This window comes from Clarias gariepinus, chromosome 22 (genome assembly GCF_024256425.1).
Source record: "Clarias gariepinus isolate MV-2021 ecotype Netherlands chromosome 22, CGAR_prim_01v2, whole genome shotgun sequence".
Lineage (NCBI taxonomy): Eukaryota > Metazoa > Chordata > Actinopteri > Siluriformes > Clariidae > Clarias > Clarias gariepinus.
Genome location: NC_071121.1, coordinates 23,441,445 through 23,492,500, shown reverse-complemented (window position 1 = coordinate 23,492,500; position 51,056 = coordinate 23,441,445). Strand labels below are relative to the sequence as shown.

The 51,056-nt window shown below is 39.8% G+C and overlaps 5 protein-coding genes across 10 annotated transcripts in view; 2 read left to right on the top strand and 3 right to left on the bottom strand.

Moving 5' to 3' along the window:
* The window catches only part of tspan31 (tetraspanin 31), a 15,167-nt gene extending 11,531 nt beyond the window's left edge, over positions 1 to 3,636 (bottom strand). The window contains exons 1-3 of the mRNA XM_053483146.1: positions 3,439 to 3,636; positions 1,810 to 1,977; positions 1,121 to 1,201 (exon numbers count right to left, since the gene is read on the bottom strand). Of these exons, the coding sequence (XP_053339121.1) occupies positions 1,121 to 1,201; positions 1,810 to 1,977; positions 3,439 to 3,501 (312 nt within the window). The 5' untranslated portion in view covers positions 3,502 to 3,636. The remainder of the gene's footprint in view (positions 1 to 1,120; positions 1,202 to 1,809; positions 1,978 to 3,438) is intronic.
* Positions 3,637 to 8,511: 4,875 nt separating this feature from the next.
* On the top strand, positions 8,512 to 30,283 carry agap2 (ArfGAP with GTPase domain, ankyrin repeat and PH domain 2). Of its 5 annotated transcripts, none has more exons than XM_053482422.1 (18): positions 8,512 to 9,038; positions 19,723 to 19,781; positions 20,773 to 20,860; positions 21,520 to 21,605; positions 21,892 to 22,033; positions 22,117 to 22,251; positions 22,352 to 22,473; positions 23,464 to 23,607; positions 23,869 to 23,952; positions 24,203 to 24,307; positions 24,976 to 25,141; positions 25,227 to 25,334; positions 25,505 to 25,645; positions 26,293 to 26,441; positions 26,522 to 26,612; positions 26,717 to 26,939; positions 28,095 to 28,353; positions 29,600 to 30,283. In XM_053482422.1, exons 1-18 carry the CDS (start codon positions 8,870 to 8,872, stop codon positions 29,804 to 29,806), a joined length of 2,478 nt encoding a protein of 825 aa, XP_053338397.1. In that variant the 5' UTR covers positions 8,512 to 8,869; the 3' UTR covers positions 29,807 to 30,283. The 5 variants fall into 5 exon arrangements, with proteins under 5 accessions (XP_053338397.1, XP_053338398.1, XP_053338396.1 ...); XM_053482423.1 differs by having other exon boundaries at positions 8,514 to 9,038; positions 25,508 to 25,645; XM_053482419.1 differs by lacking the exon at positions 8,512 to 9,038 and adding an exon at positions 15,174 to 16,964.
* Positions 30,284 to 32,531: 2,248 nt separating this feature from the next.
* Positions 32,532 to 41,374, top strand: LOC128510171 (zinc finger and BTB domain-containing protein 39). Of its 2 annotated transcripts, none has more exons than XM_053482243.1 (3): positions 32,532 to 33,440; positions 36,644 to 38,168; positions 39,064 to 41,374. In XM_053482243.1, exons 2-3 carry the CDS (start codon positions 36,675 to 36,677, stop codon positions 39,961 to 39,963), a joined length of 2,394 nt encoding a protein of 797 aa, XP_053338218.1. In that variant the 5' UTR covers positions 32,532 to 33,440; positions 36,644 to 36,674; the 3' UTR covers positions 39,964 to 41,374. The 2 variants fall into 2 exon arrangements, with proteins under 2 accessions (XP_053338218.1, XP_053338219.1); XM_053482244.1 differs by having other exon boundaries at positions 32,533 to 33,436.
* Positions 41,375 to 41,665: 291 nt separating this feature from the next.
* On the bottom strand, positions 41,666 to 43,517 carry LOC128510173 (G-protein coupled receptor 182-like). The gene is made up of 2 exons (XM_053482245.1): positions 43,367 to 43,517; positions 41,666 to 42,836 (listed from the first exon to the last, which is right to left on the bottom strand). The coding sequence occupies exon 2, from the start codon at positions 42,831 to 42,833 to the stop codon at positions 41,769 to 41,771; it is 1,065 nt and encodes a 354-aa protein (XP_053338220.1). The 5' UTR covers positions 42,834 to 42,836; positions 43,367 to 43,517; the 3' UTR covers positions 41,666 to 41,768.
* Positions 43,518 to 44,975: 1,458 nt separating this feature from the next.
* LOC128510174 (G-protein coupled receptor 182-like) lies at positions 44,976 to 50,077 on the bottom strand. The gene is made up of 2 exons (XM_053482246.1): positions 50,001 to 50,077; positions 44,976 to 49,576 (listed from the first exon to the last, which is right to left on the bottom strand). The coding sequence occupies exon 2, from the start codon at positions 49,571 to 49,573 to the stop codon at positions 48,518 to 48,520; it is 1,056 nt and encodes a 351-aa protein (XP_053338221.1). The 5' UTR covers positions 49,574 to 49,576; positions 50,001 to 50,077; the 3' UTR covers positions 44,976 to 48,517.
* Positions 50,078 to 51,056: the final 979 nt, after the last annotated feature.

The following is a 51,056-nucleotide window of genomic DNA, read 5'->3' as shown; positions in this document are numbered from 1 at the left end:
CAGCTTTGGAGCTTCACAGATAAAGACGCAATTATTTGTCACATGTACAGTACGTTACAGCACAGTGAAATGATTTATAATATCCCAGTTAGGAGGCTGGGGTTAGAGTGCAGAAACGCCACCCTAGAAGCAGGGTTAACGGCCTTGCTTCAGGGCTCAACAGCAATCCATCCTTCTTTGGAAGATCAGTAACACAGAGCTTTAACCGTTCAAACACTAGAAATGTTAGACAATTCAATTATGAATAGTGATTCTTTTGTGTAGTGATTCATGCACCACATTCACACTGACTGCAAACTTTATTTTTTTTACTTTTATAAAAGATAAACCGATTGATCCCGCACACTTGCTGTGGAGCTGCGTTTAGGTTTAAAGAGATAAAACATCGCCATTTCTTTATAATCCTACAGGTAGCACACACTGAACCATTTACACATTTTCATCCCATGTGGCAGGAGTGAATTATTTGCTAAAGATTATTTTGTCTAGAAGTCATAATTATGGCAGATGACAGAGACACATGCTCAGTAAACATGCAGCTTTTTGCTTAATTAAATTTTGGGTAAAATGCTAAACTCCTGTATTTGAAGATAGTCTTGTTTAAATGCTATTCTAAAAGATGTAAAATAATTATTTTTTTTAAAGCGTAAGATGGATTAGGGATATTTATATAATTGTGACACTTAAAGACAAACTTGTGACAATACCGTATCAGGAGATGATTTCCATCCCTAATACAGATACTTGTAAATATATTTTTATTTTTAAGATCTAGTGGGCCTGAAGCACATATTGCTTACAATATTAAACTGCTGAATGTAGAAACTTGAAACATTTTATACAGACAAAAACACATTGTTTCAATGATTATGTATGATACCATAAAAAAATCTTATTTTTTACTTGATTTAAATTTTGTTAAATAATTTCAAAATCAAACAGGTCAGAATCCTGAAGTCGTTATCATGAACTGATTCCAATCGTGACTCGGTATTCCCCTGGTAAAGATTTACACAAGCACCTGTATTGCCATAAACTGTCTCAAAAGGGTGTGTTTTTATTGACGTTTTGTTTTCTTCCTCCTCAGTACAGCTTCAGCAAGTACAGGATGCAAACCCACCTGCTGATCCTGGTTCATGGCCAGACAAGAGCAGGACACACCAAACTGGAAAAGGAACACGATGAACAGAATGACCATGTACTGGAGAAGTGAGTGGTCAAGGGAAATTACTTAATCATACCCAGAGACAGCGATTCACGCAAACACACAGTTTAACAAGCACGTCATTTATCAAAACATGTGTCATAACTTTAGTGACTACTTCCTGGTGAGTATTTACAGCGCTTCTCAGTACAAGTGCCTACTCCAGCACTTCTCTTTAATTCTGGCGCTCTCTTCCTCCTACATGTCTCTCACATCTGTTCATTTGTAATAAACTTCCCACATCCTCGGTGCTTTTGAATTACGTGCGATATCGTTTGATAGGACGTGTCCTATAAGGGAACAACACGCTGGTAGACTTAGTGAAACTGTCTAGTTTAATGCACAGAGTGGAACATCTGAGGGATGAGTTTAGTTCCTGTTTTCATCTACATCGTAGATTCTATAAGTCATCATTTCCTCAACAGTGTCTCTCCATGTCTCTCTTTCACACAAGCCAGGTGCACCTGAAAGTGCTTATATCCAAAGACCTCCACTGTAACTGACATAGAATCTATAACAGATTTGGCACATTACAAAAAAAAACATAAAAAAAAAAAAAAAAAAACACTGAAATGCTGCTGTAAACAACCATTGATAAAGGATACAAAGAAGAGCATGACTTGGTGGTGATGGACGGCTCCGATGAGGCCAACGATGGCGATGAGCAAGAGGAAAAAGCCCACAGCGATCACGCCTCCGATGATGTGGATACTGGAGACAATCCCAAAGCCCTTTCCCCAGACTGCTACGCCAATCAGGAGCAGACCCACCAACTGACGGACCAATGAAAAATTAGGAAGCACTGTTACTGCACTGAAACATTGCCTACACTTGTTACAGCTAAAAAAAATAAATTAAAAAGAAACAATCACAAAGACTAAATACAAAATCTGTATTAATATAAACTTATTTAATTCTCCAACAACATTTATATCCTGATTGTAATGCGCTGTGACAAACACATGCTAGTTTACTAACGTTTAGCCAGACAGAAAGAAACAAACAGAAAGAATGAACGAGAGACAGACAGAGACAGGCAGACACAGAGACAGACAGAGACAGGCAGACACAGAGACAGACAGAGACAGGCAGACAAAGAGACAGACAGAGACAGGCAGACAAAGAGACAGACAAAGACAGGCAGACAAAGAGAAAGAAAGACAGGCAGACAAAGAGAAAGAAAGACACAGAGAGAAAAAAAGAAAAACAAAGAGAAAGAAAAATTGAAGCAGACAGACAAAGAAACAATGAGTGTCAAACAGACAGAAAAATAGAAACAGACAAAGAGACATACATACAGAGACATACAGAAAAAAAACAGACACACACCAAGATGCACAGCAAAACTGACAAATTGACAAACTCAAACACATGGACAAAACCAGCCCAACAAACACAAAAAAGAACAGACACACACACAGACAGACAATCAGACAGACAGACACAAAGTAGTATCTGAGGGTCTGCAGGTTGGACTGATGCAGTGACCAGACGCCTGAAAACACCACATAGGGTAAATAAATAAATAAATAAATAAATCAGAGCATCTTCTCTGCGTTTACACACTGAGCTGCTGCCTGAGATCACACACAGGGGGTGATGCGGGGGGGACTGGGGGCGTTGTAGATAGAAGTAAAAACCACCCCGGCGAGATGACATCATCGCTTCATCACGCACGTGCTAAAGTTGTTGAATCACTTCCGGTGCAGCAGAGATGAGGCTACCGTTTCTAAATGTATTAAGTGGGTTTACAGTTTAAGATGGAGTGTTAATTATATTAGCACGGCTAACGCCAATGTCTGAGTAAACTAGGCTAATCTTAATTAGCTCAGTTAGCCTCGACGTGGCTATCGATACACGGATATAAAGTGAGCTAGTTATCTTAACAAAGATAAATCACAACATTAACATGTGTGTCAAAGCATAACAAAGTGTGTGTACAGTATGTGTTTCGCCCCACACACTGTGTGTTTATATAAATACCCAAATAAACAAACGGAAGAAGTTGGCTAAGCTAGCTGTCAGGACGCTAACCGTCTCTCTGTGCTCGCTACTCGATAATAACACTCGTAAAAACAACAAACAGCTAACACTGGCTGAGCTACATAGACATTTCTCTCTGTCTGTTTCTCATGCAGAACATTTCTTCATCCCTGCACCAGAACACCGGTCGCTAGGCCGGAGTGTAGGAGCTAGCACACAGCTAACATGCTAACTAGCCGTCCATGACTCACCATGTACACGACGTTGAGAGCGCACAGAGCATTTTTCGAGCAGGTGAATCCTCCGCACACCATGATGAACCCTGAGGCATTTAATCTACACACCAGCCCCTGTGCTAACCGTTACACACCCCGAGCTAACAGGACGCTCAACCCGACCCGCCTCGGCTCATCTACAGCCTGAACACAGAGGAGGCGTCACTCGGTAACACCGCCAGCAGCGCGGTGCATTCTGGGTAGGACAGAGATTGATCAGTCTGGAAGATTCCACCTTTCAGAAATGAGCGTTGATTTAATGGTGATGATAATAATAAATATAATTATTATTATGACCGGGTATTCAGAAATAACGTCAAAAGGTTGAACGCGGTTCTATTTTTTAAGGACCGTTTCAATCACAAAGAATGAAGACTTAATATGTATTAATACAATCTTATTTAATTCTCTAAAGACATTAATATCCTGCTTGTGTCCCCCAATCTGTGACAATCATATTCTAGTTAACTAACGTTTAACCAGACGGCCAGACAAAGAGAGAGAGAGACAAAGCGACATACAGAGCAAAAGAAACAGACAGAGATACCAGCAGAAAGAGAGACAGACAAAAAGGATGACAGGCACAAATACAGAGACAAACAGGAAGAGACAAAAGGAAACAGAGATATGGACAAAGCAACAGACAGAGACAAAGAGACAGACAAAAAAAAAGGGGCAAAATTGAAGACAGACAAAAATAAAAAAAGAAAGAGACAGACAAAGAGACAAACCATCAAAGAGACAAAAGAAAAAACAGAGAACAAGCAGGCAGAGAGATGGACAAAGCAACAGACAGAGACAAAGCAACAGTCAGAAAGAAATAGAGACAAGCAGACAAAGAGAGATGGACAAAGCAATAGACAGAGACAAAGAGACAGACTGAAAAAAGAGGCAAAAATAAAGACAGAAATAAAAAAAGAAACAAACAAATGAAGACTCAAAGAACTGAGGGGTATGGATGTTACATTTTGGACAGTGCTATTGTAATACTTGCTTGTGGGTGCTTTCGGGGCTTTAAGAATGAAGAAGTTAAAAGATTAATAAAATAAAACCCTCGGACACGGACGAGCTCTTCTTAACGCTTTTTATTCTCCTTCTTGACTCCCCTATTCCGTTCTTCCCCCTTACTTAATTAAAGTCCCCACTCCAATATCCAACAACACAAAATGGATAGGGCTGAACTAACCTTGAATATTCAAATATGACATCAGTACTTATTTTTCCAACAATCTCTGTAGTTATACAATGCTATTTAAAATCTTACACTACATTCTAAGGCTGTTTCTGACTTTGTGCTTCCTTTTAAATCTGCAAGTTGTAAATAATAGTAATAATAATAATACCAACAACAAACACGAATGCCTCCATATTAAATGTTTGCTGTGTCCAGGCATATAAAGCACTTTAACTACACTTTAGTCATCTTTACCCAACTGCACTTTTACAGACCTGAGTGCCTGCTGGTTGTTTTACTTTACTAACCTTCCATAATTCAAGCTATATTATGAAGCAGACACTCTGTCTTAAAAGAAAGCCATAAGTCCCATTTGCAGTTTGCTACAAGCCATGTGGAACTGCAAATAGGACTCCTTATGGTGTTTTTTTAACAATGGCTTACTAGTAATTGTCCTGTGGACAGATTCTCCCTCCTGAGCTGTGAATCTCTGCAGCTCCTTCAGAGTTACCAAGGGCCTCTTGGCTACTTGTCTAATTAATGCTCTCCTTGCCCAGTCTGTCAGTTTAGGTGGACAGCCATATCCTGGTAGGTGTGCAGTTTACCTAAACCTGTTTTAAACGTCTCCTCAACTGGCCATTCCTGACCTGTCTGGTGTGTACTTTGGGCTTCATGATGCTGTTTGCTCACTAATGTTTTCTAACAAACATCTGAGGGCTTCCCAGAACAGCTATATTTACTGTATATTGAGATGAAAATACACACAGATAGACTCTATTAGGTGACTTCTGAAGGCAACTGGTTCCACTGTATTTTAGTTAAGGGTATCAGAGTAAAGGACTGGATACAAATCACAAAAAATCCCAATAAAATATATTAATGTTTGCGTGTATAATGATGTCCAAACATCAAAATGTGGAAAAGTGCGAAGGGTATTAATACTTTTCCAAGACACTATACTTACTGTATATCCTGTAGAACTCTGGACATTAGGCGGGGTACACTCTGCAATTTGGTAATTTGGAAACACCAATTAGCCTAACCTGCCTAAACCCACCAAGCATAGGGACTCCATGCAAACTGTAAACACAGACCCAAATGCAGGACTCGAACCCTCGATAACATTGTTGTCATACTTGTTTTAAATTGCATATTATCTATGTATCTATTTTGGTCTGATACTCATAAAGATTCGACTGTATACCTTAGCTTTGCACATGAATTTTATATCTACTTTTCCAGTCAAAAGTTTGGACAAACCTTCTAACTTTATAGTCTTCCCTGACTTTCAGTTCATTTTACATTATTAAACAGTGCTGAAGACATCCAGAATATGCAATAATTTCCTTTGAACTTTTGATATTGAGATGTATCTGCTACTCATGCCCTGTAAAGACTTCATAGCGGCTCTAATCTGAGGTGCTGTTTGTTAACTGGTGATCTCTGAGGCTGGTAACTCTAAGGTAGGCTTTGATCTTGCTTTCCTGGGAAGATCTTTATGAGAGCCAGTTACATCATGGTGCTTGATGGGTTTTGCAAATGCACTTGACAATACTATTCTTGCAAGAACTGTTTTAGAACAGCTGACCTTCATGTCTTAAAATAGCAATTTATTGTTGTGGTTACCTCATTACCTTATTCCATACGTGCTACTCCACAGATAAAATAAAAAATCCAATATTGTTCTATAATGTAGAACAATAAATCCAAATTTATGTGAAAGTTATTAAGTAAAGAAAAAACAATCATCCCTGTAAACAAAGCCACATAAGTTACCTTTAATGAAGTGATCACTGCACACACATATATTGTATTAACTGACTCCACTTCTGAACACAGAGACAAACATTTGCAAGACATTTTTTTCCCCCTAGTGCTTTTCTGCTGATTTCTTACTGGAACTAAACTTCCCCATGAATGACAAACCACAAGGATTTGAGATCTTATGATAGTGCTTCCTCTTCAGAAACAATTATAAATAATAAGTTTTTTAGCTTGAACTTTGGAACAAAGCAAAAACAAAAACAAAACAGAACAAAATCAAGCTTGTCTTTGACCTTGTTGTCAATCGAAATGTCAACAAAACCTGCACCCAGCCATTGGGAAAATGTCAGCGGACTTCAAGGGCTTCTAGTATCTGACCTGTGTACAGTTACAGTATATGCACTTATACTGTAACCAAGATAATTCGTATTATCCAAGTACGAGGTTGGAGTTAGCAATGCTGCATCAGCACTCCAACTTTTTGCTGTCAGGGTGTATGGCTCGGTTTTGTTAACAGCCCCTGGCATCCTTGCTAAGTTTGTTTCAGTACACTGTAGTATTTCTTCTTCTTCTGCTTTTTACAGTTTGGCAAAGTAATGTCCTTGAAATCTCTTTGCTGGATCTCTTTGTTTACTTCCTATTAAGGCTGGTGTGAAATGATTGTGTAAGACATGCTAACTTACACTAAAGGTTTTAATTGGGCTTCCTGGATGGCTTGATCCTGTGAACTCTCTGCCAACACCAACAAACACTGTATATTTAAACACAACCCCTGAACCGGTTTGTTCAGTGAAAAGTCCAATAAAGTTTTATTTAAAGAAGATAAAATATTCTGTACTACAGGGTGCTGGTGGAAATTGGGCTACTGTTGGTCAAAAAAGGGGAAAGGTGTTCAAGACAGTGGTGAGAATTTGGCAACAGCTCCCACAGACAGATGCGTCTCTTCCGCAAGTTGGTTACAAGTTATCAATTGATTTGTAAAGAATCAGAATTTCACTGAATGTTCACGGGAGCAATCGCAGTGGGATCAGAGCCACCTCGGCCAGGATCGTAATTCACAGACATACAACATTCTTTAAAACGTTTGCACCTTTCAGACGTTTTACTGCTTGAAATCTTTTGTAAATGGCAATCATTTGTGCGCCTTCTTTCAGTGGAAATTTCATCACAAGTCCCCGTTTGATGCGAAACCCCCCGTAGAATGTTTTTCTACTAAGACTTTTTTTTAAATGTTTTGTACAGTACATTCTGGTAATATTTTGAATAACGTTCTGAGAATGTTTCAAAATGGTCTGTAAGACATTTAACTTTATTTGCAGGTTCTTAAACATTCTTTCTGTATTTGTGTGTTTTTTAGAACATTCATCATGCCATGTTTTCCCTCTTTTAAGTCTATTTTTTGTGTAAATTTTTGCTGTTCTATATTGCTGACTACATTTAAAATGTATCTTATGAATGTGTAAGTAAAATATTTAAATGGTTGAAAGATAAAGGAATAGTGTAATAAGTATAATGGCTGTTTAATTTTTTTTTTCAAGTGGTAGAAACATGCAATTCCCACAGAATTGAAGACAATGGCACAGGTGGGATTACATTTTGGGTCACCAGGGCACACACACACACACACTTACACACTTATAGCCTATACACTTTTTTTGGTATGTATTGGAAGTTGTGAGAAAGCCATGGAACCTGAAGGAAATGCATGCAAATGTAGAGAACTTGAAACACATGGAACAGACAGTAACCTGTGGTCAGGACTGAAGTCCGGACTATGAAGATTCGAGGACGGACTACTACGCGTTGTACCACTGCAATGCCTGATACTCCGAGCAAATATACCCTTTAAAAGTTTCCTCAAGGGAATAAATGAAAAATAAATAAATAAAGAGAGTGTATTTATAGGCAAACGGATGACATTTTCCTGTGTGTTTTAATGAATGCCTTTACAATGTTACTCTGTACCAGACATTTCAAAGGTTCAAATCTGTGGCAAATCCGATGACTGAAATGTGAATACAGTGTACGTGTAAATCAGAGCAAATTTCAAGACATCTTTATTCATCCTAAGATAATATTTACTTATTTTGGTAAAGTATGTGTGTATTCACTTGGCTACTTAAAAACTTACAAGTACTTTTTTCCTTCTCAAGGCCAAATGCTACGAAAAAAATAAAAGTACCCTTTGATGCTGTGCGACTTCCTTTCAGTTGAAGTCAATTCACCGCAAAGTCCTGTTTGTGAGAGAACAGGCGACGACAGTAGTGCAAAGCTTTTTCGAAATCAGGAAGTCAACTCAGATGCACAGAAAGGAAATTCATGCAAGCGCAGTAATTCTTCTGCTGTACGTCATGTCGCACGTTGAATTTACCTGCTGCTTCTGGTCACGATAGAGAGCATGAAAAGAGAAGCTAAGTGTATCAATGGGTTGTGGGGGTAAATTTGGAGGTTTTAGACAGACACGATTGAATGAACATGCATAACTCGACTAAGGTGGCACATTCGAGTGCAATCCGGGCTGAAGTAAAGCGCCATGAAAGCTTGCAGAACACTCTCAACAGAGTGCTGAAGCAGCTGGAGAGGGTCGAGGACCAGCAGCTCAGGACTGGCCTGAAGGTTTACATCCATGGTGTGCAAGGTGAGTCCACGTTCTGTTTAGAGAGAGAAGAGGGTCCTTTCATTCCCAAAACTGATTAACGGTTCTTGTAAGATTTGCCAAAGATTTGCTTGAGTGTCGGTTATCTTAAAAGGAAAAGACCACACACACAAAACATGTTACTCTAGGCAAAAATATATCTTAGTAGGAATGAGCAGAGCATCCCTGAGTTTTTCGTAATGTAGGAGAGTGTTTAAGTATCTGGGTCACATCGTCTTGCCTGTGCCTTTTTTTTTTTAGGTGCTTCAGGTGTTTCTGTACCGCCATCTTTATTTGATTTATTACTTCTTTTCTGCATGCGTGATGATTCAATAAATTTGCACAAATTGACATTGACTGAAATTAGAGTTGAAACATCTAGTGTCTGATTACATCCTCTCTGTTTAGCTTGCTGTCTGGAAGCCTGTGGATGAGTGTAATGTTGCGTAAAAAGGAAGAAATGCTCTCAATTAGTATCTACACACTCCAAACTCATACACGAAATCGCACGTGAACTCTGTTTCAAAAGCAATTTTGGAAAAAAAAAAAATCCTGCACAGTCTATTTCTAAATGGTTGAACCTAAAACAGTGTGTGTGTTCTCTGAGTAAAATGTGACTGCGACTCATATTGGGTTTAAATAGTACTCGTTTCGCATGGCTGTTTTTTTTCTTTCTTTCTTTTTCTTCGCAATGACCCAGCTGTGAGTGTTTATGTCAACTTGATTATTTTTAAGCCTAACACACCGGACGTGAAATCGGCTGTTAGCGTCGAGAAGAAAACGAGCTCTTGAATCTGCTCATCAGTGACAGAGTGAGGTGATCAGCCCGAAACCATGTACCGGTAATGCAGCATTATCAGCCACATCACTTCCTGCTGGCTCACTACGGCTCATCAGGCAGAAATGCGTATCCATTACATTATTAGCTGATGGGTCCCTTCAGTCTACATATGTATTCAGGCTTGTGGATATAAATGTCTAAAAGGCTTGCCTTGCAACATTCTCTCTCACACGAAGCCTTGGTAGCAGGCATTTGTATGGGCCCACTTCCTGTCTCGCTGCCCCGAAAGCCACTTCCTCTGCATCTCAGACTCCATCTGTCACGTCAGACTTGCACTCTAAATATAAAATTAAATAATAAACAAACAATAAAAAATATCATCTTATACTTTTTTTTTTTTTTTTTACAAGTTGTTTATCTACCTTTGGTCAAATGCTCTGTAGTGTTCACCAGACGAGAGACGGTCGCTTTAATAAATTTACATTTGAATGACACGTTTCATACACATACACACACATTTGAAAGGGTCGATCGGTCAAAGGATCTTGTGACAATGGTTAATTTTACTTTCATTTGGTCATTCAGACCCACACAACATAATTCACTTCCTGCTCCGACTACTTCCTCTGCTGCACGTAATTACTGCTCTTCTATAGCTGACAACAGCATCCGACAGATCACGAATTAAACATGCAACGCACTCCTTTCCTGATTTTATGCACATGGCCAATCTTGATGTACTTTATAACCCAATTGGTTTTATATAACAGCGTGACATTAATGATCCAGACTTAATAGACTTCTATAAGGTCGTCTAAAACCATTCACAGATCCTAAAGAAAAAGAAAAACCTACTTGCTCGTAATAAGAAAAAAAATAACGGAGTGAAGTGGTGCATTTAAATATGACTTACTGCTGTGTGATAAAGGATGATTGAAGGAAAGTGATATTTTTAGTAGTGATTCTGATCCATTGTACAGACCCAGTGGAGAACACATGTGGACATAAACATCTAGGATACCGTACAATAATAATTTAAGCCCAGTACAAGCATGAAGACTGTACACTGATTCTTGTCATGAGTCTGTGGTTATTTGTTGGAGGAAACAACTGGCATATATGAAACACACTTCCTTACAGCAAGTAGAAACAGATTGACTGATTCAATAACCAAGAGCCCGTTACTTTAAGTAAAACACATGGTTTCTACGAGCCATACAAGACGGTTGGCAAACTGCAGCTTCTTTTTTTACTTTAGGGCAAAATGGTTGCCAAGGCTGCTTGCCAGTGCAGACTAGTGTGTGTGTGTGTGTGTGAATGCCTGCACATCTTTTTCTGTATCTATTGTACAGTTAGATTATGGTTACCGAGAAAAATTACAGTGACATCAGGAAGTGAGGTCCACGTCATCATCCTGTTTAAATAATGGATGAACTGTAGTACCGGTTGTTGTCACCTTACATTCTGCTGGCGATTTGGAGGAGTGGAGTGACTTTTTTTTTTTTTTTTACAATTAATTGTTTATTGAAATGAATGTAAGTGTGTTTTTTATCTTTAAGCATGAACCATCTTTGACATTTTGTCTGATCTGTGCTAAGACTGCACTCTGAGGGAGCATTTAATGCTCTGTTATTATATTGACTTGTTAGTGGTATCATTCTCTGATGATTACATCACAAGTGGACAAATTCAATTCCAATTCACTCACTCACTTACCCTCACTCATTGTCTATACTGCCTTATCCTGTATACAGGGTCGTGAGGGGCCTGGAGCCTCTCCCAGGAGATTTAGGGCACGAGGCTAAGTACACCCTGGACGGGGGGCCAATTCATTGTAGGACAATTGCAATTTAATTCATTTTTATTTATATAGCGCTTTTAAGAATGGTCATTGTCGCAAAGCTGCTTTACAGTTTAAAAAAAATAGCAAGGTTGCCAAAGGTAATCTGATGTCATCTGATACAAAAAGGTAACTTGTAATAACCAATGAAATGGAAGAAAGGAAACTGCCAGATACCTAAAAGTTGCTAAAAGTAAGACTCTAAGAGTAAGTTTTTTTTTTTTTTGCTTTGTGGCATTTTGTGCAGCTACAGTACTTCGCAGCGATTAATTTGTTTCATTTTGTGTGGTTTCACAAAGCACACACAAACACTCAAGTGAAGTAAATTAAAAAGTAAAAATGGAACTAAAAAGAGGAGCTGCACAGTGCCGTCTGAATGCCAAATGCTCTGCCATTGTAATAGAGATATTCCAATATCTTTTGGAATGTTTTTGTCCACAAAGATTTACAAAGGCTGTTCTGGAGTTCTCTAGATACTTTCATTTTGAAAACAACCACACATTTTAAAATAAGATCTAGTCTCCATATTTACAGTCATTTGTGTCAAAACACTTGAATAAATGAGATAGCATCACGTATTTGCCAGGGGCTTCCACTTGTTATCTGCGTCTGACATGACAGTCGACCTGCCTATATCGATCAATGTAGCTGGTTCTTGGTCATGTTTATTTAAAAAAGGAAATCATTTCACAAAATATTTATTCATAACAATCTGCTTTGCATATACCAGTAACAAAAAAGCTAACTGTTACGTATGTCAACAGGCATGGATTAACAGGTAAAGTACCTCAATTCACAAGTAAAACCAGGAGCCTAGAAACCTTAGTGACGACTCTGTCTTTTGCAGTTGTCTGGGAATGCTTTTGACAACCATCACAAATGTAATATGGCCACATGCACAAACCAGATTCCCAAAAGTTGTACAAATTGTGAATAAAAACAGAATGCAATGATGTGGAAGTTTTAAATTTCAATATTTTATTTATAATACATCATAGACGACATATCAAATGTTTAAACTGAGAAAATATCATTTTAAGGTGAAAATAGTTGAGACAAGTTGGGACAAGGCCATGTTTACTACTGTGTGGAATCCCCTCTTCTTTTTATAACAGTCTGCAGACGTCTGGGGACTGAGGAGACAAGTTGCTCAAGTTTAGGAATAGGAATGTTGTCCCATTCTTGTCTAATACAGGCTTCTAGTTGGTTAACTGTCTTAGGTCTTCTTTGTCGCATCTTCCTCTTTATGATGCGCCAAATGTTTTCTATGGATGAAAGATCTGGACTACAGCGTGGCCATTTCAGTACCCAGATCCTTCTCCTACGCAGCCATGATGTTGTAATTGATGCAGTATGTGGTCTCGCATTGTCATGTTGAAAAATGCATATGTTGTTCCAGAACTTGGATATATCTTTCAGCATTGATGGTGCCTTTCCAGATGTGTAAGCTGCCCATGCCACATGCACTCATGCAACCCCATACCATCAGAGATGCAGGTTTCTGAACTGAGCGCTGATAACTTTGGTTTTCCTTGTCCTCTTTAGTCTGGATGACGTGGCGTCCCAGTTTCCCACAGAACAGTTTTCTACTTTGCCACAGTCCATTTCAAATGAGCGCTTCTGGATCATGTTCATATACGTATGGCTTCTTTTTTGACCTATAGAGTTTTAGCCGGCAACAGCGAATGGCACGGTGGATTGTGTTCACCGACAATGTTTTCTGGAAGTATTCCAGGACCTATGTTGTGATTTCCATTACAGTAGCATTCCTGTATGTGATGCGGTGCCGTCTAAGGGCGTCTTATTGCTACCTGTCCCAACTTTTTTGGAATGTGTAGCTCTCATGAAATCCAAAATGAGCCAATATTTGGCATGACATTTCAAAATGTTTCAATTTTAACATTTGATATGTCATCTATTATGTATTCTGAATAAAATTTTGAAATTTGAAACTTTTACATCATTGCATTCTGTTTTTATTCACAATTTGTACAGTGTCCCAACTTTTTAGGAATCGGGTTTATATTTAGTGGTCTGAGTAATCCTACAACAAATGCATCCGGGCCTCTTTCAAGTCTATGTTTCTACTGTAGCTGTCTGTCATTCAAGAAGAGTGTAAATACAGTACCAGGCATGAATGGGGCTGTTCAGAGTGCAAGTGTTCTACCAATGTTGAGGTCCACAGGGTACAAGAAGACATTTCTGTTTACAAAATCCTGCTATTGATAACCTGCTAATAATATGACACTTTTCCCCTCGTATTGTAAATCGATAGTACTTTGTTGACTTTCTAAATATAGTGGAGCCATAAAATTAACATTGCTATACAGCAGGGATCTTCAACTTCAATCCTGGAGGGCCATTGTCCAGCACAGTTTGTAGTTCACCAACACCTAAATACACATACTAAGCCTAGTATTACTTTAAGCAGCTGTGTTTGAGCTTACCAATCTCCAGGACCGGAGCTAAAGATCGCTATATGTTTTGTTCCTTAGAGTATACAACGTATACTGTTGCTTTCCATAGTGGTTCTTAGTTCAGGTCTTGAAACAGCCCCCTGTCCAACATCACACCTACTCCAATTCAGAGAAGATGGTTAACTGGCTGATTAGTTCAATCAGGAATGCTAGGAGCTAAGAAAACACAAAAATGTGCAGGGCAAAGGCTGAGAACCATCGACCTATAGTACAAGACTGGCTAATAATTTTTTTACTTCTGACTATCATGCACACACAATATATTTCCACAATTAAAAAAAAAAAAAAAATCAGATTCCATTACTGAAAAAGAGAGTCAGATGGAAAGATGCCATAAATAACCCCCTGTAGGAAATTCCTTTTTTTTTGAGTGTCGATTCGATATTTTAGCATCTTAAAATGCTGATGAATTGAATTATTAATAACTAACTCTAAATAAAACACCAAGTGGTCATTCAGTGGGTACCGCAAGTGTTTCAGAGTACACAATACATGCAGTAGGCATCAACAAAAGAGAAGAAAAAAAAAGTAAAGAGACAAAAAAAGGTCTGATGGCAGAGACTAGACTAAGCCAGTGTAAGGAGGAGGAGTTTATGCTCCAGAATACCTTGGTAACAAGCTACCTCAGCGTCTGGGAAGGGGCTAGTGGGTGGATACCACAGGTTGCAAACCACATTCACACTGATAAATCAAGTTCAAAGCTGCTGTATGGATATAAAAAGGAAGTAGACTGTCTACCGATTTTGCTGTCTTGATAAGCTGCTCTTAGTTTTTTTTTTTTTCTCATTTGCTGATTAGTTTTTCCATGACTCCTCCCCTTTGCTTTACCAGTATTTTATTGGCTTTCGTCCCTTGAAATGGTGTGCCCGCCTCTTCCAACAGCACATCATCGCCTATCTCTCTTTCCAGAGAGGGAGAGAGAGGGAGAGAGAGAAAAAGAAGAAGGAGAGGGAGGGAGAGAAAAAAAGACAGGGAGGGGGGAATTTCTGTGGAAAGCAGAGGCTGCGTGCTGTCTGGCTGTTGACAAGGGCAGGCAGGCAGAGGGAGAGGAAAGAGATGGAGAGAGGAATGAGGTTTTCCAGCTCTCATCGGTGGAGAGTAGGAACTATGAAAGGCATCTAGCACAGGGGTTTGAGGAATTCCTGTGCTCAAGGCAGATGACTGTTCTAAGACTTTTTCTGGCAGAAGGACGCCAAAGGATGTACGTTTACTTTGGGCACCAGGCACTTGACACTGAAGTCTGTTGTATTGATATTCATGCTGTCTGAAGTGCATGTCAGAAATCTCAGATCACAGTAACCATAATGGATAGGATGTACGTGGAGCCTGGAATTGTTCTCTCTGGATTTACCCTAAGCTTCTCGCTCTGATCCATGTGTCAGGTAGTCTTCTTGATTGCTTCACCTCTCTTTATCTCTCCTGTCTGTTTGGCAACATTCATCCTGTGGTGTTTGGCTGCAAACAACATGCTTTAATCTACAGGCAAAAACAAGATGTAATTTTCTTATCCCATTAGCTGTCCATGTGTCATTTGTGGGAAGGTTATGGAGGTTGTGCTTGCAGTGTTCCAGCATGCTCAAATGTCTTAAAACTGCAGAGCAGCCTCAATCACAAGGAAATAAATGTTATTAATCACTTTGAAGATCTAGAACCTAACAAGCACAAAGGACACAAGTAGCAATTTGGCCTGTCAACAGAAAGAAACTACAATTTAATGCTCATTAAAATGTGTTTTAATCTTTTTGTCAGTGTGGATCAAAACAGAGTTTCTGATCACTATAGATCAGTTTGATCTATGTCTGTGTCTATGTGTTTACCCGACTTGAACCTCATGGAGCAAACCGGTGTATCACAGCATAAAACCACGTACCTCATCTCCCTAACCTTGGTGAAGGTGGAGACGACTGAGGATCATGGGATGGAAAAGGCCAAGCAAAGTGTGGAGGGGGCCACAAGTCAGGCCGGAGAAGAACAAATATCTTTGAATGCAGACTCTGAGCCAGAAGCAAGGAATGGTACCCAGCGCAAAACAGAACAGGAAATACTTCCAAGCCCCAGGGACCATAAAGCACTTTTTACAGATGGTGCACAACCCAGTGACAGGCAAAAATCAATAACCTCATCCACTGCAGAAAACAGTGGGGCAAGCATAGCCACAGGAGCATCTCCTACATCTATACCCAAGGATGCAGCTGAACCAACCCAACCCCCAGCCACAAGCGATGGTCTAGGACGTGTTAACAAGCGACCTGTTTCCCTTTTAAAGACACACAGTGGTGCTGTCAGTAGTCGTGAACTAAGGGAAGCCAGAGACAGCATCCATGCTTCCTCTAAAAGCCTGGATCGTAAGGACAGTAGGACCAGGATCCAGTCCCCTGCCAGCCCGGCTCCCAACACATTTAGAGCCTCCTGGGCTGTAAGTGAGGCCAAACCCAATCAGGAAGATCAGAAAAGTGGCGCTAGGGTTAAAATGTCTACAGAAGCTGTGATAGCCATGCGGACCCAAAGCCCAAGAGCAGAGAGGCTGAAGTCAGGGTCTACCTCTCTCCCAGCTCCTATCAGTGTGGTCTCCAAGCCCCAGCGCAAAGGAAAGAGTCGCACCCTGGACAACAGCGACCTGAACTGCCTGTCCGAGGACCTTCTGAAAGGAAAAGGTGGTCAAATGACATCAGACATCAGGGCAGGTCAGTTGCAGGGGACCTCGACCCGTGACCGCAAAATGCTCAGATTTATTAGTGGCATTTTTGCCAAGAGCACCCAAGTCCCATCCAGCGCTGTTATGGTACCCCAAGTTCCTAGCTCCTTACAGAGAGAATCCAGTGAGGATGAAGGTAGGAAAGCACCACCTCCATGTCCATTAATGTTTTCGACTCAAATCTTTTAAACATGTGCACGCAAAAACTCAGGCTTAGTGCATGCTCGTGCACATGTCCTAGTAAAGGACACTTCAGATTCTTATCCTTCCATGTTTAACAATTTATGTTTTCCATACAGGGTTGCCAACTCCTCAGTAAGGAAAGTAGCCATTGGTTGTCCTAAAAGTTGCTAGAAGTCGCTAAAAGGCGTAATTGCATAATAAACATAATGTCATGACAAAAAGTTAGTAGGTAAAAAAAAAACTAAATACATTTAGATTCATGTAGCAAGGTTTTTATTATTATTGTTATTATTATTTGAATAAAAAAAGAATAGATCAAGCTAGTGTTAGAGGCCTGTTTTGCTTTTGTTAATTGTATGATAAAGGAATATAGAAGCTAGTGTTAATTAGTTAATGTTATTTTTTTTTTATAATTATTTTTTTTTATTTTTAATGTCACAATTCCAACCCTCCTCCTGCTGCGGCAAGTTGAGAAGTCTAAGAACGGTATGTCACGGACACATCAAAGTCTCCAAAAATCTCCAGTAACCCCAGAAAAAGTCACTAGATTCGTCGCTAGTCGCTTTTTTTAAAAATGTGTCACTAGAGAGGTATGAATACTCGCTAAATATAGCTAAGTTGGCAACACTACTTCCATATCATTGGTACAGGTACAAATGCTTGGTATGGGCAGGACCCAACAAATTCAAAGATTAACTTGCTATATTTATTATTTGTATGTATGATACAGTTCTTTGAATTTAAACTCATCAAATATTAAACTTCTTATATTTAATAAATTTTAATACACAGGAGCTATGGCAGTAGTCAAAGATACTATTTTTTTTCCATGTTATTGCTTAACCCATTGGTCTTGTGCTTTATTTTGAACAAATTGACTAGCAAATCCATTTGAATTTAGTAATACATATTTCAAGGACTAACGTTTCCTAATCCTATCTTTGATGTTCCACCCATTGCCTGTTCTAATTCCAAATAGTACTGTGGCGGCTTCTACTACAGACTGCAAGCTCCAGTTTCATACTGTATGCAGCCTTATCATTTGTTACTCCCTGATGTATCCTTGCTTGTTTATTAACCTTTTTTTATTAGAATAATTTTTTTTTAATTATTGTATCAAAATGTATTGGATCAGAATTTTTTGATCATCAGTAAAAAATATGCTTTATATTTAGTTGATGCCTTTGACTATACTGTTAAAATCAGGGCTATAAAAAATGCCTTTTTAAAATCATTATTTACTTACAAGCTTTTTGAGAGTGTTAATGATCACATAGTTGAATATGTGAATTACAAATAGGCATCTTTAGCCCATGGCCCCAACTTTTCTGATGCAATATATTTTTTTTACATACACTGTAAAATCATTCAGATAAGAACAAAGAATTTGACTATTATTGTGAAATTCATAAATATGACTCAGTATATATGGATCTGTGTTACGTGCGTGGTCCGTGAAATGTGTGCACTGATATGTGTGTGTAAGTGTGTGTCTGTGTGTAAACTCAACGCATGCGTGCACAAAAATATTTACGTATGTGTCCTTCGGGCAAGCTGACAGAGCAGCTGGAGGTGGGGTTGTCATGGCAACAGGCAGACGGAGCTGCCTGTTGTATGGCTGCATGATGCTACTGAGAGAGTCCCCAGCCCAATGAATGAGAAAGAACAGGGCTGTATGGGTGTGTGTGTGTGTGTGTGTGTGTTGCAAGGGACTCTTTTGAAAAGCGTCCAAAAAAGAGGGGAAATAAAAAATGCAGGCTTTAGAATGTGACACATAGAGCATCCTTTTTCATCCAGGCACTCCGGATACACGGCCGTATATAGAGGGCTTGGTATCTGCATAAGGGTCTTACTGTCTGGCCCTGTCTCATAATGCCCTCACAGAACCATGCTTAATTTGAGAGGGTGGGTGTTTAAGGAGGCGACATTTCCTTTATGTAGAGGACTGGTGTTTCACAGAGGAAGTGTGAGATAGTGGGTTTAGTAATCTCTCTTTATCGCAACCGTTTGCCCAGCAGAGACCAGACAGTGCATAGCTTGAAGGACTATCACCTCACTTGCTGTGTATGTCATAAACTATAATACCATGGCACAAAGCATTTCAGGTGCCTTTTTACACATCCAAAAAATGGCAGTGTTGGGCATTAATCGATGAGATGAGCACAAGGAAGATTTGAATTCTTTATCAGTCAGTGGAGACAGTGAAACAGCTGAGGTAGACTACACAGAGAATGAGAGGGACTGTACAGTAGACTAAAAGCTGTTACTCATTTGCCCAAACACTCTCTCAAAAAAAAACATCATCTTTTTTATATTTGCATTTAAAACAGTTATAGACATCTTATCTTAGATTACATCCCTAGCTATTTTTAAACTGTATGACATTTAAAATCAAAGAACATTACGTTTCGTGTATTCGAAGGGCATTCAATAATTCAAATTTAATTCTTCCTTCATGTACACAACCATACACTGTATGGTTCATTAGCTTTCTTGTTTTAAAATTTTTTAAGAGAATATTTCCTTTCTCATGTTTGTATTGAAATTTAACTTTGGTTAAGACACTGAACATGTTGCTTAAAATATGTTGCACTGTGGTTTCAGTACACTCAGACATCCTGCTATTTCTAACACTTCGTATTACGTTATCAAGTATGCCACTTACTGTTGTCAGTATATTTCAATGTCTATGTCTTTCATTTTGTCTGCAGCTTCCTGTGCTAACAGTCAGGAATGGACCTTAAATCGTTCTATACCAGAGCTGAGATTGGTAAGATTTTATAATCATCCCTGTAACACTGCTGTGGTTTTTATAACACTGTTGCTGTATGTGTGTGTAAGAAGTATTTAAAAGCTTTTTAGAAGGATTTTAAAAAGACACTCAAAGATAGTTCAGTTTTATTAAGCAAGAAAAATACACTGTCTGGCCCCACAAAAAAAGTCACTTAAATGCTTGAAGTTGTATGGTAACAAAAAAAATCAACACTAAAAAAATAAGAGCTATGTTTAATAAGTGTGTGAGGGTAAAAAGGGAGGTTCATAAAGCGACCCAACCACCAAGCATAGTGCCCACTGTACAAGTCTCTGGAGGAAGTATTATGATCTGTTCTTGCTTTAGTTGCTCAGATCTAGGCTCAGCAACATTATGTGCCAATAAACTTAAGTCAGCTGATAAGCTGAAAGTACTGAATGGCCAGGATATCACATCTATAAAGTTTTTCCCCCGATGGCACAGGAGTATTCCAGCAAATTTTGAAAGAGTGGTTATGGGTTCATGATGAATCGTTTTTAACACATGAACTGCCCTATACATTGTGTGCTTTATTTAAAGCTGAAGGTGACTGAATAAAATCTTAGTGTGCAACTTTTTTGGCCAGCCGGTATATTATTATATAGAGACCAGACAGTGCATAGCTTGAAGGACTATCACCTCACTTGCTGTGTATGTCATAAACTATAATACCATGACACAAAGCATTTCAGTTGCCTTTTTACACATCCAAAAAATGGCAGTGTTGGGTATTAATCGATGAGATGAGCACAAGGAAGATTTGAATTCTTTATCAGTCAGTGGAGACAGTGAAACAGCTGAGGTAGACTACACAGAGAATGAGAGGGACTGTACAGTGCAACTTTTTTGGCCAGCCGGTATATTATTTTTGTGTGCTGTCTCTGGTACTGATAACTCAAAAGAAAAAAACAATAATAATTGTGTGTTTTGTTACTTATGAACACAGTTAATCTGGATTATCTTCATATAGGGGGTGCTGGGTAGCATGCGAAGTGGAAAGTCTGCCCTGGTAAACAGGTTTATCACAGGAAGCTATCTTCCTCTTGAGTCACATGAAGGTAAGGACATACTGATTGGTCTACCAACCTACCGACTAATAAAATAAAAAAAACAGTTATGGTTAGCTAGGGTTTAGGTTGTTTTTTTGTGTGCGTGTGATTGCCTGATTTTCTGCATTATTAGATCATTATTAAGTAATGATCTAAAAAAAAGTTTAGAAGTGTAGAAACATGCTCTTAATGAATTAAGTTGCTGCCTAATTAAATAATGAATGTTTTATCATACAATGTCAAATAAATAGCAAATGCAAGTGATAGATAAGGAGTGAAAGACCAGTTTTGTGTGTAGGGTTGCTGCTGTTCAACACCAGAGCGCCTGGTTTTAAAAACTGATGGTAGTTGGATACTTTAAATTGCCCCTAGGTAGGAAGATGTGACATTTTCTCCACTATCCAGGATGTATTTACATCTTAGGCTCAGTATTTTTCGAGATTTCTCTTGGTAACAAAATTATGAGATTCCCAAACCAGTTATTGGATCAAAAAACAAATCTTCTATTGGCACAGAAGAGTGCAGAACAGCCTGAAGTTCAGGATGTTGAAGACTTCTGAATCAGCACTGGCACATTGTTGGTAGAGAAGTGGATCTAATACAATAGTAATAAAAAAAAACATTACATTTTTCCCCGGTTTTTTATTTTCTCCCTTCACCCCTTTTAGGTGGGAGGTATAAGAAAGAGGTGTCGGTTGATGGTCAGAGTCACTTGTTACTGATTCGAGAGGAATCTGGCCTTCCCACTGCACAGGTTTGCAAGTTTTTCAAACAAATTGCCCATAAATAATAATTTTTATGTGCCCTCTTGAACACGTGTTTTCAACCCTGGTCTTAGTGGACCCGATGTCCTCCACATTTGTGTGTTTTTTTCTGCTCTATCACACCCATTTCAATTTAGAAGTAGCTGTTAATTATCATAGCTGATTAATGAAATCAGGTGCATTGGGGGCTGGGAAAACATCAAAATGTGTAGGGAAGCACTGTTATAGATCATGTACTCACAACTTTTTGTATAATTTTCTAATATTTTATAATAGTTCAGCAACTGGGTAGATTCAGTTATCATGGTGTTTAGCCTGGAAAATGAAGCCAGTTTCCAAGATGTCTATAAGAACTTCAGTGAACTGGGAGCCCACCGCAACACTGCAGAGATCCCACTCATAGTAGTGGGTACACAAGGTACATCCTTTCTAAACCATACCTTCTAAATGTTGTAATGTGGACAATAACTCAGATGTACTGAATGCACTTTTTCTATCCAGATAAAATTAGCAGCACTAATGTTCGTGTTATTGAGGATAAGCGGGTACAACAGCTTTGTGCAGATGTGCGGCGCTGTGCCTATTATGAGACCTGTGCCACCTATGGACTGAATGTGGACAGAGTCTTCACTGAAGGTGATTATCTCCTCCGAATGATAAAATTACATAGTGGTGCACATTACTTCCATATCATAGTGTAATTTTTAATTCACTAATCAAACCCTTCATTACTCAGTGTGCCAGAAGATAGTTGCAGGTAAGAAGCAAGCAAGCCATCTAGCATCCTGCAAGTCCCTACCCAACTCCCCTAGCCACTCTGGAGCCTCCACGCCTGTATCTGCTGTATTCCTTGGACAGGTACTATATACACAGATACGGTATAACCACAAACTTTGCCCAAGTGGGTAGAGCTTTTCCAAAAAAGGAGTGTCTCCTTTAAGTAAAATTCTGACTGTGGACTTATGTATTAAGCATTTTTTAGCCCCTGGATGATGGAGCAGTACTTAGTTTAACTTCCCTTGCCTCACAGTTAGTTGGAAACACAATGGTTTAATAGTTAGAAAATGATTTTTGAATCTCATGGATTCATCAGGTTGATACAATGAACATTTGTGAATTACATTATATGGCCAAAAGTATCCCTCATCCATCCAAATCATTGAATTCAGGTGTTCCAACAACTTCCGTGGTAGATGGGTCAGTGGTACCATGATAGGATGCCACCTGTGCACCAAGTATAGTCGTGAAATTTCCTTATTACTGATTATTCCACTGTCAACTGTTAGTGGTATTACAACAAAGTGGAAGTGTTCGAGAACTACAGCAACTCAGCCATGAAGTAGTAGGTCACATAAAAGAGCGTAGTGGGGTCAGAGGATGCTGAGATGATGTACAAAAAATGTTTACCACCCTGAAATTTAAGGAACTTTCCCTTTATAGATACTGACTACTGAATGATTGAATTTAAATTGCCAACTTTAAATTTTGCCTTTAGTCATGGCAGAATATTTTACATTTGTTGAAATTGCAGCAAACTGGACACAAAAAAATACAAACCCATCTTAATCTCCACAGCCAGATTATCCAGGAAATCCATTTATTTACATCTTTCATTCATTTCCGCTGTAAAAAAAAACATTTATTGTCACAAATTTATTTTAAGTTAGTAGACATTTTTCCAAAGATAAAACAAATCTGTCAAAACAGGATATTCTCTTACAATGACAGTTATCTGAATGGCTCTGTTCTTTCTGTGTATGTCTACTCAATCCCCTCATCCTGTACCTGTTCCATTTAACATCCCTCTATCCTTTCTGTCTTTCTCTCTCTGTCCTTCCTCTCTCTCAGGCCAGTAATGGGGGTCAGAGTAGTGATTATTCTTCCTCTTTGCCCTCCACCCCTGTGATAAGTCACAGAGAAATGCGGGGAGTGGCAGGAGGAGAGGGAGGCTCTCAGAGAAATGTACCTCGACGCCGGACCTCCTTGTTCACGGTTAGTCCTTGAGTCTCAGTAGCCTAAAAACCCAACACATTCAATTCAACATAAAAGAGGGACTAATGGAGAGAGAAAGTAATACCTAATATGCACAAGAAGAGATTAGGAGAGAGCGATCAGAAGTTTAAAAGCTTAATCATGACAGTGAGGAACCACTCTATCACTCACCTCATCTCTCACCTCATCCCATATTTTGTCTCTGTCTATGTGTATTTTTGTACCTCGTCAATGCTTTATCTTACATGCCTGCCGTTGTAGAACCGTCGTGGGAGCGACAGTGAGAGAAAAACTCCAGACAACAGAGCTGATGCAGGAGGCAACAAATCAGTTATTATTAAACAGGTATGAAACATAATTTAAAAACTGAGAATTTCTACATTCATATTTGCTGCTTACACCAACCTGAGCTCATAAATATTGTGAAAATATTGAGTGATTATACCAACTTTTATTTATAAAATTTGTAATTATGCCGTCATGTAAGTTTTGCATTACGGTCAAATCATGGCTAAGAGTTTTGTCTTTATATGAACCTTCCTGAAATTGCCTGAATAAGAATCATTATAATGGTGAAATCTGTTTTCTCTGGCAGGGCACATTATGGAAACGCAGTGAACGATCTCTGAACAAGGAGTGGAAGAAGAAGCTTGTCACACTCACCAACAATGGCATTCTCACCTATCATTCTAACATCAATGTAAGAACCACTGTCTTCTACTCATGTATATTTTTTTGACTAACTCTGTATATAGTCAAAAATGTGGACACCTTACAATCACACCCAGTTGTGGACATTCTCCAAAACATTCCCACAAGCTGAAAGCACCCAATTGACTAGAATGTGTTTGAATGATTTAACTTTAAGTATGCTTAAACCAAGATTCATAGAGATATTGTTTGCCAGATTGGTGTAAAAGAACATAAGTGGGGTGATCTCCTCTGGGGTAAAATGCTGAACTCACTCACTCACTCACTCATCATTTATACTGCTTAAACTGCTTGAAGGGTATACCATAGACAGGGTGCCCATCCATCGCAAGGGGGGGACACATACACACTCTCATTCATACACTATGAGCACTTTGGAAATGCCAATCAGCCTAATCTGCATGTATTTGGACTGTGGGAGGAAACTGGAGTACCTGAAAAAAACCCACCAATGATGGGGAGAACATGCAAACTGCAAGCACACAGAGGCGTGAATCGAAAAAAGAGGCGGCTAAAAGCCACTAAGCCACTGTCGCCCCAGTCGAACTAATCAAACTTTTAAACTTTTAGCTACAAATACCCTTTACAAATATTTAACTTTAACATTTATTAATATTTGAATGAGTGTAAGCAACTGGACTTTATGGCCGTTTGTAGGAATATAAACAGAACACCCATGGTAAGGAGATGGACCTGCTGCGTGTAACTGTGAAAGTACCAGGAAAGCGTCTACATAGGGCAGCGCCTACAACTGGCCCTGCCTCTGCCCCTGGGGTCAATGGCCTTTCAAAAGACAAGCCAGCATCTGAAGGGGGAACCTCATGTGAGTAATATGAGATATTGTTTCTTTAGATACCAATCCAACCCAAAACCTTTACTTAGTGTGTGACTTGTGTCTTATTTTCTAGCAAATCTTCTGACTGTTGATGAGGCAGCAGGCGTCGTAATGGCATCTCACGATGAACAGAAAATCAAACGCTGTCCTTCATCTGTGTCCAATAAAGCTTTAAGCTTGGGTACGTTAACAGGCTGTTAGGGACTGCAAAAGCAGCATTTGAATAAGCTCCAACTAATACAGCAATTACTGGGTGAACCTTTCAGTATAGAAAAACCATATATCTAACATGTATTGATTTAGTAAAGGCCTTAAGATGTGACAGATGTTTAACCTCCTGCCTCCACTCAGCAGAATCAAGCATTGAGGGGGCCACAAGCCCTTTTCTGGGAAAGGACATTGCTCCATCATCCCCCATGAGCGATAGGAAGAAAACCAAGAGGAAGAAAAGTATGAACATAAAAGGAGATGCTGCAGCCAGCCAGGCTGATGGTGAGCACCACCGGAATTACACAAAACAATTAATAACCTTTCCGAATATGTTTGGTAGATGATAAAAACAAGTTAATGATAATTCATTTTGAAAGGATTCCATTACAAGAAACCTGATAAATTTCCCAGCTTGTCCTCTGCTTTCTTCCTCCTCTTTGTTGTCTATGTGAAGATTTAACACAGTTAATCTGTTTTCTATGACTTATGACTTCTCTTGCTTCTCTCTCCTTTTCTCTTCCCCTTCCCTCTTTCTTTGTCCTCTGCTGTCCTGGGCTAATTTCTTGCACTGCAAGCCAAGCGCAAAATGTGGAAATTGAAAAGCTTTGGTAGCTTGAGAAACATTAACAGAACAGGTAATAAGAGGCCATGTGGATAAGGTGTGCAGTTGAACTCATTGTGTCTGGCTGTTGCTCTGCTCTTTGTGTTAATGTTTTTCATCCGTCAGTCATGACGACACATCATTAGATTACTGCAAATTGACTGTACCACAATAGTCATCTTTCACTCTGTCTCTGTCCTTCTTTCTCTTCCTCTCTCTGGTTCATGTCCCTGTAATGAGGAAACAATATATTAGTCTGAGGGGTTCAGTGAGTGTCGTCCATTGATTACTTCCCCTCTGGTAAATAAATATTGCCTGCTCCTTGCAGAGGAGGAGAACGCAGACTTTATCATCATATCAAGCACAGGACAGAGTTGGCACTTTGACACCCAGAATCAGGAGGACAGGGATGCCTGGGTGCAAGCCATTGAGAGCCAAATCCTTGCTTCTCTGCAACTGTGTGAAAGTAGAAACAAGGTTGGTTTGACTATGATTTGTAAACCACATCATCTGTTTCCTCAAATGACTGAAAATACTGATCTGACCACTGTGTACAGACTCGAAGAAGCAGCCAGAGCGAAGCTGTGGCACTACAAGCCATTCGCAATGCTAAAGGAAATGATCTATGTGTGGATTGTGATGGACAATGTGAGGGTTTTTTAATTACTGTATCACCAGTTTACATTAATAATCTAACCACTATGTACTGAAAGTTTACACCAGAGATAATTTATTTCTCCCTATTCCACCAGATCCCACCTGGGCAAGTCTAAATTTGGGAGCACTGATTTGTATCGAGTGCTCAGGAATTCACAGGAACCTTGGGACACACTTGTCCCGAGTCCGTTCCTTGGACCTGGATGACTGGCCTAGTGAGCTCACTAAGGTGCTAATGGCAATAGGCAACCATATGGCAAACAGCATTTGGGAAAAATGTACGCAAGGTCGCAAAAAGCCAACACCTGAGGCGACAAGGTGAGCAGGACCTCTTGGAGTCTTTATGGTCAAAGGTTTTGTAATTTACTACAAATGTTTCCACTGCTGCTGCTGTTCAAACATTTTAAAGCCACTGGGAACCAAAAGCTGTAATTAAATGATAATTAGATTAATTCTGATCTTGTGGGAATTTCAGTTTGTGGGAGAAAATGTGAATAATTTGTCAACAATAATTTCACCAGTAAATTGAACCCAAGCATGTCACATATGCTTATTGACATCTTAAGCCAACCAGAAAGATAAATGTTAATGCATTTGATATATAGTATCAGTCGAGAGTTTGGATACACCTCCTAATTCAGTGTTTTTTGAATTAAGTGATTTATTTTCTACATTTAAGAACAAAACTAGATTTTCTTTTCAAAACTATGAAATACCACATATGGCGTTGGGTAATTAATTAAAATCAACAACAATAGTTATTAATTAACAACAATAACATAACATATTATTAAGTGCATTTGCAAAACCCACCAATCACCATGATGGAACTGTCTCTCATGAAGACCATCCCAGGAAAGCAAGACCAAAACTTACCTCTGATGCAGGAGAAGTAAATTTAGAAATACCAGCCTAAGAAATCACTAATTAACAGCACATTAGATTGGAGCCTTTATATGTAGCAGAACTTGACTGGCCTGCACAGAGTGCTGACCTCAAGCCGATAGGAAACTTTCGGGATGAATTAGAGCTGAGACTGTGAGCCAGGCCTTCTTGTCCTTCTTTAATGTCTGTCTTTACAAATGGGCTTCTGAGAGAATGGTCAAAAATTCCCATAAACACACTCCTAGACCTTAAGACAAGCCTTCCGAGAAGAGTTGAAGCTGTTATAGCTGCAAAGGGTGGGTGAACATAATTTTAAACCCTAGGGATTATGCATTGGATGTTACTTGAGTTTATATGCATGTGAAGGCAGGTGAGCAAATACTTTAGAAAATTTAGCGTGCGTTTTTGTGTGTCTCCATGTCTATATATATATATATATATATATATATATATATTATAGGCACACACATGCACATTTATAAAAACTACTGTTGTAGAATGGGAAATCGAAGCCTGTTCAACAACACACAAAAGGTCTTTCCAAAATAACATCTCTTCTCTGTGCCTTTTTTCTGGCATCAAACCCAGAGAACAGAGGGAGTCTTGGATCCGGGCTAAATATGAGCAGAAGGTGTTTGTGGCACCCTTGCCAACTCAGGACGAGAGCCCAGGTGAGGTGACATCATCACAGCTCCTCGGTGCCGTCACCAACAACGATCTTCCCAGTCTCCTGCTGCTCTTGGCCCACAGCACCAAGGAGCAGCTCAATGATCCACTGCAGTCTCAAAGCCCCTTACATGCAGCATGTCAGCTGGGGAACGTGGTCATGACTCAGCTCCTAGTCTGGGTAAGGGGACTTCTGCAACAATATAATGTGCATTCATGTAAACTTTTGATTTGCCATCAAGCGGCTCGCACTACTGTCAGAGTTGCTGTTATGAAAAATTTAACACCATTTGACCAGTGATAATCGATAATTCTACTGTGCTATGAGATGGTATCAAAAGGTTTTAAGACAAGTTTGGTAACACACCAACAGACCACAGGGAGCACTGGCCTTTGGAAGTCAGTGTGCCAAAAGACATTGTCCTGTGTACTTCTGGACCTGTGCAACTAATGCTATTCTGGGATTTCATCAGTAGAACAACGAGTGAACTGAAAGCTCTGTGTGAAACTGAGCAAATCTGACACAGAGACATTTGACATGATTTGGCATGTTCACTGCGATGCTGCAATAAGTCGTACAAGGAGTTTTGAGTGGCACACGCGCTTCAAGAGAGAAAGAATATCACTAAAACATGGCAAGAGATCAGGAAGACCTTCAACGAGCTTATCCCCCAAAAATGTTGAAACCATTTGATGCATGATGATCATTGAAGAACAATCCACAACATTGCTGCCATTGTCTGTGTGTCATAGAAACAGTCCAGGCAATCCTCATGCGTGGTTTAAACATGCACCAGGTGGCTGCCAAGTTCGTGGGCAGATTTAACATCGCGTAAAAGTCAACAACTGAGTCAGCGTGCTATGGATGATCTGTCCATCACGTTAAGGATAATTATTAATGATGAAACTTGAGTAAATAAGTACGATTGTTGCTGAGATGTGAAGCAACAATCTTCACAGTCGAGCCCATCATCTCCACGACCGAAGAGGCGAGGCAGGTCCACAGCTCGACCAAGTAAATGCTCATTGTTTTTTTCAACGTTCACAGGCATCGAGAATTCGTTCCAGGGGCCAGACCATCAATAGCAAATTTTAGTGCCAGGGTTTAAGGCGTCTGAGGGTGGACACACAGCGAAAGCGAACAGATCTATGGTGCAGTAATCTAAAAACTTTTTGATACCACCTCGTATAATAATTATCCAATTAAAATATAAAAGCAATACAAAGCCTATACCAATACTTTTGTTATAGGATGCTACCTACTTTATAGGTAAAAATGTTTTTGTTTTTTTTGACATTTAAACATCTAAATATTATTGGTCCTGGAGATTGTGAAAAGTCTTCTAGCATGATTTATGCCTGATAAATCGCAGGTACGTTTCTGGCTGATGGGGTTTTAAGTGATTTTTGTCTGTTTCTCTCTGTAGTATGGTAGTGATGTGAAAGCAAAGAATCCTCAAGGCCAAACAGCTTTAACGCTGGCACAACAAGCTGGAAGTCAAGAGTGTATGGAGATCCTTCGCCAACATGGCTGCCCCAATGAAACCTCACCCACTGCGCCCACTCCCATTCTCTCCCGCAAAAGTAGCATCACAAGCCTTGGACGTAACAATTCCAGAAGAAGGGTCTCGTAACTTTTAAAGACTTTATGGACAGTCAAAGAATCTTCCTTTCTGGAAAAAACTTTTTTTATTTCATTTTGTTAAAAAGCTATGTACGTCTCACTCTCGCTGTGGATGTTTTGCTCTGTCCTCATTCACATACTGTACATCCATTTAGGTTCCTCAGAGAAGGCAAAAAAAAAAAAAACTTGTTAATGTATGAAAGAAAAATTAACAAGCCAGCTTGAAATCTAATACAGATACTGTTTCAACAACTCAAAAGCAATATACATGCTAATTATATATCTATTACAAAGACAAATGTAGCCTAGAGAGCTTCTCCGAGCAATCTGTGGAGATGTGTTCAACATTACTGTACAACTCATAAAACTGTTCCTCATAATAAGAAACATAAATGAGGCCACTGTGTTTGTATGGGAAGAGAATAGTATTTGTCATTGTGCAACGTTTCTAAGTACTAGAATTAATAAACATAAATCTTTAAACTTTTTTGAAACTTTCTGAAATTTTTGTTAGGCCTGACATACAAGAACAAAGGCAATGTGTTTTAACTGTATGCTTTTATTTGTACACTATTAACATGTCATCAAAAACATTTTTGGATAAGTTATTATGTAGGTGCACTACAACCAAACCAAACATCCTTACTACATCTTGTGTTAAGAAGAAGAAGTATTTTTTAAGTTTCACCTAAACCTCAATTTTTTTTTATTAGAAAATATGTATGTGAATCTTTGCTCTCTATCAAGGACATAATAGATTTTGTTAACTATTGGAAGTTTGTATTTTTTGCAAGATTATGACTGGTGCAGCATGGTGGCGCTGATGTCTCACAACTCGAAGTTTTGATCCAGCGCTCAGATTACTGTCTGTGTGGAGTGAAGGTGAGACTTATCTTTTTAACATGACTTTGCACTTATCACACCCTGTTAGGGTACCACGTTCTCTCATGATCCTCCAGCACTGCTCGACTGGTCCCACCATCTCTCAGAGATTGAGGAACACAATAAAAGACTGTGCCGTTCTGGCACCCAGGTGGTGGAATGAACTTTCTCTATATGTCCGTACTGCCGAGGCAATATTTAAGTGATGACTAGAGACCTATCTGCATCTTGGATATTTAGGTTAACTATCCCCAACCTCACAGAAAAAATCCCGTCCTCCCCAACAGTGTTTGACTGATGGTATTTCTAGTTAATAAACCTAGTGAGCCAGTGTAATGTTATATTTAAATGCTAAAATCTTCAGAGCACTTAAATGTAAATGAAAATCTTATTTTTCATATATTCTTCTTTCTTCTGCATTCTCAAGTTTTCTTCTAAATCCCAAAACAAAGTGTGAATAAGGTTTGAATCGATGTGTGCTCTGGTTCGGCTGCGACCCCGATCAGGAGAAAGTGGCCACTGTGGGTGAATGAACATAACTGTATATCAGCTATTGGCTGTTCCCAGCAAGGGTTCGCTGCAAAATTGGCCTCATTTTATTTGTGACAGAGACTGATCATTCATTTATTTATCTTCTATAGCGCTTATCTTGTTTACAGGGTCATGGGGGGCCTGGAGCTATCCCAGGAGACTTGGGGCACGAGGCGGGGTACACCCTAGACAGGGTGCCAATTCATTGCACACATACACACAACCACTACAATTTGGAAACGCCAATGAACTAACCTGCTGTAAGCATATTTTGATCAATGTAAGTACACATACAGGTGCATTGGGGGCTAGGTGCTAGGCTTCATGCCTACCATGTGAAAGGCCCAGGTTTAATTCCCACCCAATGCCCAAACCCCAGCCACTGGTGCAGTGTTGATCCCGGATAAAAGGGATCAAGAAGGGCATCCGGCATAAAACCTGTGCCAACTTGTGTGCGGATCAGATGGTCCGCTGTGGCGACCCCCGACAGGAGCAGCCAAAAGACTAACAACATATACTAAATATATTTATGTTACAGATAAAAATATATAATAATGTTTTCTATCAAACTCATGCAGGGAGCCTGAAACCCAGGGAAAGCAAGGTACTTTCTGTGAACACACAGTGGTAGGCACACCAGCTGCATGAAAAAAGGAAGTATTAGTATATGGCCTGCTACGAAGCTGTACAGCTAATCAGTACCTTGTGCTTATCACTGTACCAAGCAGTGCAGAGAACATATCCATTATGCTTCTCATTGTGGTAACACCTGCTAATGAAGTAATTAAAAATATGAGAGGTCCATGGCAAGTGAAAGTGAAAGTTTAATTTGATATGCGAATAAGGTACATCAATGTTTGGTAACAGGATATAGTATAGTGGAGTGTGGTTTGAACAGCTTGTCAGTCTGCTCTTGAACTTGCTTTGGGTTCTGACCTGGGCACAAGTGGTGATCACTTGGACTTTTATTGCTGTAATAAAATCCTGCTTACTTACAGACTCCTGAGTCTTTTTGATGCTTTTATAATTAGAGATTTTACAGCTTTTGTTTTAACATTTAAATTTAATTAACCTAAGCTAGTAGAAGAGGAATAAATCCCTCTGGGTACTACAGTTTCCTCCCACAGTCCAAAGATATGCACGTTAGGCTAATTGGCATACCCAAATTGTCCGTAGTGTGTGTAAGCATGTGTATGTGTGCTCTGCGATGGATTGGCACCCTGTTCAGGGTGTATCCTGCGTCGTGCCCTAAGCCTCCTGGAGTAGGTTCCAGGTCCCCGCGACCCTGAATACAGGATAAATCAGTATAGAAGATAAGTGAGTGAGAAAAAAAAGATCTCCCACGCATGTCTTTGGACTGTCGAAGGAAACCCGAGTACCCAGAGGAAACCTGGGTTTCTTCAATCACGGAGACAACATGCAAAGTCCATGTGTACAGAACTGAAGCAGGAATCGGACCCTCGACCCTGGAGGCGCGAGGCCACAGTGCATAACCGCTACCCCATGGCCACCGGCTACCCAACCAGTGACTGAGCAATCTTTGGAAAAAAGCAGTGTATATTTTTTAAGGTAGATTTTCAACATCCTCAATAGAGTTGAAAATGAGACTTTTCTTTTAAATGCAACTTTGCTTTTCTGTCTTTCTAGAAAAAAAAAAGGTTCTACCTAAGATTAAGCCATTATATCATGATGCCATGAACGGTTATTCCTTTTTTTTCTTTTTAGGTGTAAATGAGATTAAGATCTATAGGTTGCACTGTGAGGCACTGTTTGATAGTAGGCCTATAGTTCTGCAGATCGAGCTTCTAGTTTGTGGTCTATTTTGCTAAGATTCCTTGCATTTTCTCAGTTCCATTCATCATAGCCAGGATGCAATTTTTTTTTTTTTGAAGAATAATTAAAGGGAAATGATTCTGTGTCCCTTATATACACATATATCTCGTTACTTAGAACCCTATTTTTTTCTCTAAGTGTCTGTTGTGAACCTTGCTAATTAACTAGAAGCAATTCAATGTAATTTCATGAACGCTTAAAGTTTTCATAAGGAATGTAAACCATGCTCTGACATCTGGCTGCTCATTCGAGTGTGGTAGCCGGTAAGGGCTTTGGCTCGGTGTGTATTAGCCAGCTAGCCATCATGAGTCGGGAAGAAAGCAGCCTGAGCTGATAAAAACAAAAACAAAACAATCTGGAATATTCTCCATTGAAAACAAACTACCGCCGCTGTGTGGGTAAACAAAAAAACATGTATTCTATTTACAGACAGTAGTAAGCTAGGTAACATTAGCTAACACTGTTCAGGACATGTCTTAACGTTACTACACTCGAATTGCAATGCTAAGCTAGCTACCTAGCTAGCAGCTAACTGTATGTTTATCTTAAAGTGCTAACCTAAGGCCAGGTTTCTGATTAGCTGACGTGACTTGGGTAGGGTGGCTGCTATTACGTTTTTTGTCATACTCAAAGTAGTATTCTTGTGGCTTTTTTATATATATATATATATATATATATATAAAAACAAGATTGTAAATAGATAGCTTTTGTTTGCTAGCTGGCTAACTTGCTGTGGTTCGGAAGACCAGCTAGTTAGCGAACTAGCAAGCTATACTCTTATTACGTTCACGAGAACGGTTATTTTTTTTACGGTTCTCTTTTAAATATTTAAATCTAAAAACCATTAACGTATTATACAGCATTCGGTTTCTATGGAGATTTTAACGTTTTATTTGACTTACATTCTTGACAAAACCTACCTTTTTTAAAAGGTGTATTAACAGGTAGTATAATGGCAATCAGTGTTTATTCTGAGGTGGTTCTTGTATCTGAGGTAAAAAGTTTCTAGAGCATTCTGTTCTGTTCTTTTCCACCCCTCCTTGGTCGCGCGAGGATCTCTGACAAGAGTCGCTCGCGCACCGGTCACGTCTTCCTCGGTGTTACAGGTGGCTACTGAGGCTAAAGAATTCAGAAATCTTCACTCAAGTAGTTTCCATATACAGCTTTGGGCCATTTTGTTATAAGTGTACTATAACCCTGCTTACAAATTTAAGCTTAGTCCTGGGCTGAGTGAGGCGAGTAGAACATCTTAACCAGCTTGTAGAAAAGAAACAGCTATTACTGCTATAACTTTCCACAAGTTCAACACCACAACTTAGAACCATTCGTTCCTTTATGTTTAGAAAACGCTTTATTAATAATGGTCAGGGTTGTTGTGAATCCAGAGCCTATCCCAGAAACGCAGTGCATGCACACATGGACACACAATCCATATTACAGCACTATGTACACTCAAATAGCAAATCTGCCTACTTTTAGGTTTTGGGGAGTTTGGTTCATTTAGGCAGGTTTATTTGTTTCATCATACCAATCAATATTAGGGCACTATGCACATGTACACCTAAATAGCAAGTCCAACCTAAATAGCAAGTCCAACTACTGTTAGGTTTTTGGGAGTTTGGTTTATTCAGGCAAGATCATTCCTTCATATTTAGGAAATACTTCATGATAACGGTCATAGTTTCGGTGTATCCATAGCATTTCCAAGGAATGCCAGACATACATACAGAACATGACACAGGGACTCACACAATTTATGTTGACCTAAAAAGCAAGTCCACTGCCTATTGTTTTGGGGACTTTGGTTCATTCAGGCAAGTTAATTTGTTTCTTTTTATTTAGAAAATACTTCATAATAATAGTCAGGTTTTTAGTCAATCCAAGAAACCCTGAGCATACAGGGCCTTGCAAAACTATTCATACCCCTGAACTTTTTCACATTTTGCCACATTGCAACCACAAACGTAAATGGATTTTATCGAGATTTTATGTGATCAACACAAGGTGGCACATAATTGTGAAGCAGAAGTAAAATGGTTTTCAAAGATTTTAAAAATAAATAAATATTTGAAAAGTGTGGTTTGCATTTGCATTCAGTCCCCCTGGGGTCAATACTTTGTAGAACCATCTTTCGCTGCAAATACAGCTACAAGTATTTTTTTGACGAATGTCTCTACCAGATTTGCACATCTCTGCATGTTGTCCTGCTAGAAGGTAAACCTCAGTTTCAAGTCTTTTGAAAACTCTTAACAGATTTTCCTCTAAGATTGCCCTGTATTTGGCTCCATCCAGCTTCCCTGTACTTATTAAAGAGAAGCATCCTCACAGCATACATTAACGGTAAAAAACTAACACAGCACATCACCCTAATAACACCTTTCCCACTGTAAAGGTGGAGTGGGGATGCTTTTTTTCATTTCATAGTGAGGATGGTGTGTTTAGGGTCATGTGCTGCGTTAGTTTTCCACCACACAGTAAAGACTTACGAGAGCACAAGCCCCCCCCAAGGCTTGTTGCAAATGGACCTTTTTATGGCTTTCTTTCAACAATGGCTTCTTCTTGCCTCTCTTCCGTAAAGGCCAGATTTGTGAAGTGCACGACTAATAGTTGTCCTGTGGGAAAAAAATTTAAAACCATTTTCCTTCCATTTCACAATTATGTGCCATTTTGTGTTGGTGTATCACATAAAATCCCCCCAAAATGCATTTAAGTTTGTGGTTGTAATGTGACAGAATGTGAAAAGTCACTGTAAGGACATGGCACCGGGACACCATATTAGAGCATTTGGACACCTAAATAGCAAGTCTGTCTACTGTTAGGTTTTTTGAAGTTTGGTTCATTCAGGCAAGTTCATTTGTTTCTTTCTATTTAGGAAATGCTTTATAAGATTGGTCACGGTTGCCGAGCATCCAGAGCATATCCAAGGAACACCGAGCATATGTACAGGACATGACACAGGGACACACATACTTTCCATAGTGGAGCACCATGCACACCTAAATAGCAGGTCTGTCTACTGTTTGGATGGTGGAATGAAACTGGAAAACCAGAAGGAAAACGCACAGGCTGAACCTTGCACATAAATTCCACACGTGTAGTGGTTGGGGAGCGGTCTGTGTCTCTGGAGGTTTTAGATTGGAAAGCAAAGAAACCAGCTTGTAATTTAAGATAACACAACACCAAGGCACATATTGAAAACGTTTATTGATAAAAAAAAAAAACTAATTCAAGTAAAAAAGAATGACTTGTGAAGATGGTCCTCCAGCTTGACTTGTGTGGAGTTTTTTAGCAGGGTAATTGCAACTCATCTGTTGCGATATATTTTTTTAAAAGGGGCTGTTGCTGATAATTTAATAAGTGAAGCAATTTTACAAATTCCAACACTTCTTGACCTATTGAACTACTCAGAGAATGATGTCTGTCGAAGTGTGTGTTATCAGGGTTATCAATAAAATGTTCAAGACAAGACTAAGTAATGGAACAAGTTTAGTAAACTTAGTTAAGATACTTTAGTTTGCAGGTGAACTTATTATGAGATATGAACATCAAGATTTTTTAAAACAAATCACTTATGTGTTATATATTTTTGATTACGTTGCAGTTAAACTGTGCTCGGGGCCACGCTGGCAGGCATGCGGATCCGGCTGCAGAGGTCAGGCCATGCGGCCCTGCTTCTGTCCGAGCTCAACCGCTTCCGTCTGTCACGGCTTCTCTGCGATGTGGTTCTGCAGGTTGGAGGTCGATCCTTCCCCGCCCACCGTGCAGTCCTTGCTTGTGCAAGTTCTCACTTTAGCAGCCTGTTATCTAGAGGGCCGTATGGCCAGAGTGCCACTCCTCCTACATTCTCTTTGGACTTTATCTCTGCAACCAACTTTGAGAAAGTGTTGACTTTTATTTACACTGGTGAGATCCTTACTGATCTGATAGATGTCGGTGTGCTGTACGAGTTGGCAGAACGGCTAGGCATCAGGGAGTTGGTGCGCGCTTGCCATGCCACCTTCCCAGATATGAAAAGCTTAGATGGAGATGTTGAAACGGACATGGCTCCTGCTACTGCCATGGCTGCCTCTATGTGCTCTTCATCCGTGGCGTCCTGCTCTTCTCTGTCGTCTCCTGCTGCTCCCACTCCCGTAGCACCTTCTCCTCTCCCTCAAAACAGAGGAAACCGGTTAAACCGCCCTCATGTGCTCCCCCTCTCACCTAAAGAGGAGGATGGCTTTCAGCTACATCTGAGCTATAACCAGCTAGCGAACAACAAACAGAGCTCATTGGATAACCACCACTCTCCAGCTTCTGAGATCCTCCCAGCTCTCAATCTGCAGCTTAAAACTGAACAGGAGGAAGAGAAAGTAGATGGGAACCATAGCTCAGACGAACAAGCCATGATCAATGGTAACAAACCAGTACTTACTGAAGTGTGTTCTGTTCCTGACTCATCAGCACAGGCTGGAGGGGAAACCTGTGCACCATCCTCATTTTCTGGTGACCCTTTGGATAGTCTGCAGCTTAGAGTGGTCGAAGGAGGTGTTGGACTTGGGGTCGGGTCAGTCAAAGATGCCATTTTGTTCGGGGAAGAAGATGATGCAGAAAAAAGGAGCCTCCATGATGGACCTTCAGATGATGGAGAGCAATGGAAAGCCCTGGCCGGGGATGTAATCGAACTGAGTGACGATGAAGAAAATTACATTGAGGAAGAGGAAGATGATGAAGACCTGATGTGCATAGAGAATGGTGGAAGTGGCGCCCTGGTAAATCACAGCCACTTGGCACCATCCTCACAACCTTGTAAAACATGTGGTGCATTGTTGCAAGCAGATAACAATGTCTTACGCTCTCACGCAGAGACGCACCTGTCCGAAACAGGCAGCTGCCGGGTGTGTGGCGCTTCTTTCAATGACCGAGCGTCCAGTGTGGCTCATGCGCTAACGCACGTCGGCATCCTGTTGTTTTCCTGCGAGATATGCGAGTTGCAGTTTTGTACCGAAATTGAACTGATCCGCCACAGGCGCCAGTCAGTGGCCCGATGTGTCCCTCAAATACCAGAGCAATTTAACAGCGCCACTCAGGGGCCTGAAGGGGAGCTGCACTGTGCTTTGTGCACTAAATCCATTCCTAAGGATTTAAAGGTCTGTACTTAAATTTTTTTAGGTCTGAATGTGGTTGAATGATTTAAAAAAAAAATTGTCTTCCCATCATGCTGACCAAGTGTACTGGTAGTCCCCAACTTACGATCATTCAAGTTACGAATTCCTGCCGATATGAACGGACTGCGGCTATAATTGCGGATCAATCACGGAAGTAGCTTACATGTATTGTACAAAAACATTGAAACTGCAGTGCACCAGACACCAATATTTACAATTATATGCAATATTTTTAGTGTGTAATTGAATTTATAATATGTCTAAACACTCGTATATTATACGTGTGTGTGTGTGTGTGTGTGTGTGAGGGTGCAGAAGAAATGAGTCAGCCACATTGGTTTTAATGAACCGAAAGCATGATGATAGAAATTGGCTGTCCTGTAAAGCAGTCCTGATGGTGAATAATTTTAATTTAGGAAAATCCTCAACAAAACAGAGTTCACAGTCTTGTACAATGGAAAATATAATGGAGGCTCTGAGACAAAACAGCAGCCGTGGGTTTTGGCTATATGATGGCAGTGTGGGGAAAGGGGACAGAGATTTAGTCAAGTTGATTGGTATGCTTTGCATTGTATATTCTTGTTAAAGGCGAATAAGACTCACTTTGTCGGACTTAAGAACAAATCGGACTTGTGAACGGGCTCCTGGAATGGAACTTGTTCGTATGTCGGGGACGACCCGTAATTTATCTTTCACATTATTCATTTTACCTGTATGTATTTATTTATTTATTTAATTAATTTTAACCAGAGAATTAGTTGATAAGAATTAATGGCTTTAGATAATATTCATAATACATGCTAGATTTAGATTGTAGTGCACAATGTCAGAGTGTCTTTTCCTGTGCTTGTCTTAACTATATAATCTTCCTTTCCAGGCTCTCAGGGAGCATATGCAGGGTCATGTGTGTTTCCGGACATTGCGGTGTGGTGTGTGTCAGTCAACTCAACCTACACGATGTTCTTTTCTGTGGCACATGCTTACACACCTCCTTGCCATCCACTCGTGCCCACAGTGTGCCTGTCCCTTCCTGGAGCGGCCTCAACTCGACACCCACTTAGCCATGCATGTTGAACAAGGGGGAGCATCCAAAGAGGATGAAGGCAGTCAGGAGAGCAGTACAGAAGGACAGGGCGAGTTTCAGTGCTTCCTATGTCCACAGACCTTTCCTTCAGATGCAGCCTTTCATTACCACCTAAGCACGCACCCTAGTGAGCCGCAAACCTGGTCTGCCAAGCGTAAGGCAGACCAGCCACTAGAGTTTTCTTCTTCCTCTTCCTCCCCACTGGAATCAGGGGGCATGAGCAAACACGGTGCCATAGGCTTTAACATGGGCACTTTTATTCCAGACAAAATGATTCAAGCTGGTATGCCGTTCCCTGCCGGACTTTTACAGAATGGCAGCTCTTCCGGTTGCCCTCAAACGGGCACGGTTTTGAAACAGAAGTGGTACCGGTGCAGGTATTGCGGCAAGCGTTTTGCACACTCCGGCGAATTCACCTACCACCTCCGAATCCACACAGGAGAGAAGCCGTACCAGTGCAAGGTGTGTCTGCGCTTTTTCCGTGGCCGCTCCACCATGATCTGCCACTTGAAGACGCACGCCGGTGCCCTGATGTACCGCTGCACCGTGTGCGGCCTCTACTTCTCAACGCTGAAGATGGTCTCGTCGCACATGGAACTCCACAAGGACCACCTACCTCCTGACTTCAACATTGAGGAAACGTTCATGTACAACGACCACTCTAAAGAGCCGGTCCCTAACCTAGACACCTGAAATTTTACATTTTAAACTCATGTGCCTCAGTACTTCCTATCACCTGTGACCATTGTTCAGGACCAAGTAGAATTAGGATGCTGTTAAATGTTTTTATGTGCTAGAGACATAAGATTGAAGTAGGTACTGTTATTACATTGCCACTTGGTGGCAGCATTTCTTTATTCTGAGGGCACACTGACTGTTCGCGTGGACGTGAGGTTTGATGATTAGTTTAGGATTACCTCTTGATATTCTTCCTTCTACTCATCGTGTAATTAATATAAGCTAAATGTATATATTCTAGGGTTACAACAGCATATTGTATCACCAGTAAATACGGTAGTGTAAAAGGACATTGTGGAAGAAATCTAAGAAGGCAGGATACAAGACTGTGCCATGCTTTGTTGCCCTCATACAGAGTGTTTTACTAGGTTATTTAGTTTTAATTCACTCGTTTTAGTATGATGTGTTTGAATCCAGCACTAAGTGCACGTTTATTAATTACGTGTTGTGTATTAAGACAGAATCAAGGATGGGGGAAATTAAAAACAGCCACGTCCATCAAAACTGAGAGGAAACATAGATTAAGATATAAATCCTGTGCAGTCAGTATATTTATATACTGTCACCTTTTTTATAAGCTATCCAGTGTTCATCTTTATTATAGCATGTATTTTACTGAAAACTGAGACAGCCAAGATAAATTGACAATTTAACAGTTTGTGTATCTTTGAAGCAGCAGGAATAAGTAGCATTATTAATGCCATTTCTAACATTACACACTGGTGACCTGAGGACCGATGTAGTCTGCAATGTCAGGACCAAGAACAAGTCCAGCAGTAATATCTCTTTGAGAAGTGTTAAAAAAAAAAAAAAGAAGAACCTATCGCGGGCTAATTCCACAACGTGTAATATATATTTTTTTTAAATGTGTAAGCAGTACCTGATCATACAGTTTAAGATCTATAACTATTTATTTATTTATAGCTTTTTATGTTGATACATTATATTTTGTAAGGGGTGTTTTCATTATAAATACAAGCGTATTACTTTGGTCTCGACCGTATTTGTTTCATATGTGTTCTGAATAAAATCAAGAGGTTGTTACAGCAGTTTGATGTGATCTTTGCATGCAAGCATAACATTTTCCACCGTCAAACAAGACAAGCGCAGTACAAGTGAACTAAGAACAAGAACACAGGTTCGAAAAGACCTTTTATGCCATGGGCGATTTAAATATAAGATATTGTTTAAAAAGGAAAAAAAGGGGGGGGGGGGGGGGTAAGCTCAGAAAACATTTCAGTAATGAAAGTTATTTATTTTGTCCAGTGTAGAGACATCATCCTCTGCAAATCTTTCACTGCTAGTCTTCATTTTATCTGTGGCATGTTTGTCAGCAGCTTCCTGTGGGACCGTGATGTAGGAGTTTTCTTCCTTCCTCTTCTAACCCTATTGATAAGAACTATTTAAGAAGCTGTTTCTTTACATGCACTTTTTTTTTATTCCATCAAGCCCTCCAGCTCCACTTTTTTTACAAGCAAAAAAACAAACTGTTTAGTGTCATAAAATGTCCTTTACGAATGACTGTCAGTTCTTGCACTGAGAAATTCAATGTTATCCCCTTCGTTTATGACTTAGGGGGAAAAAAATGTTTCTTAAATGGTCTCTTTAGCTACGTGGAGGTGTTACCACTAGAACACAGAGACATGGACCATCTGTAAAACGTATTTCGATGGAAACCTTTAATCACAGTAGCACAAATACGAACTGCTCCCTCATGTCTCTCAGGAGACCTCGATGCAACATATCGGAGACCTCCCTTCTTAGGATTCTATCTCTGAGTGACTGGTGCTGGCATTGCTGATCTTTCGCTCCTTTTGTGACACTTTCCCTGCACCGTCTGCTGCACTGGCTGCAATGTTGGCAGGTGCTGAGGAAATACGGGAAAGAATATCGTTGACAAGATTGGCGCGAAAGCCCTTGCTCAGGAAGTTATAGAGGATGGGGTTGGCGATACAATGAAAAAGCGAGATGCACTGTACAACGCTGAAAGAGAAGTACAGTATATCTACAGTGTTGCAGGACAGCAGATGCGGATTGAGATCATCCACCATCATCAGGAACATCACAATATGGTAGGGGAGCCAGCAGGTCACGAAGACGAGCGAATACACATGCAAGAGCCAGATTTCCCTCGGGTTCTGCACGTCCGGAGAGGCGCGCACTATCCGCCCGATCAGTACGTTACAGGTGATGATGACGGATGCAGGCCCCAAAAACTGGAAAATGAGGCAGAAGAAGCTAACTGAGACAAACCATTCTGTGTAGTTCATCTCAGGCATCATGTAGCAGCCAGGTTCGTCCCACTCAAGCAGGTCCACGTGTACGTTTTCTAGCAGTGCCAGCACCAAGGACAGAAGCCACAATCCAGCACAAAGCAGCCATCTCCGGTGCCTGGGCTGCAGTGGAAAGCAGGCAGGCGTGGTCGGCCGTGTTAAGGTAAGGTACCTTTCCAGAGTCATGAAGGCCAGGAAGAAGGAGCTGCTGTAGAAGTTGATGACGTAGATGAGATGCGTAACCTTGCACAAAAATCTTCCCCAAATCCAAACCCTGTCCATGGTGACCTCCAGCATGAAGAAAGGCATGGTGAAAACCACCATCAGGTCAGACAGACTGATGTTGATAACACAGAAGAGCACACCGCTGGCCGAGTGTCGCCGGCGCCAGTTTACCCAAACCACCAGGCAGTTCTCGATCAAACCAACCATGAACAGGAACAGGTAGAGCAGGAACAGCGCGATGCGCCGAGATTCCCGGTCCAGCTGGAGGTTACATTCATAGAACCATGGGGTTTCATTGTGATCTGATGTATTGTAACCGAGTGTCATTTTCTGTTGGGAAAGACGAAAGGGTTAGTGTGTGTGCATACTTTGCAGTTATTTAATAGGATTATGCTGATCCATTTTTTTTTTTTTTTTTTTTTTGCAGTTGTTGAGCTGAGAGCTGCTAATTTGCAAACAGGAACTTGAGATTATAAGTACTGTTTCAAAGTGCAATGATTTTAAGGCACTTGAGGGCATTTAAAAAGGTAAAAAAAAAAATAATTTCTCTATTCAGCAGTATATAAGGAGGATGGTGGATTTTTTGTTCTTCCTAATTTGTTACTATTTACGTTTTTTTAAAGTTAACCTCATGATCATGCTTATGTGTGCTCTGAACTGTAGAGGCAGCTACCCTGTCTGTAATTTTGGTAGTTTAAACTCAACGTTTTTTTTAAATAATCCTAGAATCAAAAAGTTTGCTGTCATAAGATGTAGTGCTTTTAGTCCTAGTTTGCTGTATACACATTTATACACACATATATAGACAGGTATAGGATTTATTGAACTATCCTAAGTTTAAAAAATAGCATCAAGCCTACCTTGAGTGTGAGGGTAAGACCCCCCTGATGGTGTAGTGTCCTGGTGAGATGAAAGCTGCTCTGGCAGAAGAATTGTGTCGCTTTGGTGTTTTCCCTAGCTACTTTTGGGGCATTAAGCCCTCCTATCCCCCCCTTCTCTCTCTCTCTCTCTCTCTCTCTTTCTTTCTCCCTCCCTCAAGCAGCAATGCTGATAGGACAGTCTCAAAGGGCAAGAAGAAGGGCATGCTGAGCAGGCGAGATTCCTGAGAAAGTCTCGAGAATAGGTGACATTTTGTGATCTGATGTATCTTGGGTAACTGTAACTACCAAGTGTTCAAGTAAAAGTAAGTTAAATTTTTGGGGAAGAGGTATCTTATTAACTCTTAGTAACTCTTATTACATCACTAAAGCATCAGCACAAGACTGTGCAAATCACTTTCTCTAAAGGACAAATGTGTGTAATCCTTAGTACTTTATTATCATATTTTAATAATAATCATTTGATTATCCAAAAGACACCCAGTGATGATCTTAGAATGAAAAAAAAAAACCATACCAACATCTCAGATACTTAAACAAGTCAGCATAAATCATTACATGCTGGTGGCTCTGAGACGACATACAGGACAATACAGAACAGGAGTAGGACGGTATAAAAAAAAAAAGTACTCCATAGATTTTCAACTTGTTCATTTTTTAATATATATATATATATATATATATATATATATATATATATATATATAAATATATATATATATATATATATATATATATATATATATATATATATATTAATTTTTAAGTTGAAAATCTATAGAGTACTGTTTATATATATATATATATATATATATATATATATATTTTTTTTTTTTTATTATTTTTTTTTTTATCACAAAAACAGAGGTCAAGACATGCCATTTGAATTCATTATTCAGTTATGTAAAATAATTTCATTTAGATCAATGATCAATCCTTTGTTCCAGGTTCCAGCGCCTCTCTAACCCTTGCAATATTTTCCGGCATTCTTGCAGGGCAGACAAAGCCTGGCCAACTAAATGGAGCACAAAAACACTATCACCATGCACCCTTGACTCCTATAATACTGCCTGTTGTAGTTCTCACTTTCTTGAACACACTTCCAAAATGACCTAATTTCAGCGGAGCAGATTGATGCCCTACAGCAGCCCAGGTACAGTAGGTTGTACTCTGGAACAAAATACTATAAACCTTCACTGGTCAGCAACTGGTTCACCGACCACCCATATTTTCTCATTCTTTATCAGCTAACACGTTCTCCATTTATCAGCCCTATGCAGTTGTTTCTTTTTCCAGAAGCATCTCATTAACTCACTCACTCACTCACTCACTCATCCACTCATCTATACCGCTTTATTCTGTATACAGGGTCGATGGCATGAAACCTATCCCAGGAGACTTAGGGCACGAGGCAGGGTATACCCTGGACAGGGTGCCAATATATCACAAGGCACACACACACATATACACACTCATCAGAGCTAACCACTACGCACTAGGTAGCATGTGGGGGGAACTGTATATTTAGTGAAGCCTATAAGGGCTTAGGGCATTATTATCATGTCAGGTGAGCCAGGGAGCCAGACAAAAGCAAAGGGTAAGCATTATTTTATTTTTCTTTACAGAACATACATTCTTTATTTTATTGTTTTTTTTTTTAAATACAGTATATGAAGAAGACTTTACAGTTCGAATCCAATGGTGTTTGCTGAGGTGTGTACAGTATTTCAGACAAAATCATACTCAAGTTTTTTTATTGAAACACAATAGGCTACTGTACATACATTATGTCATGTAAAGTTTTATTTTTAAGGAGACAACTCTGCATTTGTAAGTGTTTTATTTTAATTTTTTCATAGTTTGGGGGAAATTAGTCATATTTTTTTTAGAATTATGGTAGTAGCTAACGTATACTAGTGTTTATATGTAGTATCTTATGTTAGCTCTGATGTTTTTTATTTAACGTCTGACATGATTATATTCATATTGGCTACACCACTGACCTCTCAGATGTTACTTGTCATTTTCTTTACAGAAAAGCAGCAATGGACTGGATGCCTTTCTCAACTCAGTTCAACCGGAAATCAATAATTGTGTTCTCGTTTTTTTTATATAGACAACAGACGGCCAACAGACCATATAGTGTAGACAGCTCAGCAGGACACTCATATACTGTATATTTCTTCCCCAAACATACCACAAAAATGAGAGCACATAACTGCATAGGATGTCACTGTATACTGTCACATAGTGAGTGGAGGAATGTTTGTGTCCTGCACAGAGCTCTGATCTCAACCCCACTGAACAACATTTAAGATCAATTTTAACTCCCATGCCAGGACTCACATATGGAAATACAGTATCAGTCAAACATTGGGACACACCTTCTAACCTTAATGTTTTTTGTTTATTGATTTATTTTTTTACATAACTAGAACAATACTGTATTTTTTTTTTATTCATTTATTTTTTTTTAATCAGTGACATAAGTGGCGCAGTGGTAAAGCCCTCGCCCTATCATTCGGAGATTGCTGGTTCGAACCCCAGGTGATGCTGTAACCTCTCACAGCCAGAGGCACAGAGAGAGCTGATTGGCTGAGCTCTCTCAGGGGGGTCAGGGATAAGAGGTACTTGCGCTCCCACATTAATCACGGCTCTACAGCCAATCAGGGGCATCTATGAGCTCACGCACGCGGAAGGCGGTTAGCGCTTTCCTCTGAGTGTGTTACTCCACCCCTAATGGTGCGTGAGCAAGCAGTTTGAAAAGATGCGGTCATCTGACGTCACGCAGTTCGGAGGAAACACGGGATAGTCTTCGCCCTCCCGACTGAGTGGTAGTAGTAGCCTTAATGTGGGAGCCCCCTAGGAATTGGCCACGACTAAATTAGGGAGAAAATTGGAAAAAAAACAAAAAATAATTATATTTAAAAAAAACAATGACATAATACATATTGCATTATGTAAGTAAGTAGAACAACAACAGTTCATTGTTACTTTAGACAACAGACGGCCAAAGGTCAGCTGTTCAAAAAATAGTTCTTGTGAGAACAGTATTGTCCAGTGCATTTGCAAAACCCATTAAGCACCATGATGAAACTGGCTCTCATGAAGACCATCCCAAAAGACCAAGACCAAAACATAATTATGCCTTAAAGGAGAAGTTCATTTAAAGTTACCAGCCTCCGAAGTCAGCAATTAACAACCAGCACCTCGGATTAAAGCCGTTATGAAGGCTTTACAGAGCAAAAGTAGCAGATACATCTCAGTATTAATTGTTCAGATTGAGATTATTGCATATTTTGGACGCTCTTAGGATTATTTTAACAGTGTAGAAAAGAAAAAAAAATCAGCTAAGACAAGGTGTGCCCAAATTTTTGACTGGTATGAATTTTCAACATACATAAAATATATTGCTGTATACTGGTGCATATATGAAATTGGTCTTGTTTATGTATGAGATACATATGTAGTATGTATACACCAACCCGCCAGGTGAACTGAATAATATTGATTATCACTTATATACCAGTAAACTGGTGACAGGATTGACAAACCATCGAAAAAAGTCTATGAGGTATCAGAACACCCAGCACATTAAAGGCTGCCATGCTCTTGGCTTAACAGGCAAAGAGTTCAAGGGAGTTGACTTCAAACTCTTCACATCTCAATCAGATGGAGCAGCCATGGGATGAACTGGACAAACAAGTCCTCACCCTGCAACTCACAGCACCCAAAGGATCCACTGTCAACATCCTGGTGCAAGACACTACAGCACACCCTCAAAAGCTCATAGAGTATCTGTTAAGCCACACCCATAGAGGATCTGTTAAGCCACACCATAAAGGATCTGTTAAGCCACACCCATAGAGGATCTGTTAAGCCACACCCATAGAGGATCTGTTAAGCCACACCATAAAGGATCTGTTAAGCCACACCCATAGAGGATCTGTTAAGCCACACCCATAGAGGATCTGTTAAGCCACACCCATAGAGGATCTGTTAAGCCACACCCATAAAGGATCTGTTAAGCCACACCCGGAAAGGCCAGAACCTCCCTGGTGGCAGAAAAGTGAATGTGAATAGTTTTAATGTGAATAGATTTAATGTTATGGCTGATTGGTGAATCAGTGTCTAATTAATCAAAACTGATTAATGTTCTTTGTCAAATCCACTAGAGGTTATAATAAACTCTAAAGGAGGAATCTATTGTGTGATTTTTAAGCACATACTGTATGGTTGTGACAGGCATGTGTCCAGCTGTTCTAGTTTGATGTGCTGTCTACACACAAAAGTATGCTATATTAAGCAGCCCCTCACACACACACATACACACACACACACACACACACACACACACACACAATAGTGAAAAGAGCCCAAACAAGAAGAATTTGACAATGTGTAATATTAAAAGTGAAAACCTTGTTCTTTATCATATCATTTAATCTCTACAAGTACTGGTATTATTTATAGCTTTTTATATATATAAAACGAATATACATTTAAATATAAGTGTTTAATTTTGTTCTGCTGTATTTTTTTGAATAAAGTTGCACATTCAGGTGTTTTAGTGATGTCCTTTTCAGTTCTTTAGTATCTTCAAAAAAAAGGGATACATTTATTAGTGAAGCTGAGTTACTAGTTTTGATATTCTTTGCTTGCTAGAGTTCCTTTGATCTGTGGCATGTTCCTCAGTAGTAATGCCATCGCTTCCTGTGGAGTAGGATGCAGGGAGATTATTTCCTTCCTGTTTTAAAACTACTAACAGGAACCCCTAACCTTTCTTTACACTGACGTTTCACTCCACTGGGCCATTTTTATTACAATCAATAAAAAAAATGGAAAAAAAATATATATATAAATTTTGTGTCTTAAAACGTTCTTGGCTATTAGTTCCTGCACTTAGAAATTTGCAATATATTAGAAGGCAAAATGAGACCAGAACCCTTTTCTTAATGAGAAAAATGTGAGTAGTTCTGAAATAGTGCCCTAGTCCTTTGTGCAGGTGCGAAAACACGAATGAAAATTATTCTGATGACATTTTGATGCTCCAAATTAGGTATTGCTCCGAAATCTGCTGCTCCCCCTGCTCTCTCAGGAGACCTCATTAGGATCTGATGGGAACCTCCCATATTATGATCCAATCTCGGAGTGACTGGTGCTGGCATTGCTGAGCTTTTGTTCCTTCTGCGGTGACGTCCCTACGCCATCGGCTGCCTTGGTAACACTGCTGAACGTTGACGTGGAAAGGATATTGTTGACAAGGTTGGTGCGAAAACTCTTGCTCAGGAAGTTATATAGAATGGGGTTGGCGATGCAATGGAAGAGCGATAGGCACTGTACAATGTTCAAAGAAAACAACAGCCCCTCTATAGCATTGCAGGACAACAGATGATGGTCCAGCATGCTCAGCATCACCAGGAACATTACAAGATGGTAGGGAAGCCAGCAGGTTACAAAGACGAGCGAATACACATGCAATAGCCAAATGTCTCTGCGCTTCTGCACATCTGGAGAGGCACGCACGGCCCGCGCAATCAGGATGTTACAGGTGATGATGACAGATGCAGGACCCAAAAACTGGAAGATAAAGGAGAAGAAGGAAAGCGACAGAAACCACTCAGTGAAGTCATTCTCAGGCATCATGTAGCAGCCAGGTTCGTCCCACTCAAGCAGGTCCACGTGTATGTTTTCAAACACTGCCAGCACCAAGGACAGAAGCCACAATCCAGCACAAAGCAGCCATCTCCGGTGCCTGGGCTGCAGCGGAAAGCAGGCGGGCGTAGTCGGTCGTGTCAAGCTAAGGTACCTCTCCAGAGTCGTGAAGGCCAGGAAGAAGGAGCTGCTGTAGAAGTTGATGACGTAGATGAGATGCGTAACCTTGCACAAGGATCTTCCCCAAATCCAAACCTCGCCCATTGCGGCCTCCAGCATGAAGAAAGGCATGGTTAAAACCACCATTAGGTCAGACAGACTGATGTTGATAACACAGAAGAGCACACCGCTGGCCGAGTGTCGCCGGCGCCAGTTTACCCAAACCACCAGGCAGTTCTCGATCAAACCAACCATGAACAAGAACAGGTAGAGCAGGAACAGCGCGATGCGCCGAGATTCCATGTCCAGCTGGACGGTACATTCATAGAACCACAGTGTTATATTGTGGTCTGATGTATTGTAACCGAGTGTCATTTTCTGTGGAGAAAAAGTGAAGTGTTTTAAATTAAACAAGATAACAAAGCATATAAATGCATATAAAAGGCCATAAAAATTCAGTTGCAATTAACAGATGATGATGGTGTTGAAGCAAACCAAATTCTTAAAGCAAATTGTGGGTTCTTGGACCCTTGGGATACCACGCCCTTTTCCCAGCGTAATAAATAGATACATTTATCCTTTCAAAAGCATGAAAAGATTCTGTGCATTTGTGAAAGTTACCCTCATTAAACAGTTTTGTTTCTCAAAAAGGTCTTTAAATGATGTTTACTGCCAGAGACGTATTTAATTGAATCTTTATTCAATCCTTTTTATTTTAAATGATACACCCTTTACACGTTTGGATTTTTTTAAACTGAACAGTGGCCTTGAGAAAGACTTAGAAAGAATTGACAAGGCCTACCTCGCCCTTATGGAGTTGTTGTGAAGTTTTGATAAAGCAATGTCCTAGAGGAATGGAGGCTGATCTGGCTGAAGAATGGTGCTGCTTTAGTCTTTCCTCTGCATGTTTCGGGGCATAAAGCCCTCCTCTCTCTCTCTCTCTTTCTCTCTCTCTCTCTCTCTCTCTCTCTGCTCATAGGACAGCAGGAAAAATTCCTGAAAAACTTTTCTTCACAGTTGTCATGGTCCTCTACACTGGCTACACTGTCTATCTATTATCAGTTCTCCTGTTAATTCATTGCTTCATCTCTTTACTCATGGATCCATTTTGCACAAAATATTTGCAAATGGAATTTTTAGATTTCGACAGAGATAGAATCAGCCATCAAGTCTATTATACTTCTATTAAATAAGCTCTATTTCTATAATTAATATCCATTTGATAATGAAATCAATTCATAATGTATGGTATACTTGATTATACCACCCCAACTGAAATGTATCGAAATCAACATGCATGATGTCTTTTGATGTTGTCGTCCTGTAATCTCTTTCATGGTTGTGCTTTTTGAAATGCTTTTCCCCTCCCCATGATTATACATTTTGGTTACAGTAAGGGGAAATAAGTACTTAAACACTATTGTGCTTGTTTGCATATATAAAGGAAAGGTTTCGTCTGTTCATTGATCAGAATTCGCTCTTTCAATGATATCTTAATGTTTCATACATTGTGGAGAACTTGAAACCATTTTAGAAAAAATTCTGTCTGTCTGTATGTCTGTATGTCTGTCCAGCCAGATTTTGTCACAGCATCACGAAAAACTGGCTGGACAGAATTTAACGAAACTTTTGCAGTACTTAGATATCTGCCTGAAGTTTAACCTGCCCTTAGTGAAATCTAAATATTGAGTAATATTATCACAGCTAGAATAACAGCACTTGTGGTATAAAAATTTAGTGGTATATACATTTTAGTGCGCTGGAGTCGTTTTAAAATGAATTTATTCTTTATCCGATCTACTTTTTCCATTTCTCATTGGCTGACAGTGAAAGAAGTAGAACATAATGTACCAAAGAA

Excerpts from the sequence above, each read along its gene's own strand:
- LOC128510174 (XM_053482246.1), bottom strand. The coding sequence starts at position 49,573 with ATGACACTCGGTTACAATACATCAGACCACAATATAACACTGTGGTTC.
- LOC128510173 (XM_053482245.1), bottom strand. The coding sequence starts at position 42,833 with ATGACACTCGGTTACAATACATCAGATCACAATGAAACCCCATGGTTC.
- agap2 (XM_053482419.1), top strand. The coding sequence starts at position 15,929 with ATGTCTGTGTCTATGTGTTTACCCGACTTGAACCTCATGGAGCAAACC. Across the intron at positions 21,606-21,891 it reads CTGGCCTTCCCACTGCACAG|TTCAGCAACTGGGTAGATTC; the intron begins GTTTGCAAGTTT and ends ATTTTATAATAG. Across the intron at positions 26,442-26,521 it reads TGTGTGAAAGTAGAAACAAG|ACTCGAAGAAGCAGCCAGAG; the intron begins GTTGGTTTGACT and ends CACTGTGTACAG.
- LOC128510171 (XM_053482243.1), top strand. The coding sequence starts at position 36,675 with ATGCGGATCCGGCTGCAGAGGTCAGGCCATGCGGCCCTGCTTCTGTCC. Across the intron at positions 38,169-39,063 it reads CCATTCCTAAGGATTTAAAG|GCTCTCAGGGAGCATATGCA; the intron begins GTCTGTACTTAA and ends CTTCCTTTCCAG.